This window comes from Volvox carteri (genome assembly GCF_000143455.1).
Source record: "Volvox carteri f. nagariensis unplaced genomic scaffold VOLCAscaffold_8, whole genome shotgun sequence".
Taxonomy (NCBI): domain Eukaryota; kingdom Viridiplantae; phylum Chlorophyta; class Chlorophyceae; order Chlamydomonadales; family Volvocaceae; genus Volvox; species Volvox carteri.
Genome location: NW_003307551.1, coordinates 1,273,754 through 1,339,577, shown reverse-complemented (window position 1 = coordinate 1,339,577; position 65,824 = coordinate 1,273,754). Strand labels below are relative to the sequence as shown.

The window sequence follows — 65,824 nt, the reverse complement described above, 5'->3', positions numbered from 1 at the left end:
CATTACCTCACAGAGTTTACTTGTCGAGAGCCAAGAGAAATTTAGATTCCCCTACGGAAAGCTGTAGTGAACTCCAGAAAACAATTTTTTGGTAAAGAAAATAACTGGAATGTGCCGTAAACAACTCGTTCTTTGATGCTGTCGTGTACTAAAATGGCGCCCTTTGCTCAATTTCGTTCCTGGTTTCGGCGCGGAACATTAGTTCAAAAGTTCATGGACTTGCACGTCGACCGAATGATATTTTGGTTAGTAGCAACCTGACCGGAGTCAATGCACTCAGCTTTACAGGCATAAGGCTGCAAATTGTGTTCCATTGACCACACTCCTCGATCGGAGGCTCCTTGCTAAGCATCTGCATTTCATCTGCCAATAACTATCGGCATTTGGACGTGATATGTCCGCTAAAATCACTTCACACTTCGTTACCAATTGGAACTCTCACGCCCGTCAGGTAGAATCCTGGTTAAAGTTCCGCAAACAGGTTCTGATGTGCCGTTCGCTGATTGCAATAACCGAATCGAGGTTCGCATGCGGCAATTTGTGGCATCGGGCATCGGTAATCAACTGCCTTACTGAAGAGGCATGTCAACAGCTCGCCCGGGTATCCAAGCAGTAGGGGAAAACAAGCTCTACCCAATGAACCTGAAGAGGAAGTTAATCAGTCTCCCGGAACCGCGGCCTGAGCTGCGCGTAATTACTTACGAACACGCCCATACGCCACGACCATTGAGATAGTTAACGCACACAAGCCACCGCTTAGGGGTCTACTTCCTCCTTTGGGCCTGCCTCCGCCTTAAAAGTGAAAACCTTGACATTAACCCATGCCTCTTGTACCGGGCCGACCATTGGCCCGGGGTCAGTCTGTAGCGATGATCCTCTAGGGTCGACTATAACATGGTCCACTGAGGTGCAGCAGTAGCATAAAATTTTTTGTACAACCTGGGACCGAAACCTGAACCACGCGCCAGATTTAACTGCGCCAGGAGTGCAGCCATCTCAACATCCCTCACGGAAAACACATCATGCTGGAAAGCCAACTTTGCGTTTAATGACGCATGCGTCCTGCCCCTAAAATGGGACGCATTGAGGTGAGGCCATGTGTTATCAGCAAGGGAAGAAGCTGCAGTTATACAAGAGGTATTTGGGCATACATGCTGCCCACTGCTGCGACAAAATGTCATCCTGCTCCGCTGGCGCCGATGTCTCGCACCAGCACGGGGTAAATTATATGGAGGAGTCACATTCTAATCATCACCAGGATGGCATGAAATGTAATTGCCGTGTTGGTTATGTATGCGTGTGCAAGGGAAATGCTTGCCTGAGTGAGTGTGCTGGACACACTCCTCTGTTTCCCCGGTTGAAGTCCACAATGTGGCACTGATCCCCCTCCTACTGCACTATTCCTAAGCTTAGCACCAATTGCACCCCCCCCCCCATCTAAGCATTTGGCCATGTTGCACTGTACTGCCTGCCTCCGGGACACGTGGCCAGGTAACAACAAAGTATTTTGATACTAATACATTCGAACAAGCACGAGATAAATAGCATTGCTAAGCACTATTATGTTACTGCCCTTAAAACAATTCCATGTAACCCATGCGTGGGTCCCCTTCAATTGCAGGCAGGCCTGGATGATGGCAGCATCCACACGGCGGTGTACATATCCAACAGCATGTGCCGCCATTTCATCGCATATTGCCCTGCACAGCTTTAATGAGGTTTTCCTTTGCGTCTGGTCCCCCACCGCCCCGGCCACCCCGGGTTGTGCTGCGTGTCGCACGCGGCGGTGGAGCGGCCGCCACATATTCATAGCTCACCTACAGCACATCAAGGAGGGAAGCAGCAAGCACAGATTAAGCTTTCACATGAGTCATCACGCTAGGTGTGCACACGTCAGTGACCTTTTGAAGTCTCAACAGATGTCTCACATCCCTGGGACCTCAACCAAGAGGATGAGAAGGCAACCCACAGGCTGCCAACTTAAATCATCTTACGTGCTGGGACATAGCCACGCCAAAGCCCTCCTCATCGTCATTGCGGCTCCGCCGTCCCGGGAGGCCGCCCACTTTCCCAGTCGCGCCATGTGGCTCCCCCACTGCCGCAGGTGCGACACGCTTCCGCGAGCGCCGGTTGCCAACGGCTCCCCCCGTGCCGTCGCCATCCTGCACGTGTTCAGGAGCCATATGCCGTGTTTCGTGAGGTCTGGCCGTGATGCAGTGGCATCACACATTTGCATTGCTTTCGCGCACCATGCGCCGCAGGCTCAACATGGGGAATGCGACTTACCGCAGTTCTCAGCGACAGAACTGAGCCTCCTGGTTCTCGGGATGACATTGATGATGCCCCTCCAGCCGTCACCGACGCCTCTCCTGCACACGGAGGCGCCTGTGGAATGGGCAGCTGCATAGGCAGGTCTAGCTGTGAGAACGCCATCTCCGGCACGAATTTATTGTTATCTATAAACTGCATCAACATTGCCGTGGCACCGTCGAGCTCCCGTGCCGCCGCCTCGGCTTGCCGTTCCCGTGGCTGCAGCGGCGGTTCAAGCTGCGGCGGGGCTTTGGGTGGGTGAATCGTTGGCCCGCCACCTGCGTCGACGGCCGATTCTGAAGAGGTTCCCAAGCCCAGGGAGCCTGCGACCGCCGCACTTGCCTCCCTAGCAGGTCCTCCTGTCTCGGTGCCTCCAACCCCACTTGTGCCGGCTACCGAAGCATGTCCTGCTGCAGACGGCGCTGGCGGGGGTTCCTGAGCACCGGCACCGCTGTGCAGCGGGTTCGACAATGCTCGTGTGAGGTTGCCACTGAGCTGACCCTGGGACACTTCCAACCCTCCTCCTCGCGTTAACAGTGCTCCTGCTCCACCGGCTTCTGCTGTCTCCCCCGTACCATCGCCTTGGATGGCTTCTAAGATAGACTTCAGGATAGATGGCGGCTTCGCAGCCGCAGACGTTGCCCCCGAAGCCAGGGAAGCTTCTCGCAATGCTCCTAACATGGCGCCGGCTGTCGGTGCGGGTGGAGGTGCCATTGGCAGACGCGGTACCGCCGGATTTGCCTTGGACATGGGTTGAGCCACTGCCTGTGCTCCTAGCGGCACCTGCATCGGCGCACCGTTCCTTTCGGACGCTTGGCTGGGCCGTGGCGGCAAGCCAGCTGGCAGGATTGCCGTCTGATGGCCGTCCGTGAAGCATTGGGTGCTATGCTGCCCTCTGGCCGATATCGTCGCTGGCAGCTGTGCAGTGGGAGTATCGGGATTTGCGATCAACAGGAGTTTCCATCATCACTAGCATTAATCTGACTCTAATTTGGTATCTCACACACGCACACACCATATCACACTCGAGGGGCCACGTGACAGTACCAATATCTTCATACGCGATAGCACTAACACATCACTTGGTAAAGGACTCATCAAGTATTGCCGCCAAATTCTTCCACGCATCGCCAACCGAGAAAGCCGTCCGAACTTACCTGTGAACCTTGCAGCTGCAGCGGCCTCTGCGTCGGTCCCAGTTGGCTTGGACCGCAGCCGCCGCTGCCTCGCGTGCGGCTTGCAGCTGCGCGCCGTTCCTCCATCTCCTCCGGCGTGATGCCCCCAGGCAGGAACGCAATTAGCTGGTCGTCCAGAGGCCGACCCGCGTACGCGCTTTCAAGGACCCAGTCCGCACGCACACACGGGATACCCCACTTGATTGCGTGCGTGAACTTCTCCCCCTTCGCATCCTGAATGACGAGATAGTCGCACCGCTTGTTGAGCTTCTCGGTGTAGGTACCGCCTGGTGCAATGCCCGATGGGCACGATGCATACAGGTAGCATGGGGTGAAGAAACGGGCTCCGCTTGGATTTGTGTTCACGTACGGATGCCGACTGTACTCGTTTACATGGAGCACGGCGGCCCGAATATCCCTTGCGCTTTCCGACAGCGCTTGTACTTGCCGCTCACCCAAGCACACTTTAAAAATGATACATCGGTGCACACGCGGCGGTACGCAACCGATGAGCAAGAGCGTTGCAGCATCGTCACGTCTGTGATGCGGGTGTGCACTGTTCGATGACAAATAGACAGCTCTGAACACCATTTGGCTCCCGACCCCGCCTACCCAGTCGGGTGATCAGCTGCTCCAGCACCTCCCGCTGCTCCAGATGGTACTGGCTGACAGCCACTGTGAGGCCCTGGAAGCGCGGCAACGGAAGAGTGTGGGGCAGCGGCCGGAAGAGCGGCGTCTCGCGCTTCACCAGCAGCAGCTCTCCACGGCTCACACAGGCGCGCAGCCAGGCGACCGTGACGCGCTGCTCCGCCGGGACCCGCCTGCAGGGACGGACAGTCAGTTAGGAGGCAGGCCCAGCGGAGGTCCAATGGCACAGCATCGTGCAGCGCTGCAGTTGGTCAGCGGCCGCCCACATTAAACAGAGGCACAGTGCAACTACCAGCGGTCCAACGTAATGCAACGTGTGTTTCAGAGTTGTTGTTACACCACATCCACCATTAACCTGCAATGTAACAGTGCTCTCGTCTTACTCGAACTCGCTGAGGCCTCCTCGCTCGCGACCGCGACTGTTGCAGATGCGGTCCACAGCTGCTTGTGGAAGGCTGAATGGGCAAACCGCGTACCGTCGCTGGGGATCACGAACATTCTTCTCGGTGGAGGCCGACATGATCATACCGCCGCCCTGCCTGCAAGCCAAATAGGACGAACACTGTGGGACCCCTGTCACATTCTGGCGACAATGCAGAATCAGATCGAGTGGAACTTACCTCACCTCGCCTCCGCTCAACAGGTTGCGGATTCCCCATGCATGGCACCATCTGCGCTACCCCACGAACCCAGGCTTGCGCACATGCATGAGGCCAAGCAAAATTGCTCAAGCTTTCGATGCGATTGCGTTTGTCCTCAACACACAAAATTTAGCTCTGTGTTACCAGACTTCATTCTCCACCACCCTCGCACCGCAGCTGCGCTTCCGTGAACCCAGCCCTGCCGAACCGCCTGTCGGCCCAAAGCAACAAGTCTACGTTGCGGCAACACCTGTACGATAACGCACCTCATCAACAACCGACCGCGCGAACTCCGTCCCACCTGACGAGCTTGGTAGCTGCCGGTTCCTCCTCAGTGCCCGCAACCGCCGCTAGGGTGAACCACAACCCTGTGAACACCCCCAGGGAGGCACTGCGGACGGAAATGCTGTCCATAGTGCGGTTGTTCGCCTCAGGGTCCAGGGGCGCGTAATCATCCAGTGGCGCCACCAGGCGGCCAGCTCCCATGCTAGTTGCTGCACTGGCAGCACCTGCCAAAGATGTTTGCGCGCCTCCAGCCGCAAGTGCCGGCGAACCCTCGCGGCCGCGGTGCCCCAGGCGGCCGGACTGGAAGCAAGTGGTAGGGGCCATGCGCGTACATTGCATTTAGTGAAACGGCCCAGCTGGTGTGATACCGAAGCTGTGGGACCTCAAGTCCAGGGTGTGTTGCCAGCCAGTGTGGCGTAATAATCCAAGGCAAGTGTGGATGAGGAAATCTAAGTAGCAAGTGCCCAGGAGTCTAGCGGCCACAAAGAAAAAGCATAAGCTACTACGGGGCATAAACTGCTAAGGGCCCCGTCTGCTTTAGTGCCCGTGACCCCTTCCGAACCGGATGCATACGAACCCTCGATGGACATCCAAATATGTCGAATGAAGACCAGCCATGGATATTGCCGGTTCTTGTGGAACCTGGGAGAAAGTCCCAGCAATGCGACGAAAGCTCCCGCCTTCCCTTGGCTATCCCCATCCGTTGCCAACGCGGTACCCTTTGTAATAAAACCTCTCCCTTCCCTTCCCCGCACACACTTGTGCCGGAAGCAGTTGCTCCGTCCCCGCGCCGCCCTGAGCCAGCAGCAGTTGCGCCACCGTCATGGCATAGGGTCCCTCCGGCTCCATATACTCACGACGCTCAATGCACTGGTACAGCCAGCTGAGGCGGGCGAGCTTCACCTGCTCGCGGTGCTCAGAGAGATGCTGGCGCACCTCTGCAAGGTCGGCCGTACTGAGGACGGAACCAAACACGATGTGCGTCACGCCGGCATGCAGCACGGGCTCGCGTGTCGCACCGCTCTCGCGCACCGCCGCCAACACATGCGACTGCTCGGAGCTGGTGCAGCCGACCACCCAAAGCCGAACCCAGTGCAGGAAGTAGCAGTCGTCCGGCGGCACGGCGGGGATGTGGTAGTACTGATGGACTGGCTGCGCAAAGGACGGGGCCGCGCCCGCGGTGCCCTTAAGAAAGCCCTTGGGATGCGCGCTCCCATTAACGTCACCGGCAGTCGAGGACGGGAAGCCGTTGGCAGGTCTCAGCACGGCGCCACCGCCACTGTGCGCGGCGGCTCCTCCCGTCACCGAATCAGTTGGGCCAGGTGCGACGACGCTGCAGGGTTCCACGAGGAAGGGGTGTCAACATGCTGAACGAAAACGTCGCTTCACTGGAAATGCTGTGCGTCATTCGGTTCGTAGTGAACGCGTGAAAGGAGAAGGAGGCAGAAGGGGCAGCAGGCTAAAAGGGTTTGACAGCATCGTCATGCCGTCAAGGACTGGGGAGGACCGCTTTGGTTTGCAGGGGATCGCCATTCAAGCTGCGCATAAGTGTGAGCTATTGGCTAAGCAGCAGTGACAGCCCGGCATCCTTACCCCAAGGACGGCAACCTATACCGGACACAGCTGGGTCATTTTGTGCGAAAAATGGCCATCACGTGATGCATGTGTGTAGGATCCCGTGGGTGGGTGGGTGGGTTTGATGTGGGTCAGGGGCCATCACGACCAAAGAGACATACCCCCGTATGCTTGCGCTGGCCTGCCTGACAGGGACTGATGTGCCTGCCGCTCCTCCCCCGGCGAGATCTCCTCCAGCCGAATGACACGACATGCCACCGCGAGCGGATGAGACCGTCCTGCGCAACGCACCCCCGAACAATGTCCTCCTCTCGGCGCTTGTGCATTTGGGACGTTTGGAAACAAGGCAGGGGCCCGGGGGCCGCGCTGGCTCTTCCCTTCCCGAGCTTGCCGTAAAACCCCCTGTCTAGCGGCTAGCATCTTGTGAACCCCTCTTATATTTGCGTGCACGCGCCGTGTCGTCTGTTGTACCTATGCTATCCCGGCGGCAATCCCGTGCTTCATTAGCAGCAGGTCGACAGACCTGCTTGGATGCCTTTGGTGGTCTCCGCCCGAGGCCAGGGGTGCTGCGCTTGTAACCCTTGGGGTGTACGTGTCGATGTTGTAGGACCGCTCGTCCAGCCGGTGACCCACTTTGAGGCAGTCAAGCACCCAATCGTGGTGCACAATGAACAGGCCCCATTCCCGCGCGTGCCTGTGATTTACATACACAGTAGTTGGACGCACGTGGGAAATGAATTGCTCACAACCGGAACTGAAGGTGGTAAGCTTACGTGTACTTGTTACCTCCAGGCCTGTTACCCACGAGGTGAGTAGTATGGCGGAAGAGCTCCGGGGAGTAATTGGCCTTTCCCTGCTTCAGCTGGAGCACCACCGCGTCGCGTTCCCTGGCACCAAAGTTGGTGATGCTGACCTTGATGCCGCTGAAGGGCGATAAGAGGTACGAGCTGGCAGGCACCTGCAGTACAAAACGCGACTTTACTTGTACTTACCTGTCATCCATGCTTGCTTCATTGCATTTAGGTCTTTGCAACGCTGCACGGACATTGCCAGAGGCGGAGAGGAGTTAGGAGCTCCGGCGTGCACCAACCTTCCACTCCTCGGCCTGGCAGGCTGACAGCCATTCTGTCGACACCACGATTAACTTGGGATTGGCCTGGATTGAAGTCTGCATTGAAAAGGCATTACTGATTCAGGCCATGATTGGTGTGGCATAATTAGCAAAGCAAAGCTCACGATGTATGGGTCACTTCCATCAGGTAGTCGAAGCACATTACCGGCTACCAAGTAAGTCGCTTTTGAGGCTTCAAGCGCGGTTAAGATTGTTGCTCCAAGGGCTGAAGCAGTCTCCGTCAGGTTCTGAGTATTGTGGGGTGCTGTGTTTCCGAACACTATGCCAACTCCATGTAGACACCCCATGATTATTGCCTGTGAATGCCTGGAACTAGGCGTTGCTGTGGAAAATTAGCGGGCTGTCACCGCCAAATTTTTGTGCCGTACCGACAGACTTGCTGTTGTTACCTCTTAAAAAGGCCCATATAAGTTACATAATGTTTCCAAAGATTTGCAGCTTTAGAGACTTGCGCACATGCCATGTGGAATGTACACCGGTGGACATGGCTGTGGAACTTCTACCGTTTCCTGTCTCTTGCTATGTAAGAGTAATACCCCAGCCGCTATTGCATCCCTAAGGATGAATGGCAGTGATTATTACACGTACTGTGCTGTCTGTAGGAAATCGAGGAGAACGCTTGCCTTGGGGATGGACCCAGTTCTGCCGTTTCCTCTTACCGCCACTTAGGAAATGGACATATCTGAATTCCTACCTGAATCATCTATAGACAGCTACCTGTCCATCGGCGACCCACGGAACCGGCATTTGTCAACCCAGCCGCGCTCCCTCTCTTCACCGGGTAGCGACGATCCAGCAACTTACCATTCCCGTGTGCTCTCCGCAGCTCCAAACACAAATATCGATCAACATCAGGATTACAGGAAAGGAATTTCCCGGGACAGCTCGTCCACGAACACGTCAGGTGTTTTTCGTCCGCGAGTTGCTTTTGCTGATCCACCAGTGCTTAAGCAGTCCGACTTGATGCAGCAGACGGGACACGCGATGGTTCCCAAGCCACCACTCGCAACTTCACCTGCGTCAGGTGCCCCCCAAGGCCTCAAGCCCTCCCCGAGCACGTATACTGCCAACACGCGCAGTGGTGATGCAACCCGTACAACCCCCATGGCAAAACATTCCGCGTCTAGCTTGCGTGGCACACCTGCAAAAGGAGACCTCTACACTGCCCTTGAGGCGGAGCTTGCTGACATTGAGCAAAGGTGCGGACCTTGCAACTACGCTGACGCGTCTGGACACACGGGCTTGTCGCTGGGATCGGGCAAAGGGGTAGCCGAAGAAGAACTGATCGGAGGGCTAGGCAAATCGGTTACCTATCCACATACCAGACTGCCTTAACATCTAATCTCCGCTGTAAGCTTCGAGCCAAGAATGCGCACGCTCATACACGCGTTGTCACGCGTACCCTTTTGCGATGGCATTGTTTGTATGGCCGCCTTATAGCGCGGCCTTTGCTACGTCAAACCGTGCGGGCTCGCAGGTACATTGCTGAGGGCACCGATGCTGACCCAACTTCAAAAGCACCGACGCCGAGGCACGGTAGCCCGCTTCCTCACCAACGGACGAGTCCCTGCCTGTCATCCACTGGCAGTGCCAGCGGTTACACCGGTGGCTTTCCGTCGGGGCCTGTGACGGCGGCGTCCTTACCCACACCCCGCCCGAAGTTGTCAACGCCGGTTTCCTCTCCTCCATTACTTCTTACCCATCGCAGTCACCACGCCGTATCGCCTCCGGACAGGGGGCCCTCGCAGCTGTCCAGCTCGTCGCTGGGCGCCAGCAGCCTGGGGCATCGGGCAAAGCATCAGCCGGTGGAGCGCGAAAGCTCGCCAGGACGCAGCGGTGACTCGTCACCCACACCGCCCTTCTTTGCAAATGTATGCGTACGTACATTACCTCCAAGTAAAGAAGCAGACCGACTGCAACGCTTGGCGGCCCAACTGGCGGCGTCGCTGGACAGCGCTCCTCAGCAGACTATGCCGGTGCCAACAGCCCGGCTGGATGTTGGCGCGGCCTGTTCAACCGGTCCAGCTCACTCAGTCCCGTCGGGTCTCCCAGCTACGGCAGCTGACAGCGGTGGGGAATATGCCGCGCGTATTGCGGCTTTGGCGGCGATTAGGCCAGCAACAGCGGAACGGCACGACAAGGCGTCCATACCTCATGCGTCGGGTAATGCCGTAGCGCTGGGGCCCGCAGCTGCGAGATCGCTTGTGGACTTTGGCCACACGGTGGGTGAGAAGCCGTCCGTGGGGAATGCCCTGCAGCCCTTAGCGGGCAGGCCTGCCACAGGTGCACAGCTTCCGCCCGGAGGCTCCTCTGGCGGCTCGTTCCTTGGTGCCCTGGAGGCTGTGATACGGGACGAGGCAGCGATGATTCGAGAGGAGGCAGCCCGGAGTCGTGCCGCTGCTGCGATTGCCGGTGGGCCGGAAGCGGGCAAGGCGGCCGCGTCCGCAGCCAATCAGCCGATTTCATCTGCAACGAGCACAGTTGGAGCGCTGGGCCACGCTGTTGCTGGCACCAACGCTTGGGCGGGGGCTGCTCCGACTGACACAATGGCTGCCGCAGCGCTTTCTCCCGTCGCTGGGGGAGCGTCTACTGCCTTGGATGCTGCCGACCCTGTGCAGCGGGTCAGTGCTGCGCGGTCGCTGGCGGCGCTTTTTGAGTCCTATTGGCGGGGCGGAGGCGGCGACCCTCCCATAACCTCGCCGCGCATGCAGGAGAGTCAGGGCCCAGGGCGTGAGCGGGAGCTGCAGCCGCCGCAGGAGCGGGATCAAGAGGCTGGAGGCCGCCTGGCATCTAGCATGCAGCGGATATTCCCCAGCAATGGCTCCCCCCGACTAGGATCAACCTGGCCCCTGCCTCAGCACGGGCCAAGTGCCGCTGCACGTGAAGCCCGACCAGCGCGTCTGCCGCTATCGCAGTCCCAAATCCATCTCCAGCCCCAGCTACAGATGCCCCAGCAGCGGCACGAGTCCTCTGAGCCCGTCCATCAGCTACCTCAGGGCCTCGGTCGGGAACATGTGACGCCACACAGTCAATACCTAGACAGCGACGCTCAAGGCGGGGATATGTTCGCTTCCATTGACGCGGGCAAGCTGGTACTCGGGGGAGGGAGCTTAGGTCGGATCCGGAGGGGTGCCAGTACCGGCGTCGGCGTCGGCAGCAGTGTCGGCAGCGCAAGCTGTAGTGCCGGCGGCGGCAGCACCAGCACCAGCGGCAGTGCAAGTGTTGCAGGAGGCCCTTGCACTCGTGGGCTATCTCTGCTAGACTTGCTGACAGCGGAACTAGCGGGAGACGGGCCTCACGCCGCCACCGGCGGGATGAGTCCACCGGCCGGTGTCCGCACGGCCTCAAGTGGGGGTGGGAGCTATGCTGGCGTCACGGAGCCTCACGGCACTGCAGGGGACGAGTCAGCAGCAGCGCGCGTGACGTCCGCTGCCAGTCAACGCGCTGAGCTGGCGACACAACATGGCAAGCAGCCAGCTCTGGTCCAGGCAACGGCGGGACCTGGGATCCAACCGGAAGTACGGCAATCGGTGGAAGGGTTGATCGCGGACGTGGAAGGCCTGATCACGGACCTCGGCGCCGTTGCCAAAGCAAGTTTCGAGCACCCGCGAACAGACAGGGAAGGCCACGAGGAGCGCGATGCCCCCAAGCAGCGCCAACATCAGCAGCACGAGGAGCCACAGCTGCAGCAGGCACGGCTGCGGCAGTTGCAGCAGCCGATATCTCAATTGCCCTCGCCAGCTCCTCTACCACGCTCACCGCACCAGCCTCAGCCGGTGAGTGAGCCGCAGCCGCCAACATCCCAGGGGCAGGAGCATCAGCCACAGTGCCCTCCTGCAGCGCTGCAGCCGCTGCAATTGCAGGGTTCACAGCCGCGGCCGCCACCGACACAATCGACACCACCGCATCCGCATCTGCATCTCGGCACGCTGGCAGAACAGATACATGCGGCCCAACAGCAGCTTTGCACCGGCTCAGCGCGCATCAACCCTGGCCCGGATAGCCTTGGTGTTGCAGATGGAAGGCACCATTGTGGCGTTACGCCCCTCACCGTTACCAGTCTCGTGCGCGAGTGGTTGGAGGCGAGCGGCTGCCAGTCAACTACGACCCAGATCGCCAACACTGTCCAGGGCCCGGCATCGCATTCCAAGCACCATAGCTTTTCGCCGTCCCGCCTGGGCCGGCCCCCGACGAGGTCATCAGCAGTGAAGGAGCAAAGGGTTGCATCCAAACGGGCGGAGGCGGCCGCAATGGCGCTGTTGGAAGAGATTGAGAAGAGGATCGAGGTGCAGCGGCAATGGACGACAGAGGAGCACGGAGAAGACGAATACGCATGGATGGCAGAAAAGAAGGCAGACGATCAAGAAGAAGAAGAAGAAGGAAAGCAGGACGAAGAGGAGGAGGAGGAGGAGGGGCAGAAGGCAGGGGTGCAGGGTGATGCTCCCTTGTTCGGTCCGCCCCCCAGTTTTGATGATGATTGGCTTCTGCAGCAGCTGAACTCCCGTGCCAACAAGGCACTGGGTCCAACAGACACTCGGCCGCCATCAGAGGAGCCCCTTCAGTCGGCACGACAGGCGGCCCTGCAGGCCTTGCAACGCAAGCTGTCGGAGGTGACGGTGAGCAGGTTCGGGGCCATCGGAACCAACGGCCAGGCCAGGCCATTTATGCCATGGGGAGAGAGTTATTGACCGGGGGCAAGCAGTTAGGGTGGCGGCGCTCGCGCACTTTACGGGGATACGTGTAGAAAACCGGTTTGTGTGGAGAACTGCTGTCCGTAACCCGGGATGCTGCGGCCACGAATGCAGCGCGTGGTCCCACGAATACTGTTTGTAGGTGCCTGTCACTTAAGACTGACCAGCATGCATCCTCGACAGCATTAGAGGACGACTAGGCAGCACTTCGCCCCACGAATGGCACGCGCTTTTATGGGCACTGTTTTTGTGTCATTACATCTTTAGTAGATGTGCACCTTGCCAAGCTGCGCGTAAAGACATCCAACAACTCAAAAGCACATATGGATCACACGACGTGTCCGCCCCTGTCGCATCCCCGTGTATCCCGTTGGTGGTCGCACCAGGCCCGCTACAATGCCAGGAGACAGCGGCGGCACGCAGGTCGAGCAGGTGGAGCATCCTGCACCGGCCGCCCCGGAAGCGGCCGACATGGCAGCAAGACCCTGCCGGACTGCGGGCCCCAACAGCAGGACGGCTATCACGACCATCAGCACCACCGCTACGACCGTGCAGCAGGGCACCAAACATTCCAACTGCAACCAACTTCTTGCCCGGGAACTGGCCAACAACAATGCACTTCCTTGCAGCACATCCTTGCGCAGTTGGCCACCCCAATGCACTGCACCGCGGCTGCTGCGCCGGGAGTTAACAAAGCAGCAACCACCGTAACAGGAGCAGCAGCAGTAGCTCCTAGAACAGCGCCAGGAGCAGTGCCCGCAGCAGCCAGAGCTGCTGCCGCCGCCCCGCCCATCACCAAGGCTCCGAACCACTTAGCAGGCGCCGCCTTGACCAGCGGCGGCCCCACCGGATCGCAGGCAGCGAATGCCCCGAGCCCGCATGTGCAGAGTGGGCCCTCCTCGCTACCAGACCCGTCATCTTTGATACCGATCCCTGGGCCAGCTGCTTCCTTGAACATCTCTGCTGCCAACCAGTTGCCGGCACACACCACACTAGGTGACGGCGCTGCTTCCAGCGCTCTCGATGTATGGCGAGTGCTCAGGGCCGCGCCTTCTCCGGCTTCTTTTCTGCCTCCTGCTGCTGCGCCGGCGGCGGCGCTAACGCCGCCCGTATCCACATTGCATGCAGCAGGGCCACCAGGAGTGGCGGCCATGGGGCCGCAGGTATGGCTCCCCGGTAGCCTGCTGGGCCATCTCAGCGCGCGGTACCAGCGTGTGCTTAAGGACAACATCCGGCCGCCCTGGGACCAGTCTCTCTCCACCTCAAAGGACGCCCGTATCCCGTCCTGGCCTGCGGTCCTGGGCATGCGGTTCGGGGTGGTTGATGGGCTGCGCGTGAGCCACCAGGAGGCTATGCGTGTGCCAGCAAGCAACTCAGCGGCCCTGACTATGGCACCAGTCGTGTCTGCGCCGGCTGGCGCGTCATACTGGCTGCCTCAGGCCGGATCATCATTGCTGCCGCCACAGCTGGGCCAGTCTCCGTCTTTACAATCGCACCAGGTCTTTAATGTAGGCACACGACATGCTATTGTGGCACCTGCGCTTGCGCATGCGGGGGAGCCTCCGTTCATGTCTCCTGTTGCCCACAACCGTACAGCCGCCGAAAACGTTGTCCCTGTCCCCTGGGGCTCGGGTCATATCCCCGGAGATGTCGCCGCGTTCCCGTCCACCTACGGCGCCACCACAGCCGCTACCCCCCAGATGGTAACGCCGACACCGGCCCCGACTCCGGATGCCCGGTTCCGGCCCCTGCGGGTACTAACAGAGCCGCACGCCTCTGCGCCGATGCCTGTGATTGCCCGGGGGGATGTGGAGGAGATTCACGCGCTGAGCGCGATGGCGCAGTCGCTGCCGCACTTGGACCCCCTGGAGCGAGTCCAGCTGTGGGAGCAGCTGGAGCAGTGCCTGGCGCAGAAGCTTGCACGGAGCCCGCGTGGCCATATACACGGGGCCAAGCGCAGAGTCTCGAGCCCAGGCGCGGGTCCAGGCATTTCGCCCAACAGCTTCCGCAGCGGCGACCTGTATAGCAGGGCCAACTCGCCGTTGCGTGGCTACGCCACGGTTTGGGAGCGCCGCCACCGCTACGGCAGCTGCAGTAGCGGCGGTGGCAGCAGCCGGGACGGCAGTGGCGGTGCTTGGAGCCCGAGGGAGCGGCATGTGAAATGGCGCATGGAAGAGGGCCTTTCTGTTCGTCAGGGCGGCCAGGGCAGTAACGAGGCAGATGTGGGCGTCCGCAGCATGTCGCAGCAGCACCTGGTAGGCCACAGCTCGGGCATCGCGGCCAGTGTGCGTGCCGGTGTACGGCCAAGTCCGGAGGCTGCTGGTTCCGGGTCTGCACCAGGCAGCCTGTTGGACTCGACCCTGGAGATGGTGCACAACGTAATTGCGCCCAACGCGACGCTGGCACACGCGCTTTCGCTGAACTGGCAGAAGCTCAGGTCGCAGGGTATGACCAGTCGCGTTGCTGGCCGACAGGGAGAGCTCACGGCTGAGAAGGCGACGAGAGCGTGGCGTGTCCAGGACGGGGCGCTGGCCACAAACATTTCGCCGGTGTCTTCTGTGGACGGCCGAAGGGAGCGAATTCGCGGCTAGCGGAAGCTTCTGCCCGGCTGCCCCTCCTTCCGGCCCCAGGGACCGAGATGCCAGAAAGCTGACCTGGCAGGTCCGGACCAACCGTGAGAGGTTGGAGCGAGCAAGGCCTGAGGGATGGTGGTGGACTAAATCGCACCCAGGATGGCGTGCGCTGAAGAAAGAAAGTTCCCGTGTGTGTTTCAGTGAAGCTATGCTCGTACGAACCTATTGAGTAAAAGCACGACAGGTTGAGTTGCTGTGCGATCTTACAGCGACGTACCAGGTGCAGTCAACCCAGTGATGGTGCAGCTGCCTGTTATTGTGCGATCACCTGCTTGATACACTGACGGGGTATCCCTCTGGTTGCCAGGAGTTATTTATACAGGATGGTGCTTGAAGATGTGTGTGTGTGTTCTCGCCTGACGTGTGGCCATGGTCGGATGCACTGTCGATCCATTCAGGGGTCTACTGCAACACATTCATTGATTGACTTCACTCACCTGCATTAAGGTCTGGTGCGCTAACCGTGCTTGCAGAGAACCGCACGGTGTCGCAAACTTCCCTGCAGATTGCGGCTGCGCCCAGTGCGGCCCCAGTGAAGCATGCTGTAGGGTAGACGTGCATGCGCCCGATTGGGTTGCGAGTCACATTGACTCGCGGAAGCAGTGGGGGGTTCGATTGCACATGCACTCCCCGTGACCCCTTGCCGTTTAGTGCAATTGTCTCAGCGTGCGTGTGCACGTTGGATGCTATAGCACCTACAACTCTACGTGACCTGTTGGGGCATCCTCGCCGGCTTGCAGCCCCACAGGACTCTTCATCCATTCATGTACGACGGCGACAAACGCAGAATTGTGAAAAAAAGAACTGCGCCGTCACAGCGCGGGGTTAATGAGTTTGGTGGCGTGACCTAGACTCGAGCGGTTTCAATTGGTACGGGTCTTGCGCATGTACAGCGTGGAAGTGCCCACAACTACATATAAGGATAGAGCTGAAGAGAGCTCCAGCGGGAAGGAGGCCGCAGCTTTGACGAAATAGAGACCCTAGTGCTTGACGTCGTAGGCCATTTGTTTGCAAATGCGCCGTGCTCTTATTGGATAACATTGCAAGTCCGTAGCACGTGCATGGTATGCCATCATCGTACTGAATCCAATCCGATAGAATTGATTTAAGTAGTATTGAGGTGGTTGATGCGCATAGCAGTGGTGGTATGACTCTGGAACCTCTGTTGTCAGACCCCTCGCAGCCTTTTGAGTACCCCTGAAGCAGCAGTAACTGTATGCACCTCCGTAGCCACCACGCGACGCAGTCAAGCGGCATTTGCGAAGATGGCCTCATGGATCTCACACACACCTCCATGCTCCCGCAGTCAGGACTGCTGCAATCAGCGCTGACACTATCATTCTACGCCTGCAGCTCCCTTGTTTTCGCCCACAGCTACGCAGTCCCCTCCGCCTTCTACGCTCGTTGGACCCCGTGCCCATAAGCAACCTGTATCCCACCTCTATGGGGCTAGCAAAGACGCTCTGGTAACGGACGCAACTTGACATTCATGTAACGTGCTGAACTATCTTCGAGACTATAGCCAACTCTGCTTCATTACAGCAAGTATACGGAAAACACCTGGAAATAGATACCCCAGGCAAAAATCGCCACACACAGGAAACTTGCATTTGTAGTTCAATGGCTCTTACATGCAGGCCCGGACTGTGCAACTCCTCTCGGCACTCGAGTCTCCAACCTGTCGCTCTAGCAGCTCCACGATGTCCGCAAGTCATGTCAACCTTGTCTCTCTCCTCCCGACAGTCTTTCCTGGCATCCCTAACCCCGTAACGCAGCCGTGGGGCGCGGCTAATCCATCACTGTGCTCAGGACTGGACTCAGCAGCTCGCAGTACAGCGCCCTCAGCCGGTGGGCCGACTGCTCCACAAGCTGCCGTGCATTGCTGGCGCGCTCTGGGTCCGGGAAGGCCAACACCCAATGGCCGTCCACTAGGTGCCGCAGCGCGCCCAGCAGACCACCCTTGCGACCCGCAGTGGCAGAACGCAGTAAACGCATCAGGCCCCGCACAGACGGCCGCACGTGCACATGCAGCCACTTGGCCACGTTCTTGTCGACGGAGGGATCGCAGCCCAGCAGCGGCGACACGGACAGTACGATACCCGCGTTGAGGCGTGTGGGGGACGGATCGGCTAACACCACGGCAGGGGAGCTGTGCAGCACCACGGACTGAGAGCCAGGATCTGACAGCAGCGCCTGAGTGCATTGGGAAGCGGCCGGACCGCATTGTCATCTGTACGGGTTACTCTGGCCTATTCGGAGTAGAACAGTTTACCAAATGGCTGCTGCTCATATGGTACGACTGAATGCACGAGAAGCATGTGCATGCGCCATGGCATATGCCTAGACATCGATAAAGCCTTAACGAGATATTGTGCGGCATGTTGATGCTCCTCACCTGGGGATTCTGCAGGTACTCGCCAACACGGCGCAACGCGGGCCCCGCTGCAGCAAAGTAGACCCTTCGCTCCTGGCCCGGCGAGAACGAGACAATGCAAGGTATCGCGGAGCCCGCCTGCGCAGGGGCAGGTGAGGAGATGATTGAGATCCTGCGGCCTTGCGCAAAACGGCGAGATTAGCGACCCGGGACATCACTGAGCGAATTTTGCTCTGTATCGCGGCAAACCACAGTGCAAGACGTGACCCTGACCCGAAGTTCCTCCTCTCCGTCAAGGTCTACGTTCGTTTTCCGTCACTTTGTTGACCTATGCCTGGCACGTACCCACCTGCAGTTCCACCTCTTGGCCCTCCAGGACGTCCCACTCACGCCCCTCCACATCCGCGCCAGCGGGCGGCGGAACTGTGGCCGGGGGCGTCCGCTCCGTGGTGCCCTTGCAGAGCAGGTCGTGCACCAGCAGCAGCGCCACGAGGCGGGCTACTGCATGGTAGCTGTGCAGCGCAGCCACCGCAGAGCCGCTCAGGCCCTGGTCATTGCGACCAGCAGCGGACAAACCTAGGAAAGGGGCCAAGAGGAACAAGAACGCAGAAGGCCGTGAAATGAGTCCACCTGAACACTTTTCCGGTCTTGCCTTCTTGGTAAGTGGAAAATGGCACGGGCTTAACTAGCTAACAGCATCGCTGTTATGACCGCTTTCCACGGACCACGCAACCAGCTGGCATAGACGTCAGGCGTACTACTGACTGACTGACCAGGCGCTACCCCCAGTTTACTCACACACCTCTCGCGTTCTGGCGGGGATAGAGGTGCGGCCCCGCCATAAGCTGCTCCGCACCCGTGCGCAGCAGGGGCCGCATCACCGCGTCGTGCGCCGCAGGCCATTCCATGACAAGCATCGCCACCAGTGCGTCACACCACATGCCGCCCACCTCATCCAGCACTGCGCTCGCTGCCGACACCGCCGCCACCCGCAGCGCCTCCCGTTGCCCGCTGCTTAGCTCGCATGCCCAGCCAACAGTGCTCGAGGGGTCTAACGGATGCGGCGGAGATGAGGGCTGCCGCGGGGGCTGTTCCAACCCGCCGGAGCCAGCATCACCCGTTCCAGCGCTTTCATAATTCAGCAGATCCGCAATAACTTCCCCAGAAGGCCCAGCTGCTTCAATGCCCGACTGCCGTTGTTGAATTGTTCGCTGTTGAAGGTCTAGCTCGCGTTGCTCCTGGATACGCGGGTAGAGCTGCTGTAGCAGGTAGCATACGTGCCATAGCCCCGGCACGGGCAACAGCTGCATGGACAGCAGCGCAAACAGCGCATCATGCACGTCCGTGCTTTTTGAGACTGCTACGACCCGTGCATGCGCGGCACAAAGAAGGCCGCTGGGCAACAGCGGCGGGGGTGGCGCTGCTGCTGGCGGCGGCGGCGGTGCGGCTGGAGGGGGTGGCGGCGGCGGCGCCGTTGTCGCAACTGCCGTCGCCGTCCCTGTCTGCGGCGTCCCCTGGAGGGAGATGCTTTGTGCCGCGTCTGCACCAACTTCTTCTTCCGGCCGTCCTGGGCCTGAGGCTAGTGCACATGGCAGTGTGGCAGAAGTAGACGTATCGTCTAGGACGCCCACGGCCATCGCGGCGGTGCTTACACGATTGCCAGGAACGTGACCCATGTCACCGCTGGCCACGCCGATCTGCGGCCCCGGTGAGGCAGATGTGAGGGTTAAATCCCAAGCCCCTAGCGACTCCGCCAAATCAAAACTTGGATAACGCGCTGGTACCTTGGCATCCGTAGCAGCTTCCAACCCCGTCCCAAACGCGGGGCTGCTGCTTTCGCCGTCAAACGTGGTAACCACTAGTAGTTCTGCCTCGGGCACTGGACCGCCCGGTGCCGCGGGCACTTCTGCCACCTCAGCCAGTGCCTCATGCGATGCTTCCCTTTGTCCGGCATCTGGCAACGGGCCAGCTGTGCCTGCTTTCGAGGGTGCCACGCTTGGAATGACATCCTGGCGGGCCGCAGAATAAGGGGGCTCTAGGGGAGAGTCCAGTAAGTGCCCCGACGCTGCGCCCAGCGAAGTGCTAGGGCCCTGCGCCGCTCCCAATGATGCACTAGGCGCCAACTCTGAGCTTGACGACACTGATGCCGATACGTCGCCCGTACCCAGGCCAAGCAGGTCAGCAAGCGCCCCTACTGCCCTGGCTGCGGCCGCTCCGGCTGCGGCAAGGCCCGCAGCGTCCCCCTGGTTGCAAGACGCATCAGAAGCGGCTGCTAATGCATTCGACGCCGACACACCATCAAGCATCAGGAGGTCCATGTCCTGCCCAGTGTGCTGCTTCGGTGCCGTTTGCGGCAATGCATCTAAGGGTCCCGCATCGCCCTGACCTAGGAGGTCCACCTCTGACGCCCGTGCAAGAAATTCGGCATTACCCCCAATAGCTGCTTCAGATGAGCCATACTCGGTCAGCGACGCTGTCACATCCTGCCGCTCCACCGACATTAAAGCCCCCTGTCTTGAGCCTGCCGCATTGCCAATGTGGGGTGTGTCGATGTGATCCCCAAGAAGATCCTGTGTCGCCACCTGCTTCCCAGTTGCAGCTTCCCCATCGTCCGTGCCCGATTCTGGCAGCCCGACGTCAGCAGTTGAACCCCCGTAAGATTCCGGTACGCCGTCATTGTTCCGATCGGATTCGATGCCGTAACCTTGCTGAGCCAGCGCCCACTCTGAAGCCCGCTCCAGGTGGGTCCAAAGAAGGTGGTACCCAAACACCAACGGACTACCACCGTTAGCCCCGGATGCCACCGTCGCCACAGACTGTGCCTCCTCCGCCAGCGGATCCGGCGGTGCGCCCGCTGCCGGGCGGCCTTCCGCCACCGGCGGCAACTCTTCACACAGCTGGCAGCTGGCGCAGGAGCCCGCTGCACAGGCCGTGTGTAGATCCGCAGCCCTAGACCGTGGCACCAACCCCATCAGCGATAGTAACTCTGGACTGATGTTGCGGCTGTGCAGGATTGCGACTAGGCAGCGCAGCGCCGCCGGTACGGCCCGGTGGTCCTCAGAGCGCAGCACCGACACCAACGCGAATCGGCAGCTGGGATGACCAACCCGTGGATCCAGCAACGCTAATGCTAGGTTGTGCAGGAGCGGCGTGTAAGTAATGAGCACGAACAGCCGCTCCAGGCAATAAAGGCTGCAGGCGGTCCGGACGATGGGCAGCGACACCGCGGGGCCGGGAGAGGCGGGCGTGCCTCCCGCACTGGTGCGGCGAGAGCCTGCCGGCATCCGGTGTGTAAGTTCACGAGGCAGAGTGTATGGTTATCGGTAAATTGACGTACTGTCTTACCAAGACCAACACATGCTATGGGCAACCACTGATGCGAAGGATGCTAAACAACACAAACCCGCAGACCAGCCCTCCGCTATTTTGCTTTCGTTGGCATGCTAATTCAGCTGGCTTGATACCAGTCGCCCCCGGCCGTCAAAAATGGGGTTTAGTCCGGGTCCCTTGCGCCGAAGCCCCACCTCGGATAGGGCCTAGAGCGCAGAGGCAGCTCGTATCAGCAGGACAATCAAATGTAAGGCTTAGAAATTATACATGATCTCAAATATAAGCAACGCACTGACCTGAGTTGCTCCGCGCCGCTGCCTTGCTGCTGCCGTACTCCAACAGCGGGCGCAACAGGTATGGCCCAACCAGGGAGACCCACAACTGCTCGGCTACGAAATGCGCTAGCCTCGGATGCGCTGCAAGGAGGGCAGTTGACACAGGAGCGGAGCCATTAGACGTGTGCAAGGAAACCCTGGCCGCCTCCCCACGCCTATTGTTCAGTCCTTTCAAAAAGACTGCCACTGCGCTCGCCTGATGTTTTCACCTATACATAAACTTTGTGCGCAAATGCACAGAGATGCCAAGCACACACCTTCAGGACTGACGCAGACACTTAAGTTTCAGAACATACCGTGGGTCAAGATATCCGCCACGTACGATATCATATCTTCCACCTCCGCCAGCTGAGAGTCCAGCGAGGACAGAACCTGTGCGCTGAAGCCCTCTGCCACAGCCATGCGTTTATCCAAGATCTGGCGGGACCAGAGGGAGACTGGCAGTGAGGATGGTATGTTCAACAGAGTGGCACGAATGCCGTCCCAAGGGTCTTTGAGCTAGGCCTTGGCCGACCCAATCCAGGCCCAGTCAGGCTTAACTTTAGACCCCCTTTGACATCGGTTTCCATCGCGCCTACCTTGATCTGGTCCGCGATGTACGCCACCATTTCAGCAAAGTAAGCCGTGGCGGGGGGCCGGCACACGAAATCCTGAATATGCTCGTCTGGCACGGAGTACACGTTGAGCGTAAGTGTCCGAACACCAGCCCGAACCATCCCCTCCTTATGGTGGGCAAACTTGATTGCCTCCGTATAAAGGGGGAAAGTACACGCGTTTTCACGCCTGTCAAAGAAGAAGTGCACCGTGCGCGCATTGAGCTTAAGGCTGATGGTTTTCAGGAAGGAGATATAGTAGCCCAGCACTTCCTCGTCCTCAAAGTCGAACCTGATCTCCACGATGTTGTTGATGTGGTTGTTGCTGAAGAGGAAATAAGTACCCGTCTCACTGCGAATGTTCTGTATGATTATGCTCAATGTTTGCAAGACCTGCTTTGCCACGTCCCCTGTGCGATTGGCCGGCTGCTGCAAAACGCGGTGCAGATAGTGCATGACGTTGTTTTCGAGGAAGTAATCGAAGATGCGAGGTTCGTTCTGGTCGCCCCATATCATGAACTCTGCAATTGAGCGGATAGTCTCCACCACCAAGGCGCGGTTGGCCTCCGTGACCACCTGATTTTTGTTGAGGACATCGGACAAAGCCCGCAGCTCCTCAAACGTGAATTTCGTTCGACCAGAAGTGGCAGTCCCAGTGAAAAGGGACTGCCAAAAATTCTTCTTAAGGAAGCTTTCAAACATTGCCAGCCTCGTAAAGCTAGGACTTGCCGAATACTTGACTACCCAAATTGTTTTCAAACACTAATGATTCAATATTTATCTACATGTTTCTTGTTATATAATGACAATAGGAATAAGGAGAACAAAGAAGGTCAAGCAACAGGGGTCAGCCAGACAGCGGCGTTCACATACGCCTAGCAGTAACCGTGAAACATTACTGATAAAAACACATATGTACGATCATGTATCTGTTACATGTTGCAGTTGCCACATCACGGCACCGAACGGCGACATGATGCACGGAAACTTGCTTCGAGCTTGGATGGTATCCCACATGAACACGGTACACATATCGTGAAAGATTTTAGTTTGTTGGGACTTTATAATCGTGTGTACACTCAAACAAGTTGTGTCGAATTCGGGTGTTTCACAGGGCCCCCTCAGACACAAATCGGCAATTCGCCTCTTACACGAGGAAGGAGAGACGAATATTATCACTTCCCATCTTTGAAAGTGGCGTAAGCGGTTTCAAGCCGCGGGCGGGTAGCAGGCTAGGCACTCATCCTTAGTGTTAGGCATGGCACCCAAGAAGAAGGCTGGTGGCAAGAAAAAGAAGAAGGATGATGGAGCTGAGCCCCCCCACGACGCTTGCTGGGAGCGGGTGCGTGAACAAGTTTGCATGTGAGCATTTCGTGCCTTTACCTGTGGAACCTAATCCCTACATCCTCAGGCGGTCGAGAGTGGAGTTTGGGAAAAACCTGTAACCGATTTACCGGACGCAAACACTTGGCCTACGTGGGGCGCCTTGCGCGAGCGCGTGCTGACAGCTTGCCGAGAGGTGCGCCGGGTATTTCTAGCGTCGTATATTGCCTTGCAACTGGGGGGGTCAGTTGTCAGAGGGGGTGCTCATCCATACAGCCCCGCAGCGCCGCCCATGTTATCGCATAGTTCTCATGCCCTGGAACCCATTTGTCGATAGGACCCTAGCCGTGCACTGAGCTCCTGCCTTGTGGGCCTAGCAGCAAACTCCCTGTCGCCGTCTCAGCATAGCGCCTGCTCCGCCGTTCGCATGGCTCCGCAGATTAAGATCCACAATACCGCTTCGCTCCGTGATGCATTCGCCAATGAGATCGTGAAGCTCTCCCCCCCTGAGCTCACCCTGGTGGATCTGCGGGGCTCGTCCAATTTGAGGAACTTCACGTTGTCGCCCATGGCCACCTGCCCCAAGCTGGCGGACCTAGACCTCTCGGAGTGCTCCTCGCTAGAATACGTGCTGCTGCAGAGCCAGACCCTGCGGTCAGTCAACCTGCGCAAGTGTGGTGCGCTTACCAAGGTGCGCCGTTGTCGCTGCACCTGGGGACTGTGGTTCTGGGGAAGCTGTCACTCTTGCGGGAGAAGGGTTCTGACGGCGGTCCTCCAAGGACTACCTGTGCGAGTGCTTGGCGCCTTTTCGCTTTGTAAGTCTTCTCATTTCTCACATTTTTGGAGCCGACTGAACCCCTGCCCGGCCGCCGTGTGTAGGCGCTCATACATTGCCCACGGCTAAACAAGCTGAGCATAACGGATTGCGCTCAGCTTGAAACAATTATGCTGTGGACGGACGAGCTGACGGAGCTTGACCTGACCGGTGCGTGGAAGGCAGATGGGCAGGTGCTTGAATACATAATTGCTTGCCGAAAGCGCGGTATTCGGCATAAAGATTGCATTTGCGAACCAAAGTTTCTTCACTTATGATTTGGGACTCCATTTTCCGGAGCAACGTGCCGTGGCTTTCGTATCTAGGATGTGCACGCGGATAATTGCCACATATAAAATTCACCACCACCTAGGTTCCACCTGAACAGGTCCCATCTGAGTCGCACAGCGTGGCCTCTTGAGATTCTCAACACTACGCCTCTGCTTGTTAACCTCTTGCCGCTGTAAAACATAGGCTGCAACAACCTGTCCGTGGTCAAGCTCCAGTGCCCCAACCTGCTCGACTCCAAGATCCCGCCGCTGAACCTTCCGCCGGCGCATGTCAAGCCCACCCACCCACCCATCTCATCGCTGCTGAAGGAGAACCTTACGGCCGCGGCGCACAAGGCTGCCTCCGAAAAGGAACAGCAGGACGCCATCAAGGACACCACGGATTCAATCATCCCCCACGTCTTCCGGCCATTCTAGAAGCTATTCTACGAAGCAGCACAATGATGAACACGCGGCGATGGCGAAGCCAGAATCGCCGATGGATTGAGGGTCATGCTGCCGGTACATATGGACCCTGACAGCACATCGATGGTTTTTGGATGACCCGTCACATTCAAATAGCCCCCATGGAAAGCTCTGGGCGCAAACATGAGAATGCACGTAGGCGTCGGGTCCAGGTCCACCCCTGAGTGCTGTGTAGTTACAGCCCTGCTGTCTAACACACGCGAGAGTTCTGAAAGGTTGTCTGCCGAAAAGCGCCAAGCCGATAAGATCCTGCGTGTTAAGTGAAGCTGGAGCGCTGCGAAGCGTGACTCCGGGCCAGCTGCAACCCTTCAAGGCGCCTTAGGTGGCCTTGCGCTGTGGCAGCTGTGACATCCCTTTTTCTTAAGCATCTCTGGTACTAGATCCTCGAACTGCGCAGCATGCAACTCGTTAGGTAGGTTTTTTTGGTTGCTCATAGCACGTGCTCCGCAAACCCTGGGGTTGAGGTTTCACCAGCGCAGCGGCCCAGGGCCAGAGGGCGTCCCCGACTGTACCCACTCATGTAATGCATCAGCCTTACCTCCTGTGAGCACTTCTGCCAAGCAGACCCGAAGCCACAGCCAGCTCCAAACGAAGTTAGCACAGCCCGACTCTGGCCCCCTCCTGCGGGATCCCACGTCATCCATTAAACCGAAGGAAGTTAACAATTAGCCAATCATGTCATATGCACAACCGACGCACACGCTGCATTTTCAAGCAAGACGGCAACGGCATCCCTACTTAGGATTAAAAGTGATAGCAGTCCAGCGATGCCAGTGCCATAAACAGTTCTCCGCAGCGTCTGCATGAATCGAGGTGATGGCCGTGATTCCGTGAGCGAAGAGCTTTCGCTGTTAGATGAGCTCAACGCAGCCGTCGCACCGTGTCCACCAACACGTCGTATTTGTGATCAATAGCAAGCTCTTTTGGAACGTCTCCAGATGCCATCTCTCGATAGACGCGTGGATCACTGAGTTCCGACGTCTGAGCTATGATGCTTCGCTGGACAGTGTAATGCACGATGCCTATGGGTCCACTCTTCCACTTAGGTACAGCACATATCATACGAAACCAGAGTTGACATATTTGTCTCTTGAAGTTCCGACAGGCTGACCTGTATTACGTAACTGTTGTGCATCGTAACTACACCATGCAGTACTATTCCGACACCGCCCTGGATAGTGCTTTAACAAGGGCAACAGATATGAGGGAGGCTCTTGGCCGGAATAGGCCATAAACCCGGCCCCGTGGATCTGTATGGAACAAGCGCCCTGCACGCGTAGCTACTGCGAAAGCGCTGATGTAAGGTCCCTCTATGGCCGGGTTGGGTTGCATCGGCTTTGCTTCCTCGCTCGGGATGAAGGTAGGTAGCTCGTCCCCTTTACTGCTAAGCAGCGGCTATGCCTCCTTACACCTTGCCCACCCGTTTGCACTTGTCCGTAGCTAGCCGGCCGCCGAATATTGGAGGACCGTACGGTTTATTCCTGTGTCTCTGGAAGCATAGTCACATGCACGTGCATACAGTCCACCCAAAGGAAGTTAGGACGGTATGACGTCACCGAGTCGGATCACGACAACCTTCCATTCAACACCTAAGACCTAAGCGAAATGCCGCCATGGCTTTAGTATTCGGCAACTGTGCTGCAATCAATTAGGATACATCCCCGCCTGGCCCAATCAGTAATGTGTCCTATCCATGTGCGTCCGCGTCCATGCCATTCCACACGCTCTACCTAGTCTTCCTCCACCTCGTCAGGCGGTAGCAGCTACCTCCGCTATTTGCGCCCATACGCGCCACTTGTCTCGCTACATACGGACATTGCCTCCCAACACCGGCGCCGTATCCGCGTCCTAGCTACTTGGCCCCGCCGTCGACGCAACCCCACTGAGCTGGAGCTCCCACCCCTGCAACTCCTTTCGTCCGTCCTACAATGACTTTCCAGCCACAAACGTCCTGCGCCTCACCACCTGCCGGCAGCCAGCTCCATAAGCAAGCCAGGAGCCCCTCAGCCACCAACCCCACAGCAGCACCAAAGCCCTTCGACTACATGTTTGGGTAATGCTGCATACACAGTCCATCTAGCCCGGTGTAGCCTGCAAAGCGGTAGGGCCCTGGAGGCTACGGAAAAGCAGGGGCCGGCGCCAGCCTGCTCCCCGCCCTCAACGAAATACCTCGTCCTCGTCTTCGCCTTCTTCCAAGATGCCAGCACCCAGCCGCAAGTCACGCCGCGCCTGCTTGGCCCAGAGCTCGTTCCGCACAATGCCAATCCGAATGTCCATGCGTCGCATCTCCTTGCGCATGGTGCGCATGGCGTCGTGGATGAGCTTAATCTGCCGCGAGCCGTCCAGTCCATCCGTCTTGTCCTGTGTTGCAATTGGAAATACACAATGCGGTGCAGCGAGGCGCATGTAGCCATTTGAGCAGGAACCACAGCTTGCAGACGGCTTCATATGCACCTGAACTACGCGAACTCCTCCTGGCCTGGAGCCCAGAGGATGGGATGTAGCCAGCCCCAGCGGACCTGTTCCGAGGCCGAAGGGAAGTCCTCCAGGCCCGACGACTGAACCGTGCCAACACAAGCAACGAGCACATACACATAAGCATTTGCACCAAGTTTTCTGCGCAATGGTATGGACCTCCCCCAGGACTCATGGTCGCTTAGCAGGGCAAGGGCAATGCCGCGCTTTACACGGGTGCGAAAGCACACACTGGGATTACCAGTTGGACGCACTGAGATGAGATGACATCACAGAAAGCCGCCGCACCTGTATTGCCTGCTGCACCTCTTCTATTCGCTCGGACAGCTGCGCGAGAGCGGAATGCCCGATTTCCAGCAGCTCGTCGTGCTGCCAGCGGGCGCGCTGCATGTCCGCCAGGCGGCGCCTGCTGGCGGCGTATTGCTCTGGAGCGGGGTTCCATTACGGCGTGGGAGGGGGACACGCAGAACCAAATTATCAGATGCATGGACACAGAGCGCCAGGTGCCCTACCCAGTGCAAAGCCGGACACTCAGCGCCTATGCCCAAGGCTTGCAAGCACCGTCCTATTAGCCATTACATTTGGCCGCACGAGATTTTAAACGAGTTTAGCAGGAACCTTACTAAACCATACTTTCCCGCAGGGGCGTTTAGGGCGTCCTCGTTGGCTACCTGTTGGCTGCACCCAGGACAATCCAGGGGAATCCATCCAGGCATGGTCCACATGGCAAGCCAGGTCAAATCCCTCAAGGAAGCCATCCCACTTAGCACTTACGCATCAAACCGGTCGTGCTGTCGTTGAGCCGGCGTTCCGTGGTTTCGATCCTTTCCAGGTCCCTCGACACCGCCGCGCCCAGGCGGCCGAGGGACGCGTTCGTGTCCGGCGTTGCCGCCACCAGCGCCGCCAGCAGCTCTTTGGTCTGATGCCACCGCTGCGACCAATCCCCCGCCGCCGCAGCCGCGGAGATCTTTATTCGCCCCAGCTGCGGGGCCAACCGCTCCAGCTCCTGCCGCCAAGCCACCGGATCCACCCGCGTGGTCTGGACCGCCTGAACCCCTCGCCGGCGCTGGTCGCGCTCGCCGCTGCGCCCTGCAACGCCGCCCCCACTCGTACTTGCCACCCCAAGAGCCAAAGAGTCCCTCGCCCGGTCCGTCGCCGCAGTCGCGCCCATGTACTCTGCCTCCTCGCCATCCCCATCGGTGTCGTAGCCAGGCCCCGTTCCGGGAGTGCCCGCCGTCAGCACCGACTCCGCCGCGCCCTCCAGCCCGCCGTCGGCCTCGTCCGGCACCTCTTCCGCTGGCGGCTCTGGCGGCCGCTGCATTGGCCGCACCGCCAACGGGACCCGCTGCACACTCAGAGCCAGGGCATCCTGCAGCAGCCCACACACAGCCCGGCCGTGCCCCAGGGCGATGGCGCTAACAGGCGCGAACTCCGTATTAAGACCCATGACCTGCGCGCCACGCTTGGCCGCCTCCGCGCCCTTGAGCACGTTAATGCAAAGCGCGACCTGGCGGGAGGCCGGCGCCAGTGCGGCGGCGGTGCCACCAGCGCGACCCGCTGTGGGAGCGCGCGCCGAAGGAACAAATTCAAGTTGTGCCTCGACTCCGCCTGCGGCATCGGACTTGCCATTGAGCCGCAGCAGCCACGCTAGCACGTGCAGGAAAGCACCTAGCTGCTGCTTCTGGAACGCGCCGGCATCGGAACGTAGCGGCGGCACGAGGGGCTCTGCGAAGTAGAGAGGGTGGAGGCTGCGGATAGTGTCCATCGGCGGCGGTACCATGATGCCGGAGGTGGCGGCTGGACCTCCGGTGGCGCTAGTCCCGCCTGCTGAAGAGGAAGAGGCGCGCCTGCCGTTGGGCGGCGTAGTGGGCGGCGCTTTGCCGCGCAGGCGTGCCGTCACCTCGGAGGACAGCAGTACGAGCTGCTCGTACAGCTCCGCGGCGGTGCTGTGCACGTCGGAGCGGGTGCGTGACTGCGACTGCACCGCCGAGCTCGTGATGTTCCAGACCTGCGCTGGCGAGGTGGCAGCGGCAGCGGCAGCTGCAGTGAAAACGCGGCCTGGATACAACTCCCAAACACAAATGGTAATTGCAAAGGTCAGGGCCCCGCACGTGAAGAGAAACCCGCAAACACACGTGTCCGAAGCCTGAATGGTTCAGAGGGCTGCATGCATCCCCGCAGGCTCCACCGTTGTACCGGCAAGTACAACCAGAGGCACAAAATCCCTCAAAACCTCACCGAGCCGCACCAAAGCCCGAATCCTGCTAGAACATGTAAGGCACTTCCCGCCGCAGCACACATAGTTTTCTTGTCCTGCCTCGCCCCAAGCGGACAAAACCCCGGCCGAGCGCACCTCCTCCAGCTCCGGCCGCTTGGCGGGATCTATCTGCAACATGCGCCCCACCAGGCTGCGCAGCGGCGCCGAAAACTGCTCGGCGGGAAGCGGGCTGTACTCTCCCTTGGAGATCTTCTGAAACACGTCGTACAGGTTAGCGCCCTCCATCTCAAACGGCGACCGCAGGCACGCCAGCTCATACAGCAGGCAGCCCATGGACCAAACGTCGCTTTTCCAGTCGTATCCCGCGCCGCGCACCACCTCGGGCGACACGTAATAGGGCGTGCCCACCTGCGAGGACCCCCGAAATCCTCCGGTAAGTGGTGATAGTTGATTAAGGCAACTGCATGCATACCTGCAGACAACTCTTTTTTTCTTTAAGACATACCACGCGGTCAGGAACGGGGGCACCCGTTAGGAAAGGGAGGATTGCTCCATGCAGCCTGCTGGCCCCCAGACACGGATTTCTTGTACCGCCTTATTCCCACCCGACAGAACCATACGCACAGCTAACCACCCTCAAGGCCTGCAGCGCCCTAAACTGGAACGCCCCATTACAGCCAGACGGACCGAGTGGAGAAAGCAAACTCGCAAGCCCATGTCATAGGACCCTAGGAAACCCCGACCCCGGAACCCCGAACTCAACTAGGACACTTCGCCCCTCATGCCTCCCGCACACCTTTGAAAAGGCCTCCATGGTCTGTTCGCTGAGCTGTCTGCCCAGGCCCAGATCGCCCAGTTTGAGTGCGCCGTTGGCGCCCACGAGCACATTGGCAGGCTTGATGTCCCGGTGCATGATTCGGTGCTGGTGCATGTAGCGAAGCCCGTCAGTCACCTGCAGCAGGCGTGCAGCAGGCACCGGGGGGTGCAGCGCAGCAGAGGACATAAGGGATACGGCGGCACCTCAGGCCGTCGAGGGACGCCAGCGGACCCTAGCCGCAAAAGGGATCGGAGGTCGAGCCGCGCGGTAGCGCACGGGACGATGCGTCCGGAGGGGCCACCATGCGAGACGCGGCGAGTCGCCTTCCCGCCTGGCTAAGCCTGATGAGACAAGAGGCCCGAGACTCGACATGGGGGCTATACCCGCGGTCGCCCGACCCCTCTTCCTCTGAGGGAGGACATCAGCGCAAATGGCCGGCCCCACCCGTGCTGTACGTCCAGCTGGCAGGCTAGGCGGCAGCTGCCCGCACGTCCTACCTGATAGAACAGCGTCCAGATGGATGGCTCGTCCAGCTTCTTGCCCTGCTCTGCTGTCTTCTTAATGAGGCGCTTCAGGTCGCCTGCACCGCAGTGGGACGGGGCGCATCCCAAGCGGATGGTCCGAATATGTCTGGTTTATACGTGAAATGGTACGGCAGGGCCTTCCGAACACCCCAAGCCACGCAGCTTAAGAAATGGCCAGCGACCTTTTTAATGGCATGCGCAATCGTATTAATGCCTTAGCAATGTTCAAAGCTCCCGTGCTGCTTAGCACAGTAACCGCTCGACATAACGACAACGATTGCCTTCCCATCTGGCCCGTGCCGCATCCACGCCTCAGTTAGCCAGCCATGCTAACAGGGTTAGCATGACCTCGGCACCCACAGGACCTCCGCTGCTCGCAAGATGCTCCAACCTCGCTGTCAGCGGCCGTCCGAGTGCCTAGGTACGCCCCTCCCTTCCTTTCCGGGCCAAAACATCTGCACCCAGCAAGGCCCCCACTCCGCCAGTCTTTCTGGTTGCAAACCCACCCGCCGGGGCCCATTCGAAGATGATGATGAGCATATTCTCATCAATAAAAGCGTCCAACATCTGGATGATGTTGGGGTGGTCCAGCTGCTGCAGGAGCGTCACCTCCTGGAGACACCTCTCGCGCTTCTTGGCGCTCATCTCAAAAATCTGCGGAACCAGCCGGCAATCCCCGCGGGGGTGGCACAGGCACAGCACCGCGAATGGACGGGGAAATTTGACGGGGAAAGGAAGGGAAAGACGCCCAGTGTCGGTGCATGGGTTGGTGAGACAGGAGATGTAAGCCCAAGGGATGTACTTCGGAGAGAGGGGCAGAGGAGCAGCTGTCCATACCCATGTAGCACAAGAGCCCTAGCCACGTCTCCCAGGTCTGAGCTCTGCATCACAGCATGCAAGGGTGCTGCACGCTTTCCCTAATTGGGGCGTTGGACACACATGGCTTTTGCACCATGCGCGAGATGGAGATGCATTCTGCCCAAAGCTATCGCATGATGAGACATCATCTGGCCTCTCCTAAGTTTGCAGATTCCGGACGCCAAGAGCGTAGGCATACTTGGGTGATATGTCTTAGGCCATGGGTGCGTGGCAGTGAAACAGCATCTCAAGGAAGCGGCTTCCTTTCAGACAGGATCCGGGTCGCTGTTTGCGTGAAGCTCGTTTGCTGTTGCCCTCTCAAGGTCAGTTCCCACAGGCTGAGGTTCAGGTCCTGAGCCGAGCGGTGTTCACCTTCTAAACGAGCAGAACTAACCCCTGACACTCAGCTGGACTCAGATAGGTGTGCAGTGGCATGGCGCTGCACCAAGGGGGCCAAGGATGCACCGGAGGGTCGACGCATCTTGTGACCCAGGCCTGCTCACCCACCTCGACCTTCTTCACCGCAACCACGCGACCATCCTCCCGCCGGATGCCCTTGTAGACCACAGCATATCCGCCCTTCCCCACAGGCTTCTGTACATCATACGCGTCCGCAAGTCGGCCGGGGCACGACGGGACGGCTGAGAGCCCCTCGCCGTCGCCGCGCGTCCCCGGCTCCCGCGAGACAGGTCGCGAGCCGCCCTTGGACGACTGTTGTCGCACCAGCGGCGGAGATATTGGACCGACCGCGGCGGGCTGTCCTTCGCTCGGCGGGCGGGACATGGACTCGCGCACATGCCACAGCACTAGCGCAGGGCCGAGGCCTGTAAGCCTCAGGCCCGCGGTTTTCCTAAATCATTTTTACAATGTATATAACAGACTCCTGGCGGCATTGAAGGGGATTTAGCGCCCGGAGGTCTCGTTGTTGGTCAACTATATTCTAAAAGTTGGGGCAAAGATCGTGATACTTTTAACAGAATTTATACGTGTAGTGCTCTTTGGAGGATGCTTACTTGCACACTAGACTTTCCATAGAGAGAAACCTTTGCCGCGGCAGCAAGTACGACGTACTCTAGTTGGCCTGTGGATTGTTGAAGCATCATATGCTCTCCAACGTTCCATAATAACATCTTGACAAATATCACGATATGAATTTTCTGCAGCGAGGGCGGGCGCCCCTCATTACAAGATGTCCCTTGCAGCGTTGTGGCCGGCGTGCGTGCTTGACAGCGCGCAGGTGCCAACTAATCCAGAATGCATATACCGAGATAAAGACGAACACTAGCGATCATAGCGATCCCGTGGAGCAGCTTGGGAGGTTGAAGCCTGTCGACTGGGGCGAGGAGCTGTACTGGGACTGGGATTACAACTCACAGATATGCTATCGACAAGTTGGCGAGGTGAATTCGTATGGAAGCGATGGGGTTGCGTGGGAGTTGGGTGTAGTTTCCAAAAGCAGATAACGTAGTCTTGGTCCGCCCGCTACACGGTAACACCTCTGTGAGCGTGCCAAACCCTGCAGCAAGTACCACCTCCGGCCAATCCTGCGTGTATCAGCGCCCCATCCTGGCCAAGTGTTTCATTGCTTTATGATTCGCGCTTGTACAGACACCATGGGACGGATACCTCAACACTCCTATTTGCATATGCAGTTGCCTGTCGTGCCATTTGGGCCCCTAAGCAGACGGTTGACGCAAGAACTGATATGGTTTAAAACTATGAGTTTGGGATTCCGATTATCACAGTCGTGACATCGGACTTGGCCACCAAAGCACCTTCTCGTACCCTCTTGTTACCCAGGTCCTACCTGCAAATGAAATGAGCCAGGCCCCCGGCTCATGGACGGTCTCTTGAAAGCTTTTAGCGCTGCACAAATCGTATCCATACCCGTGCCCTCGTCCGTACCCGTCCCCCTGCCATTGCCCCTACACCCAGTCGGGTCCGGCCATCCTGATGGTGCATGGCTTTGGTGTGGCCGGGTGGCACTTCCATCGCAACTGGGAGGACCTGCGGCGGGATCACCGGGTGTGGGCGGTGGACCTGCTGGGCCAAGGTGAGGCAGAGCGGAGGGCATTACGACCCGTCGGTCGTCACGGTCGGAGACCCGTCAAATCGATTTGTTAAGGCCTGTGAGACCTCCTAGAGATGATCTGGCATGAGGATAAAGGGTTAACCTCGCCTCCTTGGTGAAGGAATACGCACGAGGTTTGAGGTAGTGCTGGCCCGCAGAAATTGAACATGACAGCGCTGCGGGCGCTGCCACCGCAAGCGGCCATAGCCGCTATTCCATCCTACACGAGCATTGCACACGCAGCATGCAACGGCCATCAAGGCCACAAGGCTTTTGGGAACTGAGGACCCCGGGATCCGGCACCGCTGTTCCACGTGCAGGTCGCAGCTGGCCGCGGCATCCCGTGCCTACCTCCGCGGGGTTATATTACAGCGTGGACACATGGACCCGCCAATTGGAGGACTTCCTGGAGCAGTGCGTGGGAGAGCCGGTCTACGTGGCGGGCAACTCGCTGGGAGGGTGAGAGGGCGGCGCAGATGTGGAGGCAGGGCTCCGCGGCCGCCCTATGGGGGCTATGGCCAAAGGAAGACAGGATGGGGATGAGCTGCGGGGTGGGGCCCCTAGGTACTGGGCAAATCGGGGCCGGGCCGAGAGATGGCCCACTCAGATGGCAGATGTGTACAATCTCTTCCGAAAAGCCATGATGCCGATGCGAGTCCCCTCCTGGAGATGCTTTAGAGACACTTACGAGTCTAGGTTTGAAGGCATGGTGGCCTGAATCCCTTTATCACGGTGCGATCTGACATGGCGGCCTGACGCGGCTCGCAGGGGCCCGTTACGTCTTTGGAGGGTAAAGCAACTCCATGTATTATACACACATACACATCCGAGGCGGCTCATGCTGTTCGTCATCTCAACCATCTTGGGTTGTGCAGGTACCTTGCAGTGATGCTGGCGGCGCGGCGACCGGACCTTGTCCGTGGGCTTGTGCTGCTGAATGCCACCCCTTTTTGGGCTTTCCGCCCCCCTCGGGGCTCGGCTGCAGCTCGGGGGCCCATCTGGTCAGCGCTTGCGGACGGCTCCGTTCCCGTACCAGAGGTAGGAAGTTCGACGAGCGGACGTCGCAGGACGCAATCCGTGTTAGCATATGATTTTGCACGATACGCGCATGGGCACACTTATGGGGGCCGCAAATGCCTGTTCTAAACAGCCCTGTTCTGCAACCCAGTTCCCTTTCCCTACTGGTAAACCATGAGCCGTGGTCACCTCCATGCAGTCATTGAAGCGGGTCATCGAACGTTACTGGTGGGACAAGCTGCGTGCGCCCACCACCATCTCCGCCATGTTGCGGCTGGTGTACGCGGACAAGTCGGGGCCCGACCCACCCTTGGTGGCGCGCATTGTGGAGGCGACGGAGCACCCCGGTGCACTCGACGCATTCACGTCCATAGTCCTGAGCCCCAAAGCCGAGCTCAGCTTCGACGAGCTGGTGGACCGTCTGCACTGCCCCGTGCTGCTGCTATATGGCAAGGAGGACCCATGGGTCAGGCCGCTTTGGGGCCAGCGCCTGAAGCGCCGCCTGCCGACGGCAACGTACCTAGAGCTTAGCCCTGCGGGCCACTGCCCACACCATGAGGCACCGGCGGCGGTGAATAAGGCGCTGCGGGCCTGGGTGGCGGCGCAGGAGCGCGCGAGGACGCAAGGGGTGGCTGAAGAGGGGCCGACGGGGACTGGGATCGGCTTGGCGGTGGAGGAGAGCTGGGAGGTGGTGGAGGCGGACGGGCGTGTGGTGCGGGTTAGCCATATCGACGGTCGGCCGCGGGGGGTGATGGAATGGCTGGATTTGGCGGTGTGGAGCGTGCTGGGCCGCGCGCTGGGGGCGGTGGGTGGGAAGGGGGCAGACAAGGCGGGGTCGGGGACAGCGGCGTGAGGGGACGTGTGCGGCTATACACTGACTCGTTTGATTGACACACATGTTGAATACCGGTAGGGAGTGGGGTTCGCCGTAACACGAGATGGTGTTTTTGTGAGCAGGTTTCAGTGCGAAGATGACGTCGCTGCGTCGCTTGTATCATCGGAGGGGTCTTTTCGTTCTAGCCTAGACATCTTAGTGCTTCAAGCCAAATTCGTACCGCAGGTCTGAGCTTGGGCTACCAGGTTTCACCGGGCCCTGATGGCGCTTACTAGACGTACAGGACAGGTAGCCGGCTTTTATTTATCTGCGCAAAATTTTCTATACCCAAGCCACGGCTCTTTACATTGCACGTATACGTTGCATCCGTTGTGATAAGTTCGCTGGTTGTGCATCGTTCGGTGTTGTGGCAGGTTTCATTTAAACATGGTCACTTCGATGCGTGAGAAGTTCACGCAATCAGTATATTTCAATCAGCCCGGGGAAAACCCCGGCCAATTTCGTTCGAATATCTTGGTGTGCTGCGCTTGCGAAGCGCGTTTTTGTTCGTACGGCGCCTAGGGATTGAAGAGTATGTACGACGAATATGGTCGAGCGCTCACGGGGGGCATATAATGCTGATCCTAGTTTGGTTTTGTTCACGTTGTTTGCTATCTTGCTTGTTCCTGGTTGAATTTCGGTCTCATTGAACTAAGGCTAGGGCGCTGCCTTCAGGGGTCACACGATGGCGAGGATGGGCTAGGAATGCAGCAGCTTGCCAAATCAAGCTTTCTAGGTGATCCCAAGCAATGTCAGAAAGGCATTGCACCATGTATGCCCAGCAGGCTCGCTCCTGCGCAATGTTGTTGGTCATGAATATCGATATGGCGGGTCCCTTCGACGAAGGGCCTCTCTACAGGGAGTTGAGAAGTCTGCAGCCATGGAGGCATGCGTACCGTGTAAAAATCTCGTACCTGGGCTGCGAGAGCTGTCACGATAGAGTTCCGGAAGCGGTTGTAGGAGAGAAAGTACAGTGAACTAAGTCTGCTTTGGTCTAGGTTCCGCAGCCTCATGCCGGCTTCCGTCCCGCAACATCTTGGGATTCACGGCTGGAAAGAGTGCACCTTATTACGTGGCACGAATGTGGCACCACTTTTAGGTCAAGTATCGAACCTCCCACCGTCCCCTGCGCTGATAAAACACGTGGGTCGTTGCATAAATCAACATATGACAATATAAGCGACAATATAAGCACATCAGATCTCAACCACTGTGACTCCTATAACCTGCAGCGAGTTTCAGCGGGTTTCAGCGTGAACCGTGGGTCGCTCGCGAATCTTGTCTCTAACGCAAAGCACGGATATTGTGTTTTCAATATGCGTGCGTCAATTGGCATGCGTGCATCCTACCGCAAATGCGTGCTGAAGTGTGAATACTCACGTGCAAAGGGTTTGACATATCCTTCTGCAGGACATATCATGAATAATTATGTTCATGTCAACGAAAATCGCATTATGTGCGACTTTGGGGGCAAGCACGTAATCCCGTTTGCCGTTGATAGGACTTCGGTTTAGGCAGGGTAGGGCTTTTCACGTATCTGCATTTCAACTGAAACACATCCCGATGGCTTTGTACATAACTGTGTTGATACATTTTTCACAATTAAGCTGACCGAGACCATTTACATTATTGTGATCTTTCACTCTAGTCAATCAGCCGCCACTCGTGACCACAATGCTCGCTCAAGCAGTGGGTAGGCTTGGCCTTGGGTTAGGTGCACATTCGCTCCCAGCAGTGGGCAACTCGCTACGTCGATTCTGTACTGATGGCGTTGACGACCTCAAGAAAACGCTATCGGAGCTGATCCCCGAGCAGCAGGTGCCGTTCGCCCTCCCAAGTGGCGCCTGGCCGTCACAGTTGAGTAATGCCTAAGACCTTCAATTGCAGGAGAGATTGAAGGCGCTGAAGAAGAGCCATGGCAGCAAATCACTTGGGGAGGTTACGGTGGACATGGCCATCGGTGGTATGCGGGGAATTCCGGTGAGCTACCCTGAAAGTAATCGGTATATTATTACAAAACCAAAGCAATTGAGCTGCGTTGGAGTCTGGAGCGTTCACTAAAGTATGTTGCGTTCGGAATTCTTGCGCACGCGCTTGAAACCGCGTATCGTCACGTAGGGAATGCTCTGGGAAACGTCGTTGCTAGACCCCGAGGAGGGCATCCGCTTCCGTGGCCTCAGCATCCCGGAGCTACAGGTGTGGACCTGGCTGGGGGTATAGCACCTTCCCTTGGCCGAGCCTTCTGGGGAGGTCAGGTTTTGGGGAGGCGCCAAGAATTTGCGATGTGGGAATCGGAAAACCCACTGCTTAAGGGGCAAAGACAACTACCTGCACAGAGCGCGGCCGTTTCGGTTGCGACCTTCAAGCTAACGCGATGCCTTGGCCCGTTCGTGTCCTGAACCGCAGGCTCAGCTCCCCGCGGCGATTCCTGGAGGCCAGCCTATTCCTGAGGGCTTGCTCTGGCTGCTGCTCACCGGAAAGGTACCGCATAAAAGCCTGCCCTAGCTAATCTGTCTCCTGATCAGCCACGAGGACTGCAGTTCGACGAGCCGCTGTTGCTCGACAAACAGATAGTCCTCTGCTGCCAGCTCAGCACCCTATTCACGGCGTAACGGGTATAGGCGCCTGTCTTTGCTTGGTTTCCCTTTTGCAACCATGCCGCCATTTGGGTCGGGGCTGTAACGGCATAACGTCCACTCCCGGCGCACACTGCAGGAACCCGTGCCATGATACCCTCGCCTGCGCTCGTGCGCTGCCATTCATCCTCACCCGTGTAGGTGCCCACCAAGGAGCAGGCGGCCTCCGTGACTGAGGAACTGCGCGAGCGCTCGCACCTGGGCCCGCATGTGCTCAAGGTGCTCAACGCGCTGCCGGATGACGCGCACCCCATGACGCAGCTGTCGGTGGGCGTCATGGCCTTGCAGGTGGGTGAGAGGGTAGGGGAAGGGGCAGGGCTACACCATGACGTGCATTACGAAGTGCAGGACCCAGGTGGTAGCCTCAGGGGTGGTGGTGGGGATTTTTGGCTCAACACGCACCGGTCTCTTGGGACAATCGGGTTGGTCTTGAAAGTGCACCAGGATAGTGGGGCATGGTGCGGATGGGAAATAAGGCAGTCGGTACCAGATCACGGAAGGCTCTGGCCAGATTTACGGTACCCCCTACCTTTCGGAAAATCAGTAGGCTGGAGCCCGCGCTTTGGAAGCAATTCCCCTCCTCCGCATTGCCCGCAGTCCGGCAGCCACTTCGCTGCCGCCTACACTCGCGGCACTCACAAGAGCAAGTACTGGGAGACTGTGTACGAGGACAGCATGGACCTTATCGCCAAACTGCCCCAGCTGGCGGCCATCATCTACCGCCGAACTTACAAGGACGGGTCGCAGATCCAACCCCACCACACGCTGGACTGGGCCGCTAACCTTGCTTACATGATGGGTGAGTAGGTGGCTGGGGTAATGATGCATGGGTAAGTGGAGCTGGTCATGACAGCTTGGGAGGCCAGAAGAGAGAGGAAAGTTTTAATGCGGCTTGGATGGCTGCGAAGGATTGGCGTCAATGGGGTGGCGTCAAGCGTGAGGTAGTAATACAGCATCCACGGCAGTTTCCCATGGCGTGTTGCGAACATCGCAGCAGGGGCTGGCGGGTTACACAGGTTGGGATTCCTTCCTCTTTTTCATAGCCCTTCGGCCCCCAGCGCCTTGCCCATCTTCCTCCTCCCCCTTCCCCTCCTCGTCCTCCTCCTCCTCCTGCATGTTAGGCTACGAGGACGTGGGCTGCCACGAGATGATGCGCATGTACCAGACCATACATAGCGACCACGAGGTGGGGGGGGCGGGGTGAGGTGGGCTGGGGAGGGGAGGGGAGAGAGGGAAGAATAAAGGGGGGGTGCTTGAAGGCTTCATTTTAGGTGGGACTATTGCCCTATCATGCTGCCTGCTGCCAGTACGTATGTTGCACCGCAAACATGCAGTCCCATGTAAACGCGAGCAAGCTATTCCTGGTAGGCGATTACCGTGATTACAGTGGGCGCGACACCACCGCTTTGCGCCTATGACAGATACTCCCGTACATAAGGAGTTAAACTAGACTGAGAAGCCTCGCGGACATGGGGGGGTTGGTTGGCAGTAGGCCGCAGACAGAGGGATAAGCATCGTGTACCCTGAACACAAAACGCGCCGTGTGCAGCTCTGAACAACATCACCCATTACGGCATGCTAAGCTGCATTCGCATCTAATGCCCTGCAGTTAGCCTCGTTTTTATTAAATAGGTCGACTGAGCTTCCCTCGTCATGTAGGGGGGAAGAGATGGGCCCTAAGCTGCTGTATTACCCAACAAGGGACAGAACCGCGGTCCTTTGACGGCAAGTCTTATTCCTGCCGGCGCCCTGTGTTTTTCCCTTCTCCCTAATACTCTTGAAGCCCCCGCCTGTTAACCTTCGCCCCTCCTTTTCCTCCCTCATGTTTTTGCCCCTCAGGGCGGTAACGTGTCCGCCCACACCACCCACCTGGTGGGCAGCGCGCTGTCTGATCCGTACCTGTCGTTCGCCGCCGGCATGAACGGCCTGGCGGGGCCGCTGCATGGCCTGGCCAACCAGGAGGTGCTCCGCTGGCTCAAGAACCTCACGGCCAAGCTGGGTCCGCACCCGGAGAAGGAGGCGGTCCGCAAGTACGTCGAGGAAACATTGGCATCCGGCAAGGTCGTACCAGGGTACGGCCATGCCGTACTGAGGAAGACGGACCCGCGGTACACATGCCAGGTGGGGATGGGGTGGGTACCGGGTTTGATGCCTCCCCAAGGAGCTTCGTAGGGCTAAGGGTAACAAGCCTGGAACGTAACTCGTGTAGCTGCTTTTCATGCTCGATTAGATGTTCTGCTCGTGCGCACTTGCCCTCTGCTGTGTTTGGGTTCCCCCCAGGCGGGGGCCCCCGGCCTTGCTGGGCTGGTCATTTCATTCTCTCCCCCTTCCCCTCCCACTCCGCTCGTTCCGCCAGCGTGAGTTTGCTCAGCGCTACATGCCCGAGTACCCGATGTTCAAGTTGGTGTCGGACTTGTACGAGGTGGTGCCTGAGGTGCTGGGCAAGACGGGGAAGGTGAGTGGGGAGGGGCAGGCAGTGGGGAGGCGGGCAGCCGGGCAGGTGGCTGTGCGGCTTCAGAACCATATACATATGTATACCGTTGCCCCTCCTGCAGATCAAGAACCCCTGGCCGAACGTGGACGCCCACAGCGGCGTACTGCTGCAGTACTACGGCATTACGGAGGAGAACTTCTACACGGTGCTGTTCGGAGTGTCGCGCGCGCTGGGGGTGCTGGCGCAGGTGGGGGCGACGGGGGGGGGAGGCCGAGGATAAAGCGGAGGGCAGGAGAGAGGCGAGGGAAGGGAAGGGTAGGGGCGAGGGTAGCAGCGCTCATTGCGAACGGATGGGGGTGGGGTTAGCACGTACGTATAGGCATGCAAGCATGTAGAGAGGGGCGGGGTGGAGCCAGCAAAACATTTTCCTAATAATGAGGCCCCGCTCTCCTCGCCGTCGTCCCGTTGTCAAGTCCCTTTCCTCCTGCGGTCATCTCTCTCCCCCGACAGGGTATCTGGTCCCGAGCTCTGGGTCTCCCCATCGAGCGGCCAAAGTCGATGACCATGGGCGTTCTAGAGAAGCGGTTCTCAGCCGCGCCAAGCTCCCAGTAAAGACTGTCTCAACTCGAATACCTGTAACTTGTGTCTCGAAGAGAAAGAAGGGTGGTCCTAGACAACCTAAGTCCCGCCATGTTCTAAAAACACTAGGTGATGCCATCGGGCACTTGCGCACGTGCCGCGAGAGAGTGCTGCTTGGCCTGACGTGATGCAGCATAGCATGCATCTTCGTAAGTAAGGCCCATAAACTGGGCCCTGTGTGGGGCCATTATTTGTCATGAGGGCAGGAGTGACCTCCGGAGAAAATTTTATGTGGGGGACGTTTCGATGGGAGCGCACAACGCTCCGGGGTTACCTTGTCCACCTGGCGGGAGTTGCTCAACGGTCTATTTTTTACGGCACCGGAATTGCTGTTCCTTCCTAAGCGGCACTGCGACTTGAGGTGTGTCGCGGATTGTGCTGTCGACTCTGCGGGCGGGCGTTTAAAGTTCGAGTTGGGTGGTGTGTGCGTGCGTGCCTGCCGTGCCGTGTGCGGCGCACGAAACTGGCAACGCTGGGGTTTCAGTATTCCCTCGCCGCGCCTTACCTAAGTGAGGGAGGGGATGTGTGTGTATGCGCTGGCGGCTTCCGTGGGTTGATTGAAGGTTGGGCAGTGGGACTCGTGCGACCACCCCTATAGGAGCGTGCGATGGTGAAATGATGTGAAGTAGGGTGACGTGCGGCAGATGCACTTTCGTGATGCGCTCTGATATGGTGCGGTGCGTTGCGATGTCGCCCTTGAACTTTGGCGGTGTTTCGTGACGTCTCCTTGCATTCGGAGGCAGGTGGTGGAAAAGGACGGGTTTAGAAACAGGTCTGTAGGACCCGGAAGCTCAAGCTATAGCTCTTTCAAGTGCATGGAGTCATGCCGCGAGCTCTCGCTGCTAGGGCGGGGCAGCTGCAAGGGGCAGGACTGGACACGTAGCGGTCATCGCGCACCTGAGTACGACAATTGCATTGCAAAGGACACAAGTTTGGACATCAACCAGTCAGCCAATTGTGTGAAACAGGGGTGTGTATCTTCGCTCTTCGCCCGTGGCAGCTACCCTGCGAAACCATGCCTTCCCCGGTATTTCGGGGCACCCTCATCCAGTCACCCTAGTCAACTTCTCAGTGGATCGCTCATGTTCCGCACCCACCACCAGCATCCAATGGGATCTGCCGGGTCGACAGCGGCCCAACTTCATTCCTGGTCGGCTCGCAGGTTAACTTTATCCCAGGTCGCCACCGTCCATCACATAGGCGCGCATCGCCTACCACCATCGGAAGGACTTTAGACCCTAATGGGTATCGATCCCAGGATCTCCCGGGAACAATGGTCGCGTCTTACCAGTAGTGCCAAACCCTAGTATTTCCATGTATGTCTGCTATCGACACAACTTCAAAGAACGGAGCCGGGCGCTGGGGGATTGGTCAGCAGGGCCTTGTGGAGCATAGGCCCTGCACTTCATGGCGCCCCGCATTGCCTTTTGCCTAAGGGGGATGGAATGCTGGGTGCGCGCGCTCGCGTTTAGGGTGATGAAACGCACGCAGCCATTATGCTACCTTGCGTGTGGAGAATTTTAATATGCACCGTGACACCCCAGACCGCACGTGTTGCTTGCACCCCGTAGGGGCCTATGCTTCCTCCTCCTTCCTGCGAGTGACCCATGGGACGAAATGGCACCCTTCGACAGAAAAGGACATTTCAATCCAGATGACGGTTTCACCCGGTCCTCTAGCAAGCTAGGCCACCTACAGATAAGCACGTCACTTGCACCTTTCAAGGAAACACGTGCTCGTAAGCTGAGCTGTCCTGTCTACGCATATGGAGCGTGGTCCACAGTCCAAGGGCCCCGCTCCCTCAGCTGCATATACGTTGAAACTCTGATGTGCGGCGCGCAACGGAAAGAGCGTCATGAAAGACGATCTGTAGACGTCCACCTAAGGCCTTCCCGCAGTGGCACAACTTTACTGTGAAAGCTACCGCAAGGAAGGGATCGGCTGCAAAGTAGTGCCCTGTGCAGTATCGCGCGCGAATCCTTGTGCACATCAGCAGCTGTGTCTCCTTCGTCGCCTTGGCCCAAGCCATGTTCGCGCAGGGAGGCTGCAGGCTGGGACTTCTGGTACTGGGAGAAGCGAAAATCCTGACTGCAGCAACAGCAGCAGCAGGTTGCGGCTCGCTTCGGAGGCTGCTTTGCACCGAAACCAGAGACCTGAAGCGCACCCTGGCGGAGCTTATTCCAGGCCAACAGGTTCGGCAATCTTTATCAGGCGTTCTGCCTTCAGGATCTAGAAAGAAAAGTAAAAAGCTGAACGACGTCGCGGATAGGCGGAATGCGCCCAGCCCTTCACGCGCTGACGGAACCAACGCTCCCATTACTGCGATCGCTCTTACTACTGCTCTTATCCGGGCAATCCGGCCACGTGGGACGCCCCGCAGGAGCGCCTCAGAAGTCTCAAGAGGGACCACGGCAGCGAGCCCCTGAAGGAGGTGACGGTCGATATGGTCATCGGCGGCATGCGGGGGCTCCCGGTGGGTGGGCGGTAGTGGGCGGTAGTGGGTGACACACCGGAATGAAGAGCCCTTCTTTCTCGTTCGGCTCGTACGGCGCGAGCCGAGCCCCCCAATCGGCCCGCATCTAAGTCTGCCAGGGACTCGACTAGAGAGAGGTGTGGTGCAAGGCATGTGAACAAAGGATTAAGAGCTGCCACTCCGGTTAGTGGATTGCAAGTAACGGCATGTAAAGCAGCCTGAGGGTCAGTCCTTTCATTGGGAGGGGGGCGACATGGCGGGTGGCCAGGGGGGTGCCCGTAATGCGACACTTCTGTGACCCACTGCCGAACCGCTCGAGGATGCTCTGGTCAGCTCTCATGCTTTCACTTGGCAGGGCGTGCCGCTGTGTTATCGCATCACGAACACAATCCGGAAGAACGGGTACAGGGAAATCCCTTTCGAGGTTAAGGCCAAAGGGGTAGGCCGTACGACACGGTTTATAAGTCGTACGCCGTACTACGATGCAGGCAATGCTCTGGGAAACGTCGTTGCTAGACCCCGAGGAGGGCATCCGCTTCCGTGGCCTCAGCATCCCGGAGCTACAGGTGTGGACCTGGCTGGGGGTATAGCACCTTCCCTTGGCCGAGCCTTCTGGGGAGGTCAGGTTTTGGGGAGGCGCCAAGAATTTGCGATGTGGGTATAGCACCTTTCCGGGCGCTGAATGGGGTGTACCGCTGCGCCTTAGGGTTGGCGGTAGTGCCTGGTAGGCCTCTGGGACAGTGTGAGGAGGGGGGGGGTCGAACTGCGGTGGGCGAACTGCCTTGGGATGCGCGCTGGCTGCAGCAACTGCCGCAACTGCCGCAACTCCCTCAGGCCCCAGCCTACCCGTACCCACGTCACACGTGTCGGGTGGCGAATGACCCGGGGGATGTGGCCCCGGGGCCTAACCCCCCCAACTTACGAGGGACATCCTGCTACACAACTGAGCGGACGTGTGCCCTCACACACGCACACACACAGCCCCCTTCCCCCCGGCCCCCTACTGTCACAAACTCCTCTTGATGCGCCGCGCACCACATACTGCCCCACGCTGCGCACCGCCCCACCGCCCGACGTACACACACGCAGGCTCAGCTCCCCACCGTCGCGCCGGGTGGCCAGCCCCTTCCCGAGGGGCTGTTGTGGCTGCTGCTGACCGGGAAGGTGCCGAGTAGGGCTGAGGCGCTCTCCGTGAGTGAGGAGCTGCGGCACAGGGCCCACGTGCCGCCGCAGGTGCTGCGGGTGCTGGACGCGCTTCCCCCCGGCTCGCACCCCATGACGCAGCTGTCTGTGGGGGTCATGGCCTTGCAGGTGGGTCGGTGGGTCGGTGGGTCGGTGGGTCGGTGGGTCGGTGGGTCGGTGGGGAGGGGGGGAGGGGGGGAGGCGGGTGCGGGGACCTGGCGGGGCAGATCCGGGGTTGGGGAACCTGTACGGCAGTACGGGAAACCACGAGAAGAACCGATCTCCGGATCTTCTAAATGGAATTAACTGACATGACCTCATTAGCAGACAAGACGGGCGCGGCAATAGGATACATGAAAATGGTCACATGGCACATGCAGTCAGTCAGGTCGCGGACTGTGAGCGCGTTTTCCTGCCCCCCTTAACCCTCCCTTCCCCAGCCCTCCTCCGACCTCCTCCGCCTCCGCCCTCCTCCTCCCCCTCCTCCCCGTGCCTCAGTCCGGCAGCCACTTCTCCTCCGCCTACCGTCGCGGGGTGGCCAAGCGGCTCCACTGGGAGACTGTGTACGAGGACAGCATGGACCTTATCGCCAAACTGCCCCAACTGGCGGCCATCATCTACCGCCGAACTTACAAAGGCGGGCACTTCATCCCGCCCAGCCACAAACTGGACTGGGCAGCCAACCTGGCGCTGATGATGGGTAAGTAGGTGGGGGGTAGTAGCTGGATGGCGAGGACGGAAGTTTGGTCGCGTAGTTCAGTTGGTAAAGTTGGTTTGGCTGTTTTTTCCGGCTGGGTGTGGACCCCATGCTGGTTTCCTTGAGGCACCTCCCCGGGGGGGGGGGTCCCTATTTCCGCCGGCTTCCGCCGTTCCATTGCTCCAGCTGCTGGCCGCCTTCAGTTTCTCACCCTCCGCACAGCCTGGGTCCCCGCGCGCCCTTCATAAGGCTCCCTATTCCATAGCCCTTCGGCCCCCAGCGCCTTGCCCATCTTCCTCCTCCCCCTTCCCCTCCTCGTCCTCCTCCTCCTCCTGCATGTTAGGCTACGAGGACGTGGGCTGCCACGAGATGATGCGCATGTACCAGACCATACATAGCGACCACGAGGTGGGGGGGCGGGGTGAGGTGGGCTGGGGAGGGGAGGGGAGAGAGGGAAGAATAAAGGGGGGGTGCTTGAAGGCTTCATTTTAGGTGGGACTATTGCCCTATCATGCTGCCTGCTGCCAGTACGTATGTTGCACCGCAAACATGCAGTCCCATGTAAACGCGAGCAAGCTATTCCTGGTAGGCGATTACCGTGATTACAGTGGGCGCGACACCACCGCTTTGCGCCTATGACAGATACTCCCGTACATAAGGAGTTAAACTAGACTGAGAAGCCTCGCGGACATGGGGGGGTTGGTTGGCAGTAGGCCGCAGACAGAGGGATAAGCATCGTGTACCCTGAACACAAAACGCGCCGTGTGCAGCTCTGAACAACATCACCCATTACGGCATGCTAAGCTGCATTCGCATCTAATGCCCTGCAGTTAGCCTCGTTTTTATTAAATAGGTCGACTGAGCTTCCCTCGTCATGTAGGGGGGAAGAGATGGGCCCTAAGCTGCTGTATTACCCAACAAGGGACAGAACCGCGGTCCTTTGACGGCAAGTCTTATTCCTGCCGGCGCCCTGTGTTTTTCCCTTCTCCCTAATACTCTTGAAGCCCCCGCCTGTTAACCTTCGCCCCTCCTTTTCCTCCCTCATGTTTTTGCCCCTCAGGGCGGTAACGTGTCCGCCCACACCACCCACCTGGTGGGCAGCGCGCTGTCTGATCCGTACCTGTCGTTCGCCGCCGGCATGAACGGCCTGGCGGGGCCGCTGCATGGCCTGGCCAACCAGGAGGTGCTCCGCTGGCTCAAGAACCTCACGGCCAAGCTGGGTCCGCACCCGGAGAAGGAGGCGGTCCGCAAGTACGTCGAGGAAACATTGGCATCCGGCAAGGTCGTACCAGGGTACGGCCATGCCGTACTGAGGAAGACGGACCCGCGGTACACATGCCAGGTGGGGATGGGGTGGGTACCGGGTTTGATGCCTCCCCAAGGAGCTTCGTAGGGCTAAGGGTAACAAGCCTGGAACGTAACTCGATTAGATGTTCTGCTCGTGCGCACTTGCCCTCTGCTGTGTTTGGGTTCCCCCCAGGCGGGGGCCCCCGGCCTTGCTGGGCTGGTCATTTCATTCTCTCCCCCTTCCCCTCCCACTCCGCTCGTTCCGCCAGCGTGAGTTTGCTCAGCGCTACATGCCCGAGTACCCGATGTTCAAGTTGGTGTCGGACTTGTACGAGGTGGTGCCTGAGGTGCTGGGCAAGACGGGGAAGGTGAGTGGGGAGGGGCAGGCAGTGGGGAGGCGGGCAGCCGGGGGGGTGGCTGTGCGGCTTCAGAACCATATATATATGTATACCGTTGCCCCTCCTGCAGATCAAGAACCCCTGGCCGAACGTGGACGCCCACAGCGGCGTACTGCTGCAGTACTACGGCATTACGGAGGAGAACTTCTACACGGTGCTGTTCGGAGTGTCGCGCGCGCTGGGGGTGCTGGCGCAGGTGGGGGCGAGAAGGGGGGGGGAGGCCGAGGATAAAGCGGAGGGCAGGAGAGAGGCGAGGGAAGGGAAGGGTAGGGGCGAGGGTAGCAGCGCTCATTGCGAACGGATGGGGGTGGGGAGTGCGTGTGTCCTGGGGCGGTTAGGTCTGCTTGTGATGTCTTTCGAGGCGTGTGGCAATAGGCACGTCCTAGCAAGGCATCGCCTATGCCCGAAGCCTCCTTGCCAGAGGGTTACACAACATTCCCGGAGGCAATGTCCCCTGCCCGGCCCTGCCCTGCCCTGCCCTGCCCTGCCGGCTTCCCCCTGTCTCTGGTATCTGCTTCAATCGCCAGTGGTTCGTCTTACCCCTCCTCCCCTCCCGCGTGAAACCCCCCGCCGCGGTGCGGCCCCAGGGTATCTGGTCCCGGGCTCTGGGTCTCCCCATCGAGCGACCAAAGTCGATGACACTGTCCGCCCTGGAGAACCTTGTGATGCCGCACACCACCACAGCCACCACAGCCGCCACCACAGCCGCCACAGCCGCCACTTCAAGAGGGGAAGAGGCGGCGGCCTAAGGGGCCCCGGGAACACCCCGGATGGGGGGTATGAGGACGACTCATGCACCATCCGCATGTGGCTCTATCTGGGTTTGCGAGGGGACTTGTAACTTATGGGGGGGATCTGGGGGCCAGAGGCCCCCCAGCTCAGCCGCACAGCTAATACGTAACAAGCCACACAAACAAACCGGTACCTGAAAATCTGTTATTAGTTGGGAAGGAGGGACCTAAGGGCCCTCAACGAAAAAAACACTGCTTGGCGGGTGGGGAACAGCAGTTGGGACCTGCTGCTGCTGCTGATGGTCTTTTTCCACTTTTGTTTCGTAGAAGTTGTGAACAAATTGGGTTGTACGTTCCTAACTGTTTGTTTGTCTGTCAGTCTGTCTGTCACTGAGCGAGGAGGTGTCATACGAGGTGCGAGAGGGCGGCGGCGGTTTTGCCTTGAGGGCATGTGTGGCGGTTGGTTGTTGTTGGTGGTTCCGCCGAATGCAATTCAGGATGTTGTGCGCTACCGGGATGAGTGGGTTGCGGTTGCCGTCCTGTGCAACAGCAGCAGGCGCTACTGACAGCTTTCTGCTGCACACCTGATTTTGGCGACAAACCCCCGGGAGGTTCGTCTGTATGTGTGTATGTTCCTGTGTGGTCTACCTTTCCAAGTCCCCCATGAACGGTCCGCCGACCTCGTGGATGGATGAGCAATATATACCTTTACTTTTGTCGTACTAACTGAATGATAAACTGAAGGAAGATTGACAGGCAAACTGACCGCTTACAACAGACGTTGCATAGCAGCTTACCCAGGTTGCCATTCTCGATAGAGGTGGACAACAACCCTGAAGCGCTGCTTTGCATATGCCTGTGTGCGAGTGTGGGTGTAAATGGATGAAGATGGAGGCGTTGCCGTCTAAAAAAGCTGCAGTAGCAGCAGCAGCAGCACAGTAGCAACCAGTAAATATTGATAACTACAGCGCCGTACGCATGCCTTCAATGAAAATTGTACAAAAGTATAAAACAGGTGCTCTACTTGTCCTCTCTATCTCTCTATCTCCCCCAACTGGATATTATTGCAAGGCCCTCCAGACGAGGGCTCTCCAGAAATGCGCCGCAGCGGGAACCACAGAGGGGCTGTTTAGCAACCCAATGCTCGGTGGTTGTCCCTAGTGCTGCCGTACACAAAAGTCCCTAGTGCTACCGTACGCAGGAAACACGCGGTCCTACCTAAACGGTATAAAAGTAATTAAATTGGCCCTTTAGGGTTTTAGGGTTTCCTCCCCCTCGGCACGTCCTCCAAGGGCACAGCCGCACGTGCGATCCAAACCAAAAGGACTTTGCGGTGAAATCTTCCTTCCTTCTGCAACTGCACACACACACACACACACACAGCTACGCACACGCTGCACTCCTCATCGTCATTCCCTTCGCGCCGTTCAAAGCGTACACACACATACATACACGGCTGTAATCCCCCTCCAAAGGGCTCGGATACCGCAAATGCACCTCACAGGCTGTGCGGATATGATATACACACAGACAGACACACACACACGAACAGAGGGCGGAACCCCCCCCCGGCCCCCACATCCGTTTGCCGTTTGCAGTAGAGGTAAGACGACCTCGGATAGGACATGACGTAGCGCGGCTCGGCAACGTGAAGGGGAGGCGCCCCGGGAGAAGCACCCTCGATGATACACCGTTAATTACGAAATGTGACACAGCAACCTCCTCCTCGGCTTCGTGTACCGGTCTTGTTAATCATCTTCACTCGCCTCTCCCCCTACTTTCACCAACCCTAACAGCAGCACTACCGCGTTTTGAGCTCACAACACCACCCTCCACAACAACAACGAAATATCTGTGTCGTGAACACATACCGCCCTCCGCGTCCCTCTCCTCTCCTCTCCTCGCATCCCTCCCCTTGGAGACCCCCTGCCGACTAAAATTGAAAAAGTCACTTAGCACACACGCACCGAGGCGTGGACTGGTAATAGTGAAACAAGCGCAACAATGACGTCGACAACAACTGCAACTACTACTACGAATACCTGGGGCTGCAAGCGGCCTTAGACTTCAAGCCACGGCCATCGCAATGACCGTACTCTTCGCGCACCCCCACCCCCACCGCCCGGGGAAAACCACGCCCCGTTAGCTCTTTGGGGTTCCCTCCCGTGGACAAATCTGTTAAGTTACTCTCTTATTCTTCTCTTGTTCGCACCTCCTACTCCTACTCCTACCCTACCCTACCGTAACCCACTCTCTTAAACCACGCATGCAAAAGAAGTTCTCCTGCTTGGCAACGTTCTGCTGCCCCTCCCCTCCCCTCCCTTCCCCTCCCCCTCTCCGTCCTGCTGGTGTGTGTGGAGGGCCGGAGGGAGTGGGTGGGGATAAGAAAGGTGGGGAAGGGGTAAAGGGCATCCGATGAGGTAAACCCCAAGCGCACCCACCACCCAAGGCGGCCCCCGGGGAAAGCGACCTCCACACACCATCCTGCATGCCAACATACCAACATACTTGCATGTACACATACTTGCATGCACGCAACATGAAATGCATCTGCCCCCTCTCAGCGCCGGTGGGCGACGGGGCCTCGAACCGATCACCGTGTCAAGCACACAGCCAACCCCCCCCCGGCCGCAGCAGCAAGTCCGCCACCACTGTGACGATCACCATCACAACACCAACGACCACCTCTTTCGTTGCCCCAGGGCACCGTGGGAGGCGCGGAGGAGGGTCAGTCGCTTCCCGCCGCCGGGGGGTGGCTCGCATGCACATACACGCACACACATAGGCTCAGGCTGCACACAGGTACACATCGCGGTACCCTCCCGTCCCGTCCTGTTCTGCGAATGAGGTGGTGGTAATGCAACGAATGCAGGGCGATGGGTGAGTCAATGAATGCTCGGTGAAGAGCAGATAGCGGTCGCGCCTGTTCCCCCTCTCCCCGACCCGACCCGACCCGACCCGGCCCGACCCGACAATCCCCACCGGGGCCCCGGAGCCCTAGAGGTCCTCTCCTCAGAAAGGCCCCGCGGATATTCTCCGCCCTTCCTCCCCGCCCTCCTCCCTCTCACACTCCTGCCGCCTGCATCATCAGTCTGAGCACCAGGTGCCTGGGCAGCCCCATGACGCTGCAGATGCTGCCGTCCATTCGCTCCACGTGGGCCTCAACCAACGGGTGCTCGATCTTGGCAAGGAGCGAGGGGGGAAGGGGGCCAGAGGCGGCAGACAGTTGCGGGGATTTTAGGGATGGGAAGGAAGCGGAAGCGGAAGCGACGCCAATAGGGCCGGTCATGCCTGTGCATCGCTAGAGGGGGGGATGACATCATGGCGACGTCTCCGACGACCAATTTAACGGGTCAACCAACGAGTCCCTCCGGACTAGCTGACCCTACCTCCACTGCGTCACGCATACTGCCCCCGCAACTTCATCCCACTCAATTTAACCGCTTTCCTTCCTTTCCCGCAATGTCAACGTGTTCCCTGACTGATTGCTGCGACATCATACACCGCAATGTCCACTCTTTCCGCGTCCCCCCCACACTCCCACAGACCCCCTTCTCTCGTCCCCCTTTCCCCACCCTCCGCCCACATCCTTTCAACACGTCCGTAGCAACACACTTAACCCACGCGCAAGCTTCCCCCATCCGCACCTAGCTAACCCCTCATTCATCCACCCGAACTCCCGCTCCGAAACCCTGGGACGTGTCGGCAGTTGGTACGCTGTTTCTTGCTTCATACAATCCCGGCCCCCCAACAGCCTCCAAACCCAAACCCGGGGGCCCCGCGCACCATGAGGCCCCCCGCGCAATAGAACACGGTGCCCTCCGCAATCAGCGCCTGCCGCACATCTGCCGGTATGGGCCTAAAGTGCACAAAGGCCCTCTCCACGTCCTCGGCCTGCCGCCCAGAGGCCAGGTCGGTGGCCAGCACCGCACCCACAGTGGAGGCGGGGCTGCGGCCGTAGCCCTCAATGTACTCGTGTACCTCATCCACAGAGCCGGGCTTCTCCAGGATGCGATCCTCGTGAACAACAACCTGAGGTTGAGGAGGGAGGAAGGAGGGAGGTGGGCGAGGTTGGATGGAAGGACGGATAGGAGGGAGGGCACGGGGTTAAGGGAGGATGATAACAGCATGGGGATCTATAGATGTACGACGCATTCGTTGAAGCTGGGTCAACGAAAGACAGGATGCAGATACGCGGTCTATGGAGTTGGCGCGCACCTGGTCGCACGTAATAAGGATGCCTCGCATTTCATCGCCGGCGGCCTTCATCTTTTCAATAATGGCATCTTTCTTTGCCCTTGCAAGGAGACGCACCAGCCTGCGCCGCAAAGCCGGCGTTTTGGTGCAGGGGGTGTCCACATGCCCGGACTTACAACACACGGCCTTGGGCGCGTAGCCCGCCCTTACTTGTCCGGGCTCGGATCGCGAATAGCCTTCTCGTTGATGTCCGCTGTCTTTATCTCGTATGAAAAACCATGCTCTGCAGCAAGCTGGTCCATGATTTGCCTTCGCGCGAACGAACTTGAACCCAAAATAATACGTGGCTTCGCTCGAAAAAACGTCGCGACCTTGTGCTGTTGATTTACAACAGTCTGAACCATTCGGCTGGCTGGTGGTAACGAAGGTGCCATGATGTGTGTCTGATAACTTCAAATGTATCCCATACGCTACTCAAGGTCCAAGCTATAGTATAGCTACCTAACAGGTTGCATACCCTCCCTAAACAAAAGCTTACACCCGCATTGCTTATGAGTCAATTGTGACATTTTATAACGTGATAACCAACTGGTTTCAGTGCATCGTAATCGAACATCCTGATGGTACACCGGATAGACCCTAAGCGTCATAATTTTAGCCTGAATTTGTGAACGATAAGACGTGCTAGAGGTCACTTTTCTTTGCAACACACTGTGGGCTTTGGCACCCCACGTACCCGCTAATCCGGGTTTGTCTCATCCGACACCTACAGCCAACGGAGCTCCCTCCTAAGTTCACCTCTACTGGTGAGGGGAAACTCAAGGGTAGAGCAAATCCTGCCTGGCGGGTATGCCGGTATTGTGTATGCACCGGAGATCGCAAGTGCTTATCCTAAACAGTGCTCCTGAGATAGATGTGACTGGGGGGATGTCAGAGGTTAGGTTTGGGGGACACCATATTTCTGGGGGCCCACCTGTCAGCCAGCTCACTAATATGCACGATGGCCAATTGACGGTCCTCTGAAGACGGGTTGCTGCGGGCTGCCCTAAAATTCGTAACAATGAGGCTGAACAAAAGGATTGTTTGCATAGAGTTTAAGTAACCGGCCCTTGCTGGCGCGGAGCTCGACTTGGCAATTGGCGCACGGCTGGGTTCCCAATGCAGCCCTAGTTAAGCACTGTGGTTATTGCTTTCTCCTTTATGTCCACCTACCGAACAGTAGACTGTGACCTAGAGTTCCTTACGGTAAATGCATTGCAGTCTCTAGCTTGTAGAGATGTCGAAATGTGGCGGCGCAGTTGCCGCGGCTACTGGGACCCAATTGCTGCTTCTCCTACTTGGGAAACAACAGGTCTACCATTAACGTCTAAAAATGGGTTTCGTATATGATTTCGATACGTGGACATCTTCTTCGTCGTGGTCTGGCAGCACCGTAAGGCGCGAACGCGTCGCTCCTCAGAAGTCAATGAATTACGGTTCTTTAAATACACCATACTTGCAAATTTTCATCCAACTTAACTGTGTGGCACAGAAACTATTAGTGCGTCGTGAGGCATCGTGAAGCATTTTTGTGGTTGTCGTACGTCTGGAAATTTCCCGACATTTTGTAACCTACACAGCCGTCAATATGTGTTGTCTGCGTCTCTAATAACACGCTGTTGGGTTTGAAGGTTTCTCGGTTGCTTCTTACAAACTTGACAGCTTGATCTTTCGGCGGCTCGGCAGTCGCTTTCACCCGACGACAATGCTGCTGCGCGGATTTTCTTCTCGTCTGGGCCAGGTGAGCGTGCGGCTCTAGTATTTGCATGAGCAACATGGAGGTTTACGCTGTCAGCCGGCCCGGCGCGCGTGCTCGCGGCGACATGCCCGGGCGCGGTTGAGAACGCGCGTGCCTCCTGCCACTGCTGCCCTATCTCCTCATTCTATTGGCCTACAGGTGATGATGCAGCTCCGGGGTTCACACCTTGGCTGTCTGCGGCCCGTGTCGTTCCTCACGCCCGCTGCCTTTCAGGTGCGTGCCAGCGGCGCCGCCCGCGCCGCCCCGGCGCTCCAGCACCGCAGCCTCTCCGCAGCGCTGATGGGGGCCTTCTCCTCAGCGCCGGGGGCGCCGCTGCGCGCGGGACCGCTCCCCGGCCGTCCCCAGCTCGCGCCGTCGCTGCTGCGCGCCGCCGCCACGGAGGCTGCTCCCCCCCCGACTGAGGAGACGTTCACCTACCAGGCCGAGGTGGGTGCACCAGTGCGCCTCTAGCGCCCTGTGCCCTCATCTTTCTTGTTGTGATGGGTGGTTGAACAGGCGGACCAGGGTAGTAATCTATGTGGAGCTGAGATTGACTGCGGAGGGGGTGGGCGGGTGCGTGGATGAGTGGGCACTTAGCTCAGTGACACGTCCCCTGGAGCAACCATGGCCTTGGGTGGTTACGATGGCCATGAATTTGGTTGGTTGGTTGGTTCTGTGGTCTCGCGGCGTGATCTAAGTCTTGTGGTAGTGGTAGCGGTAGTGGTGGTGGTGGTGGTGGTGGTGGGGAGACCGTAGGACAGCCGACATTGCCCAAGTGCCGAGAGCCGGATTCCCGCTACACGTGAACTCCCTTCTGGGCCATTCCTACCATTCCCATTCATTCATGTAATAGTAAGTAAGGTTTTATAGAAGGCCAAAATTATGGTAGCTATCTGAGCAGGGAGTCCCTCGCCTGCCCGCCGTCCGCCGCCCTTGTGTACATTTCCCTTTCACCTCCCCCCTCCCCTCTTAAACCCCCCCCCGCCCTCTCCACGTCACCTCCGCTCAGGACCCCCCGTCCCCCCCTCTTCCCCCTGGCCCGTACCCCCGCTCACCCCACCCCGCTCCTCCCTCGCGCCAGGTTGACCGGCTGATGGACATCATCGTCAACTCGCTGTACAGCAACCGCGAGGTATTCCTCCGGGAGCTGGTCTCCAACGCCTCAGACGCGCTGGATAAGGCCCGCTTCCTGTCCGTGACGGACCCCTCCGTGCTGGCGGGGCGGGAGGAGCTGGAGATCCGGATCAGCGCCGACAAGGACAAGGGGACACTCACCATCGAGTGAGTGTCGTATATGCGCTTGTGGGTGGGGAGAGGGGGTAGATAGAGGGGTAAAAGGAGGAGGGAAGTGAGAGGGAAGTGACTTGGATATTTGAGGTTCAGTAACGGGCTTTTACGCGGGGGAGGAGGGATAGTTAGCATCGGAAGGGGGGAGAAGGGGCGGTTGGGGTTGCTGGAGTAGAGGTTATAGTACGACAGAGGGGATTATGTAAAGGGTGTGGATTGGGTTTGAGGCTTGGCCAGGGTCCTGGGCGGAGTTGTGTTGCCTCCCTGCCTGTCTATGGTGGACTTGGTCAGGCGCTGTGGGTGCGGTGTATGGGTCAGCCGAGGTTCAACAAGCTTTCCCCTGTCTTGCCCTCTCTTCCCTCTGTCTGTCTGTCTGTCTGTCTGTCAGGGACTCGGGTATTGGTATGACCCGCGAGCAGCTGCTGTCCAACCTGGGCACCATCGCCCGCTCCGGAACCCGCAAGTTCATGGAGGCCATGGCATCCAAGGGGGACTCCAACCTCATCGGTCAGGTGGGTGGGGGATTGTGTGTGTGTAAGTATGTATGTGGGGGGGGATTGGTGTGCAGGTAAGGGGATTTAGGGGACTTAGAAGGAAGGTTTACCCTCTGCTGCTAATGATGGCGGTGGTACTGCTGCAGGGGTTGTTATCGAAGTGAGAGCTGAGGGGCTGTTTGTCGCTGGGTGATGTTGTGACGGCCCCCTGAGGAGGGCGCTCCGAGTGGGGGGCGATATGGCGGCCAGGTCCAACCACTGGGGTGAACAGAGCCACACTCCAGCGTACTCCCCCTTCCCACTCCCCCCTTCCCTGACTGACTGTGGACGCCGGGGCAGCTCATTTCTGATTTCCTTGCACCATCCCCCCCCGGCTTCACTCGTATCGTGGTTCGTCTTCCCCCCCCGGCCTGCCCCCAGTTCGGAGTCGGCTTCTACTCGGCCTTCCTGGTGGCCGACCGGGTGCGGGTGCAGTCGCGGAGCCCCGAGGAGCCCCGGCAGTGGGTGTGGGAGGCGGTGGCGGGGAGCCACCAGTACACCCTCAAGGAGGACACCGTCGCGGACCTGGTGCGGGGCACGAGGTGGGTGGGTGGGTGGGGGTTAGGGGGGGCTGGGCGCCGTGTTCAGTGGGGCTGCCAGGCTTTCTGTCCCTCTGTCCCTCTCAGCACCTCGCCCCTCCCGCCCTGCTCCTTCGCCCCTGAAGGATTACCCTGCATCTGAAGGAGGACGCTGCGGAGATGGCTGACCCTGTCCGCATCACCCGCCTCATCAAGCAGTACTCGCAGTTCATCGCCTTCCCCATCAAGGTGGGTGGGTGGGTGGGTGGGTGCAGCAGCGGGGGGTATGAGACGGGGGGGTTATGGGTGCAGGTGGGGCGTGTGTGTATGCGTGTGTCGTCTGGTGTATGAGAGGGGCCGGGAGGGGAGGGGCTGGGCTTCAGGCGGGGGTCGGAACGCGTGTTGCGACCTGTGTGTTACCGTTACTGGTCGTTACCGTTTTAGAGGCACTTGGACATCCCCCTTCCCGACGTTCCCCCTCACCCTCACCCGCACTCTGCCTTCTCTCCCCCCCCCCCGCCACTTCGGCCGTTGTTCCGTGACCTAGACTCCCGCCTACGGCTGCCAGGCTTTAGCCGACATTGGCATTGGACTCCTCCTTCCTTACTTACGAACTCCCCGCCCTTTCCCCGTAGGTGTACAGCCCCAAGAAGGAGCCCCGCAAGGTGGTGGACCCGGAGGGCACTCGCAGGAAGCAGGAGGCGGCGGATAAGAAGGCCGCGGAGAAGGGGGAGCCCAGCAGCCCGGTGAGGGGAGTGGGAGTGGGAGTGCGGGGGTTATAGTGCGCTGATGGGGTTGCGACCTCCCTTCCTCACTCCCTCTCCCTCCAGAGGACGTACCCAGGTGATGCACCTCTCCTTCATCGCGTGTTCACTGTCACAGGCCCCCCCCGTGGGGCCCCCCACTACACATGCATGGATGCATTCCCTTGACACACGTGTGTGGTGGTGACCTTCATGCTGCTGATGTTGTTCCTGGTCCTGGTGGTGCCAGGTGGAGCCGGTCATGAAGACCGAGTACGAGGAGGTTTGGGACTGGCGGCTGGAGAACGAGAACAAGCCCATCTGGACCCGCAGCCCCAAGGACGTGTCTGAGACCGCCTACAACGACTTCTTCAAGGTGATGAATATGGGCGCAAGGGGGTGGGGGTTGGGTGGGGGGGAAGAGGGGCGAGGCGGAGCAATCAGTCTCTTTGCCCCCTTCCCCCCCCCCGCTGGAATAACCAATCACGTAATAACAAGCCGTGTGGGCCCCGATGTGCACTCCCGCCAGCGCCTGGGGTCCTGAGATGGCCTCCCTTCCCTGAGCTATTTCCCTCACCCCTCACCCCTCACCCCAACTTCGCCCTCAGGCCACATTCGGTGAGTTCCTGGACCCGCTGGCCCACGTGCACTTCAACGTGGAGGGGACCTTCGAGTTCTCCGCCATCCTCTACCTGCCGGGTATGGCGCCGTTCGAGCAGCAGAACATGATGCAGGTAGGGAGGGAGGGGGGAGGGGGAGGTAGCGCCGATTGCGCTGTTGGGATGACTTGTTGGTGGTGGGGTGTAGGTGGGCCGTTGGGGAAGGAGAGGCTCTGAGACGCGTTTTAGAAACGGCCAGGTGGGTGCAGCGTTGTGAGGTGATATGCCTTTGCGGCCTTGCGGAAGAGTCTTGTTGGGATTGCGCTCCTCTTGCTGTCTTAACCCCTGACTCCCCTCCCTCCCTCCCCCCCCTCAGACACCTCAGACACAGGGTGGACCCTGGTACCTATCCTGCCTGCTGTCCTCCCTTGCCCTTTTCCTGACCCGCTAGCCGCCCCTTCCTATCCATTCCCCCCTCCACCCCGTCCCCTTCCACACACACACACACACACGCCCCCGCTTTTCACAGCGCTCCAAGTCCATCAAGCTGTACGTAAAGCGCGTCTTCATCAGCGACGAGTTCGACGAGGACCTCATGCCGCGATACCTGTCGTTCGTGAAGGGCGTGGTGGACTCCTCAGATCTGCCGCTCAACGTCAGCCGCGAGATCTTGCAGGAGTCGCGGATTGTGCGTGTCATCAGGAAGCAGCTGGTGCGCAGGTGAGATGGTGGGGGGGGGAGGAAGGAGCCATCGCGTCTAGCTGTGCGAGTCTGTAGTTGTGCGTCTGTATGCTTGGTGTGTTGCGTCTGTCTGTTTGTTTGCATGTGTGGGAGAGAGGATGGTGGAGGGCTACCTGTGCCGAGAGAGAGGGAGGTGTGGACACAGGCTGTGCTGTGTGGGAGCAGCTGGTGGGGCTCTGGCCCGGTGTGGGTCGGGACCTTGGGTTTGGAACGGCTTTGGACGTACCGCCGTGCCTGACCATTCGCATGTGGTTTGTGGGGATTTGGGTTTCCCCAGCAGGTCGCCTGGCCGGCTCCCGCACTCGGTAACACTCGCCTTCCCACCCCTGTCCCCTCCATCCCCCGGTGCCTCACCTGCCTCCCACTATCGGACAGGTCCATTGAAATGATGGAGGAGCTGGCCGCCAAGGAGGGCGGCGAGGACTACAAGACATTCTGGGAGGCGTTCGGCCGCAACATCAAGTACGGTGTGGTGGAGGACACTGAGAACCGGGAGAAGCTGTCCAAGCTGCTGAGGTTCCACTCCTCCCAGTCGGAGGAGAACCCCACTTCGCTGGACGAGTACATCAGCAGGTGACTGTCTGTGGGGGGTGGTGGGGGGTAGGGAAGGGGGCCGGGGGTGGGGGGAAATGGGCGGTGCGGTGTGAGGGCGGAGCGTTGGAAGTAGGTAAGGGGAACGGGGTTCGAACCGGGGTGTGAGATCTGCGATGATCGTGATGAAGGAAGGTTGGTTGGCCTGAGGGGGCCTTGGTTGTCTGGCCTCACGAAACCCGCCCCGCCGCCTGTTCCCCATCCCATCCCACCCCACCTCGCCTCAGGATGAAGCCAAAGCAGAAGTCCATCTACTACATGGCCGCGGACAGCGTTCAGGCGGCCCGTGCGGCGCCGTTCGTGGAGGCCCTGGTGGCCAGGGGCATTGAGGTGCTCTACCTGACGGAGCCAATTGACGAGGCCTGCGTCACCAACCTGGCCAAGTACGGCGACAAGGACACGCCGTACGACCTGGTGGACGTCAGCAAGGAGGGCGTTACGTTGGACGAGGAGGGTGAGGAGGAGAAGGCGGCGGCGGAAGCGGCCGCGAAGGACATGCAGCCTGTCGTGGAGTTCCTCAAGAAGGTGCGGTAAAGAAAGGAGCCCCCGTATGCTGCACTGCTGCACAGTCGCCAAATAGCCGCGCGACGTCACACCGGGCCCCGCTCAGCCTGGTCGGGTCCGTGTCCGCCCTTCCTATCCGCCCCTCAGTATCCCGCCCTCCCGCCTCCTCCGACACGATCCCCGATCGAACCTGACCTGACCTGACCCGCTCAGGCCCTGGGTGAGCGCGTGGAGAAGGTGACGGTGTCCACCCGGCTGCTGGACTCCCCCTGCGCGCTGGTGACGTCCAAGTTCGGCTGGTCCGCCAATATGGAGCGCATCATGCGCAGCCAGGCGATGGGGGATGCACGCGCCATGGAGTACATGCGGGGTCGCAAGATCATGGAGATCAACCCCAAACACGACATCATCTCCGGAATCAAGACGTTGCTGCAGGTCGGTCGGTCGGTCGGTGTGGGGTGTGGGGGTTTTTAAGGTTGAGATGCAGGTCATTGCAGCTTCTGGATCGCAGCGCTCCCGGGGGAGTCGCGTACTTGGTCTGTTCCGCAGCGGCTGTCTTTCCCCTTCAGCAATCCTCTTGCTTGCGTTTAAAGAGTGTTAACGTTGGATGGCAAAAAAGTACTTTCGTTTGCTTTGCACCTGTCATCTCTGGTGCTGCTCTGTGGTCCTTGTGCCGTACAATCGTGTCGTACCCCCGTACAGGAGAAGGATGAGGATCGAGCTCGCGACCTCGCGGAGTTGCTGTACGAGACGTCTCTAATCACCTCGGGCTTCCAGGTGGACTCCCCCAAGGACTACGCCTCTAAGGTTTTCACGCTCATGAAGATTGCACTGGGGTACGACATCCTGTCAGAGGTGGAGGAGCAACAGCAGGCGCAGGCGGCCGCGGCGGCAGCCACGACAACCGCCTCAACCCCGGCGGCGGCCTCAGCAGCAGCACCGCAGCGGCCGGTGGCGACGCCGGTGGACGCCGAGGTGGTTTCGGAGGAGGACCCTTGGAAGAAGATGTAAGGGGAGTTGTAGAGACGGAGAAGAGCGCTGGGACCAGGGTGCTTGCGTGTGCTAAGCAGGATTGGAGAGCTCTTGAGGTTGACCACGAGGAACTGAGTTTATTGTGTGGTTCGGGAGGCTGGGATAGCTAGGGTAGGAGTGGACCGGGATGTGGGATTGATTACGAAGTAAAGGTGGTCAAGAGACTTTATTAAGCGCAAATATCTCGACGAGCGGACCGGCGGGCCGTTGACAGAGAGGGAGTCTGAGTGTGATTGTATTTTTTTTACTGAAGCATCAGGTAGAGACGCATCAGAGGAGTACGCACTGTCGAGGGTTCTAGTGGGTTTCGTTTCCGAAGGGGGTGTGGCGGGTAGGAGAATTTGAGGTCTGGGGGGTCAGCAAGGGGGCTAGTACGCGCGCTCGCTTTGCACTTTTCTGCACTTAAGCAACAAGCGTCCGCGGACAGTCTGTCTCTGTCCATGTACAGATAGAAATTTGATACCATGACTGGCCAAAAGTTTTGAGACGAGGCTTGCATAATCGGTCTTATACCCCAACAGACTGGCTGGCCTAAGACCCGTTACAAAAGCAAGCGTATGCCTTTCATATTGACTGTAAGATACATGTGAAAATATCATCAATGCAGGTGTTCAGCATCCTCTCCACTCAGACAGGAAGATATACACAACCATGTGCATCTCACTGCAGATAGAAGAGCAAAGCATTACTGCTACGTTTGCCGCGAGAACGCCTTAACGCCGATTCACCGCATGATATGACCATAGTATTACTGTGAACGAACAAACAAATCCCCGACCATAGACAACGACATATCTCCAAACCACGCGGCGAAAAACAATTTACAAACTCACTGCGGATGTATCCCCCGCCCCCGCCGACAAAACCCGCGTATGCAGTCTAGCCCTAGAAAAAAGTACCCATTCAAAAATCCCTGCCATCACCGCACCAGTATATACAACCCACACGCGAAATCGTCTATACGCCGTGTGCTTCACGCCCACGGCGGACAGGAGGACAAAGGTTGTGTTTTTCCCACTGCTCATCATGGGCCTCATAGTTGATGGTGCTCACTTGTTCTGCGCCCCCAATAGCTGCCCGACGATAGCGACAACCTGCGCGGGCACGGACGCAAGTCAGCAGCACGAAGAGACCAGGGTGCTGGCTGGCCAGAGATGGAAGAATCATACCTGCCAATACTTTGCACAGCACCGATCAAGGCAGCTGTTTTCGCCAACGCTTAGGGTCCCCTCCTTGTAACTGCGGGGGACGACGAAAGCCGTCGGCATTTCCGTCGCTTAACGGAAAACGTCCTTGCGCCGTGGCAGAAAACTTACGGTCGTGCCACGCATCTTTCATGGCACGTGCCCACCATGCTGCAAGCAGAAAATTGTTAGGGTGAAATCCGTTACGTCGGCTGCCGGAGATGTTCAAGCGAGCGCGCCGCCCTTGCGCACCTGTTTAGAAGTTGCACACGATACTCTAGCTCTGTTGTTGCCATGGTAAGCGCTGCCGCTGCCACAGCCTGTTGCTCCGCACTGGAAGGCTCGTCGGCTGCCATGATTTGGTTTTGTCTTTTGCAGGAAGAAGCCTTGGGCACAAAGTATGATATCCAGTCGACTATTTTGTGTGAGGTGATATATATATTTTTATAAATCCTTGGGAGGAACGCATGAGCTGTCGACCGAAATACAGCACCTGTGCTTGCATGGGAAAATGCTGAAAATGCAAATGTAAGCTTTATGCCATAGCTTAGACTTACAGCAACGTTTGCAGTTATATTTGGCCAACGCACATGCGCTCGGCGCCCATTTCTTTGCATGGCCCAGGGGTCATAAGGTGCCGCCATGCGCTTTGCCTGCCCGCCGCTCCTCGCATAGCTTCTGGACTTCGAAATACGGCACAAAGTAAGCGAGCTCACCTTACCCAGCGCATAATCTTCTTCCCGCAAATTCTACTACCATCCTGCCCCAAGGTATCCATCCCCCTTTCATAGGGCGCATGGGTCACGTGTAACACACCTCCTGGTAATCTCAAGCAATCCACTGCAGCCCACTGTAGCGACCTATACACCTCACTCCTACACATCCATAAGCGGCTGTATCCATACCCTCCAACAAACCGATATTCATACAGTTATGCATAACTTCAACTATAAGTTTCAGCTAAACAATACGCATATAATTAACGAATACCTGGTACGCGCTGCTGTAAAACTGTTCAGCGGTCTTCAGCTGCCTGATCGAACTTCCGCCCGTTCAAACCTTTCGATGGAACACATATCACACAAAACGTGAAGAGGGGCCATGTAAACACTTTAACATAGCTACGAGGAGCTGTGCCCAGGGCGAGTGGACAGCCCCAGCCAAACCGTCAGAAAACCACCCCCAACCCCATCACCACCCCCATCGCCATCGCCATCGCCATCACCGTCGTCAGCATTACAACGGACAGTGGGGCACAATGCTCCTGCCGCTCATCCGAATGACCTGTCTCCCACACCACCCCAGCTGCTTTTACCTTCTACCGCCCTCTCCCCTTACCTGCCCTTTCGCACCCACTTCTCCTCCCACCGTACTCCATTCACTTCCCCGCGGAGCCACATTCTCTCCCCCCCTAGGGGACCAGGCAGCCCCCGGGGCCCACTTTCCCTCCTCCTTTCCCCCCCTAGGGCGAGTGAAGGAAGGTCTCCCGACCCAGAATACCGGGCCTTCCTCCTCAGCCGCCTGCAACCCCCCATCTCTATATAACACCTACAGCCCTCTCCCACGCAACACACAATACTTTAGCCACCCCTTCCTTTCATTGCTGTCACTAGATCCAACCAGAGCACGACACACAGACATACACACACTCTCTCCAGCCACCAGCACCCCAGTAGCCGCCAGCCCGCCTCGAGGGTCTCAGATGCCGCATTCGTTCTCCGCCAACGTGCTAGCAAGCGAGCCGGGGCTCTCGGGCTCCTTGGGCGCCCACACGCCGTCACGAAACATCATTACCCCCCCTCCATCTCGCGCCCCCAAACCCCGGCTGATGCCCCCGCTGCGGCGGCGGCGCCTCCCCATCCTCCACCCCCCTCGAGCTGCCCCCTCCTCGTCCTCCTCCTCTCGTTCCTCGTCCTCCTCCTCCTCCTCCGCCCCAGAAAGGCTCTCATCCGCGTCCCAGCCACACGCACTGCCGTTATCCCGCAAGCGAACGGCCCCCCGGCCGGCCTCCTCCTCCATCGCCAAACGGAGCAGCTCAGGCGACAAAAAACCCTCCACTTTGCGAACCCCGTTACCCTTGCTGCTCCTGCTGGCCCTACTGTTGTTGCTGCTGCTGCCTCCGAAACCACCCAGACTGCCTCCGCGGGTCCCTGCCGCCTTGGCCGCAGCTCGCTGCTGACGGCCCTGGGCCTCCTTGCTAGCCGCCGGGCCCGGTGCCTTCGGTGCCGCGGCCGCCGGGGTCGCAGCAGCTGCAGCAGCCGCCGGGGGGGAGAAGCTGCCGGACTCAACCGAGGATGTTATCCCCAGCCGTTGAGGCGGCGGAGAAGCAGGCGGAGGCGCTGCCGCCCCACCGCGGCCAATGTCGGGGCTGCCAAGTGGCGGCTGCTGCGGCGGCGATGACGGCAGCGGGGGTGGGTAGAACGGCTGTGAGCCCGGCTGCAGCTGCAGCTGCTGGGGCTGTGATGGGTGCGGCGGGGGGAGCTGAGCGCTAGCGAGCTGTGCCGGGGCCTGTGATCTGTGAGGCGGTGCAAGTGCCGCCGCCGCCGCCGCAGGAGCCGCGGTAGCCAGCTGATTGGGGGCTGGCGAGGGGGGTTGCGAGGGGGCCGGTGGGACCGGAGCCAGCGTCACGTCGATGATCTGCGAGTGCTGCTTGCCGTTCGGGTTGTTATTGTCCGGTCCCGGGCCCAGCGGCTGCGGGTGTAGCTGTTGTTGTTGCTGCTGATGATGAGGGGTGTACGACCTGTGCGGGTCCATGGGATCGTACCGGTACGGGTGGAGAGCGCAGTGGTTTGGGGGGGAGGTATTAAAATGAGGGAATAATGACGATGGCGACGATGAGGAGGATGACGATGAGGAGGATGACGATGAGGAGGAAGGGGCAGGGGCCCGACAGCGGCGGGCAGGGCGAAGGTGCTCTACAGGTTGGGGAGCACCTCACTCGCCTCTCAGCAGGAGATCGCTCGCCTCCGCAGTACCGACCGCCACGGCCCCTTCGTACACACAAATAGGAATGCCGCACCCGGCGCCATTACCGCCCCCCGCCCCCCCATCACGATCAGCACCGAACCACAGCAGTTGCACCACCCCGCGAAGCCCAGAGTAGTACCTACCCGCTGTTGAAGACGTAGCCCACCTCCAGGTTTCGGAGCTGGATCCGATCCAGCCCGCCACCGCCACCGCCACTGCCACCACCACCACCACCACCGCCGCCCCCTGCACCTCCGCCACGGTAGCTGACCGCCGCTTCCCGAAGCAGTACATCCGGGTCCTCGTACCGCCCGGTGGCCTTGTCGTACAGCAGGTAGGCCTCCCCCTGCGTGCCTATGTCCTTGTTCCGCACCTTTTGCAGCTTGATGTCCACCTCCGGGAGGGCCACCCGGTACCGCTTTCCCGTGTCGGGGTGGGTGCGCTCCTGGAAGCGGCTGTGCAGGGGGGGGCAGGAGGGGGGTAGGGGTAGGGGTAGGGCAAGGCGGGAACAGGAGGGGTGGGAAGGGGTGGGAGAGTGGGAGGGAATTACAGGGGCCACTAGGAGCCAATTACACAGCTGTCAGCCGCAGTCGCCAAATCTGCTGCTGAGTCTGGAGCAACGGTGGGATGGGGAGAAGAGGGGGGCGGGGGGAATAGCTGCAATAGAGGAAATGGCGGCAATCCTAACAGCCGCACACATGGTTATTAGACAACCGTCAAGAGGAAGCGGCGGCGGAAGGGGAGCGAAACACAGGTGTGAGGAGAATAAAGAAAGGGGTAGTGGTGGTATACCTGTGTGTGCGTATGTATGTATGTATGTGCGGAGGGTTCCTGGTGCGGTCGGGAGGGGAAGGAGGATCTATCCCGGGTGCCCAGGTCTGTCACGTGAATGTACGGCGATCCTCTCCTCAACACCGCATTTCCCAAACCCGGGTTTACCCCTCCAGCCCCCCACCCACCGGTGCACCACGATGCCGTTGTCCGTTTTGTTAAACCAATGAGCAGAGCCCGAAATGTCGTACAGCCCGGGCGCCTGTCCTGTGAGCACCTTCTGCTGGCGGGGGTGCGCCACGAACCACACGTGGCACTCGGTGTCGCGGGCGAACCTGCGGACCTTCGTGAGCAGCTCCCGAATGAAGTCGGTTTCGGAGGTGTCGCGGGGACGGCGGGAATCCAGCTCGTTGTAGGGATCGATCAGGAGACCTC

At 58.9% G+C, this 65,824-nt stretch overlaps 13 protein-coding genes across 13 annotated transcripts in view; 6 read left to right on the top strand and 7 right to left on the bottom strand.

The window, feature by feature from the left end:
- Positions 1–107, bottom strand: part of pcn1b (uncharacterized protein) — a 1,986-nt gene extending 1,879 nt beyond the window's left edge. The window contains exon 1 of the mRNA XM_002947861.1: positions 7–107. The gene's annotated coding sequence lies outside the window, so the exon portion shown is untranslated. The remainder of the gene's footprint in view (positions 1–6) is intronic.
- A 7,050-nt stretch (positions 108–7,157) lies between these two features.
- On the bottom strand, positions 7,158–8,053 carry VOLCADRAFT_116609 (uncharacterized protein; the record flags this gene model as incomplete). Its single annotated transcript, XM_002947860.1, has 4 exons — positions 7,158–7,328; positions 7,408–7,592; positions 7,725–7,802; positions 7,871–8,053. Coding segments are annotated over 4 exons (617 nt in total), but the record flags the coding sequence as incomplete, so codon positions are not given.
- An 817-nt stretch (positions 8,054–8,870) lies between these two features.
- Positions 8,871–15,048, top strand: VOLCADRAFT_88286 (uncharacterized protein; the record flags this gene model as incomplete). The annotated part of the gene is made up of 3 exons (XM_002948013.1): positions 8,871–8,965; positions 9,475–12,382; positions 12,844–15,048. The coding sequence occupies 3 exons, from the start codon at positions 8,871–8,873 to the stop codon at positions 15,046–15,048; spliced, it is 5,208 nt and encodes a 1,735-aa protein (XP_002948059.1).
- Positions 15,049–21,932: 6,884 nt separating this feature from the next.
- On the bottom strand, positions 21,933–22,265 carry VOLCADRAFT_48128 (uncharacterized protein; the record flags this gene model as incomplete). The annotated part of the gene is made up of 1 exon (XM_002947859.1): positions 21,933–22,265. A coding segment is annotated over one exon (333 nt), but the record flags the coding sequence as incomplete, so codon positions are not given.
- Positions 22,266–22,806: 541 nt separating this feature from the next.
- VOLCADRAFT_103686 (uncharacterized protein) lies at positions 22,807–24,566 on the top strand (the record flags this gene model as incomplete). The annotated part of the gene is made up of 5 exons (XM_002948012.1): positions 22,807–23,064; positions 23,134–23,241; positions 23,485–23,736; positions 23,925–24,030; positions 24,334–24,566. The coding sequence occupies exons 1-5, from the start codon at positions 22,981–22,983 to the stop codon at positions 24,564–24,566; spliced, it is 783 nt and encodes a 260-aa protein (XP_002948058.1). The 5' UTR covers positions 22,807–22,980.
- A 1,440-nt stretch (positions 24,567–26,006) lies between these two features.
- On the bottom strand, positions 26,007–32,298 carry cnk6 (NimA-related protein kinase 6). Its single transcript, XM_002947858.1, has 8 exons — positions 32,014–32,298; positions 31,155–31,302; positions 30,622–30,704; positions 30,104–30,259; positions 29,443–29,715; positions 27,864–29,097; positions 27,378–27,514; positions 26,007–26,975 (listed from the first exon to the last, which is right to left on the bottom strand). The coding sequence occupies exons 1-8, from the start codon at positions 32,287–32,289 to the stop codon at positions 26,772–26,774; spliced, it is 2,511 nt and encodes an 836-aa protein (XP_002947904.1). The 5' UTR covers positions 32,290–32,298; the 3' UTR covers positions 26,007–26,771.
- Positions 32,299–33,447: 1,149 nt separating this feature from the next.
- On the top strand, positions 33,448–35,922 carry VOLCADRAFT_79935 (uncharacterized protein). Its single transcript, XM_002948011.1, has 4 exons — positions 33,448–33,625; positions 33,898–34,036; positions 34,453–34,615; positions 34,794–35,922. Exons 1-4 carry the CDS (start codon positions 33,460–33,462, stop codon positions 35,445–35,447), a joined length of 1,122 nt encoding a protein of 373 aa, XP_002948057.1. The 5' UTR covers positions 33,448–33,459; the 3' UTR covers positions 35,448–35,922.
- A 1,157-nt stretch (positions 35,923–37,079) lies between these two features.
- VOLCADRAFT_79933 (uncharacterized protein) lies at positions 37,080–41,191 on the top strand. The gene is made up of 11 exons (XM_002948010.1): positions 37,080–37,286; positions 37,356–37,448; positions 37,587–37,664; positions 37,875–37,949; positions 38,246–38,392; positions 38,702–38,903; positions 39,226–39,290; positions 39,944–40,225; positions 40,461–40,559; positions 40,660–40,785; positions 41,049–41,191. Exons 1-11 carry the CDS (start codon positions 37,143–37,145, stop codon positions 41,148–41,150), a joined length of 1,413 nt encoding a protein of 470 aa, XP_002948056.1. The 5' UTR covers positions 37,080–37,142; the 3' UTR covers positions 41,151–41,191.
- Positions 41,192–43,204: 2,013 nt separating this feature from the next.
- Positions 43,205–47,963, top strand: VOLCADRAFT_79930 (uncharacterized protein; the record flags this gene model as incomplete). Its single annotated transcript, XM_002948009.1, has 10 exons — positions 43,205–43,369; positions 43,558–43,650; positions 44,139–44,216; positions 44,740–44,969; positions 45,339–45,532; positions 45,873–45,937; positions 46,590–46,871; positions 47,086–47,184; positions 47,285–47,410; positions 47,802–47,963. The coding sequence occupies 10 exons, from the start codon at positions 43,205–43,207 to the stop codon at positions 47,961–47,963; spliced, it is 1,494 nt and encodes a 497-aa protein (XP_002948055.1).
- A 3,046-nt stretch (positions 47,964–51,009) lies between these two features.
- VOLCADRAFT_88280 (uncharacterized protein) lies at positions 51,010–52,444 on the bottom strand (the record flags this gene model as incomplete). Its single annotated transcript, XM_002947857.1, has 4 exons — positions 51,010–51,126; positions 51,732–51,977; positions 52,164–52,263; positions 52,353–52,444. 4 exons carry the CDS (start codon positions 52,442–52,444, stop codon positions 51,010–51,012), a joined length of 555 nt encoding a protein of 184 aa, XP_002947903.1.
- A 1,361-nt stretch (positions 52,445–53,805) lies between these two features.
- VOLCADRAFT_79927 (uncharacterized protein) lies at positions 53,806–60,446 on the top strand (the record flags this gene model as incomplete). The annotated part of the gene is made up of 14 exons (XM_002948008.1): positions 53,806–53,922; positions 54,154–54,366; positions 55,001–55,200; positions 55,595–55,718; positions 56,121–56,281; positions 56,404–56,506; positions 56,893–57,003; positions 57,251–57,376; positions 57,609–57,734; positions 58,129–58,319; positions 58,716–58,913; positions 59,159–59,456; positions 59,649–59,870; positions 60,138–60,446. Exons 1-14 carry the CDS (start codon positions 53,887–53,889, stop codon positions 60,444–60,446), a joined length of 2,418 nt encoding a protein of 805 aa, XP_002948054.1. The 5' UTR covers positions 53,806–53,886.
- Positions 60,447–60,479: 33 nt separating this feature from the next.
- VOLCADRAFT_120538 (uncharacterized protein) lies at positions 60,480–62,056 on the bottom strand. Its single transcript, XM_002947856.1, has 4 exons — positions 61,904–62,056; positions 61,784–61,822; positions 61,637–61,706; positions 60,480–61,561 (listed from the first exon to the last, which is right to left on the bottom strand). Exons 1-4 carry the CDS (start codon positions 62,005–62,007, stop codon positions 61,517–61,519), a joined length of 258 nt encoding a protein of 85 aa, XP_002947902.1. The 5' UTR covers positions 62,008–62,056; the 3' UTR covers positions 60,480–61,516.
- Positions 62,057–63,349: 1,293 nt separating this feature from the next.
- The window catches only part of VOLCADRAFT_116604 (uncharacterized protein), a gene marked incomplete at both ends in the record, with an annotated part of 13,132 nt that continues 10,657 nt past the window's right edge, over positions 63,350–65,824 (bottom strand). Inside the window, 4 exons of the mRNA XM_002947855.1 lie at positions 63,350–64,391; positions 64,762–65,073; positions 65,578–65,669; positions 65,733–65,824. The exon at positions 65,733–65,824 is cut by the window's right edge and continues 11 nt beyond it. Coding sequence (XP_002947901.1) covers positions 63,350–64,391; positions 64,762–65,073; positions 65,578–65,669; positions 65,733–65,824 — 1,538 coding nt within the window. The remainder of the gene's footprint in view (positions 64,392–64,761; positions 65,074–65,577; positions 65,670–65,732) is intronic.

Excerpts from the sequence above, each read along its gene's own strand:
- VOLCADRAFT_79935 (XM_002948011.1), top strand. The coding sequence starts at position 33,460 with ATGGTGCATGGCTTTGGTGTGGCCGGGTGGCACTTCCATCGCAACTGG. Across the intron at positions 33,626-33,897 it reads GAGACCCGTCAAATCGATTT|GTCGCAGCTGGCCGCGGCAT; the intron begins GTTAAGGCCTGT and ends TTCCACGTGCAG. Across the intron at positions 34,616-34,793 it reads GCTCCGTTCCCGTACCAGAG|TCATTGAAGCGGGTCATCGA; the intron begins GTAGGAAGTTCG and ends ACCTCCATGCAG.
- VOLCADRAFT_79933 (XM_002948010.1), top strand. The coding sequence starts at position 37,143 with ATGCTCGCTCAAGCAGTGGGTAGGCTTGGCCTTGGGTTAGGTGCACAT. Across the intron at positions 37,665-37,874 it reads TCAGCATCCCGGAGCTACAG|GCTCAGCTCCCCGCGGCGAT; the intron begins GTGTGGACCTGG and ends CCTGAACCGCAG. Across the intron at positions 37,950-38,245 it reads GGCTGCTGCTCACCGGAAAG|GTGCCCACCAAGGAGCAGGC; the intron begins GTACCGCATAAA and ends TCACCCGTGTAG.
- VOLCADRAFT_120538 (XM_002947856.1), bottom strand. The coding sequence starts at position 62,007 with ATGGCAGCCGACGAGCCTTCCAGTGCGGAGCAACAGGCTGTGGCAGCG. Across the intron at positions 61,823-61,903 it reads CGTGTGCAACTTCTAAACAG|CATGGTGGGCACGTGCCATG; the intron begins GTGCGCAAGGGC and ends TTCTGCTTGCAG. Across the intron at positions 61,562-61,636 it reads GCTGTGCAAAGTATTGGCAG|GTTGTCGCTATCGTCGGGCA; the intron begins GTATGATTCTTC and ends GTGCCCGCGCAG.
- cnk6 (XM_002947858.1), bottom strand. The coding sequence starts at position 32,289 with ATGTCCCGCCCGCCGAGCGAAGGACAGCCCGCCGCGGTCGGTCCAATA. Across the intron at positions 29,098-29,442 it reads AGCGGCCGGAGCTGGAGGAG|GTCTGGAACATCACGAGCTC; the intron begins GTGCGCTCGGCC and ends TCGCCAGCGCAG. Across the intron at positions 26,976-27,377 it reads AGGTGCAGCAGGCAATACAG|GACAAGACGGATGGACTGGA; the intron begins GTGCGGCGGCTT and ends ATTGCAACACAG.